This window comes from Procambarus clarkii, chromosome 26 (assembly GCF_040958095.1).
Source record: "Procambarus clarkii isolate CNS0578487 chromosome 26, FALCON_Pclarkii_2.0, whole genome shotgun sequence".
In the NCBI taxonomy this organism is placed as follows: domain Eukaryota; kingdom Metazoa; phylum Arthropoda; class Malacostraca; order Decapoda; family Cambaridae; genus Procambarus; species Procambarus clarkii.
In genome coordinates this window covers 43,454,097-43,526,185 of record NC_091175.1, presented here as the reverse complement: position 1 = coordinate 43,526,185, position 72,089 = coordinate 43,454,097, and the positions used below count along the sequence as shown (strand labels likewise).

Sequence of the window (72,089 nt, the reverse complement as noted above, 5' to 3'; positions counted from 1 at the left end):
AGCCATAGAGTTAGTTAGGAGCAAGGGAGGAATCCCGATCATATGTGGCATTCTTCCAAGAAAGGGAGTGGGAAATGAATGGATATCGAGGGCACTTGGTGTCAATTGCCGGCTGGAAAGATATTGCAAATCAAATGCAATATCTTTCATAGACAACTGGGAACACACCTATGGAAGAAATGAAATGTATGCTCGTGATGGGGTGCATCTATCGAGAGCTGGGGTTGTTGCTGTTGCGAACTCGTTAGAAGAAGTGGTTAGAGGTGTTTGTTTGGGTTTAAACTGTTAGTAGATAGAGGTATGGGAATTGATTTGGAGGAAGGAGGTAATAAAAGTATGTGTTTGTGGGAGAAAGGAATTGGCAAAACGATCAGGGAAAGAGAAGGTCCGCAAAATAACAATTCACTTAGGGTATATTACACTAACAGTAGAAGTCTAAGAAATAAAATTAACGAATTAAATGCTCTTGTCTGCACAGAAAAAATAGATATTATTGCACTTACCGAAACGTGGATGAATGTAGAAAATAGAGAACTATTAGCTGAATATCAAATATATGGATTTAAACTATTTCACACAGATAGATATATTAGACGAGGAGGTGGAGTAGCCATATATGTTAGGGACAATTTGAAATGTAGTCTCAAAGAGGGAATCAAAACAGAGCCACACACAGAAACTATTTGGATTGAATTAAACGAAAAAGCTAATAATATTATAATAGGAGTAATATATAGGCCACCAAATTTAGACAGAATGGAAGCAAAGCATCTATGGGATGAAATATCTAGAGCATCTAGATCTAACAGTATTTATGTCATGGGTGACTTTAATTTTAGCGGAATAAACTGGTTGAACAAAACAGGGAATAGTGAAGCAGAAGATTTTCTAGAATTAATTGACGATTGCTTTCTTACGCAACACATTAAGGAACCAACACGGGAAAATAATATTTTAGATTTAGTGTTAACTAACAGGGAAACGCAAATTAATGACATCGAAATAGGGAGTGAGCTAGGGAGCAGTGATCACAAAGAAATCAGATTTAGCATAGAATGGAATAGACCAGTAGGAGAAAATTCTGTTAAAGTGCCAGATTTTCGAAAAGCTGATTTTAATAGTGTAACACGGGTTTGGGTTTCTCTCTCTCTTCTCTTCCTTCTACTCCCTCTACCCGTATTCTTACTTTTTATTCTCTACCAAGGGACTCCAAAACTTTTACCAAAGCCAACTCCACGCCACGTGGTCCTAAGACGATTGACCGACTTAGGATTCTACACCCAGTATGACGTGACCTAAGCTCTGAGCAAAACCCTAGAGTCGCCTCTACGCTGCCACCACCAGACCAGTAATTCAAGAAGAGCAATGATCGAGGTCTGGATCGATCACGCTAATTAATCAACCTAGGGGCTTGATCCCCACTATATACGATGACCTTGAGTGTGGAATAAATTACACGGTAATGATAATTCCGATTCGATGTTAGAATCGGCGCCCAATACAACTCTGCCTCGTGTGGACCACGTCACCAGGACAAGTATACACATAACCAAATGGAAACAATAAAAATGCAAATTATTAACTTAATTTATTAAAAGAAACTAAAACAAAAATCTAAATGTGTTCACTCCCTATCACTTTAACACTCCCTACTTGACCTGAGTGGCAAATGAGACTATTTCTATACATAACCATAGCAACTATACCTTGGGCGACCAGCTCTGGGTGTTGGGCTGGTCTTGGGGAGAGGTAAGATGTTTGACCTCTCCCAGCTGCTCCCGTATTCACACTGATCTTTTCCTCGTCTGGTCTACCCCAGACAAGAACATTGTAACCTTCCGCCTAGTCAAAGTTTCCAAGTTACTAGCAAGGTTTAAGTTATAACAATTAAACTCTGTTGTACTTAATTGATCCAGACTGGTTGAATTATTTTACTGAAATAAATTACACAAGCCTCTAACGGCAGAGCTGTTCCCGATCACAAAAATGGTTATTAAAACTTTGAGAAATAGTAGACCTGTCACCCCTGCTGACCTATGACCGCCGGTCACTCCGCCTTAAAAGTTAGATCTGATTCGTGACGTCACTGATGGTGACTTAAACTCAATAATTAGAATACTCTTGATATTGTATCCAGTACTATTATACAATACAATTTTAATGCAAAATGAATAAAGGCTAATTTTCTCTAAATTACTGAATACTATAGGATGGTTCATTATACGCAGCTATGAACAAAGATGCCCGCCATTTGTGACTCAGACCTGCTAATTCCCAGGGGACTGGGCGTTGTTGAGAGGTCAGGTCCCTACTCGAACTTCTGGAACCTTCTGGAATAATTCTTACAACAGCCTAGTTTGTTACAACCCCCCCCCCCCGCACAAGCACTTAGTAAACCTTGTTAATTTGTTAAAATTCACGAGGTTTAGTATCCAAACCCACAATTCAACTCATGCCACAAACAAAAGCTAACCTAACTAATAAAATTTGACAAATAATAGTCCAACATCATAATAAACATGTTCATATTTCATAAATTTCTCAGCTGTCAACTGACAGCAATCCTCCAATATCAGGAAACATCCATCCTATCCTTACTGACATAGCTAAATAACATGTCCCTACTCTTCCATCAAAGACTAGCTACTAAACTCTCTTGGCTCTTCACTAGCCAAGTCCATGTGTCCTCTAGAGCCGGCCACACCGTGCTCAACCAAACATTAAAGTTATATCATCAGACTGAACTTTCAGTCATCCGGGAGCGTACTACGGAACTATCAGGTACACATCCGTGTACTAACCACTCCCCATCAAGGAACACACCTAACGTTTATTACATGTATCTAAAAATAAAAATTCCTATACTATATCACAGGTTTCAGCTGACTGTACAGCCAAGTGTTCTCACTCACTAGAAGTGTCAATGTTTATATTGGTCCGCCTCTCCTGTGTTCAAACATTCTGAAAAAAAAATAGCACAACATAATTTTCCATAACCGTTTGTTCTGGGCTGAGACAATTACACAGGGGCTTCGATTTTGATTACTGACCAATTTATAGTTAAATTTTCATATATTATACCAGAATTATTTTAAATCTGTTTTTCAACATTTATAAAGAATTGATTCTAACTCTGTTTTTCAACATTTAAACAAAAGTGTCCAGATGTTCTTTACACAGATGTTCAGAGCCAACTTTGTTGTTTGTATCAATTGTTCATATTGAGTAATCTAAAAAAAATCGATGCTGCTGTATGCTGAATGTAGTCGCTGACGATGACGGTGTCGATCTTGCTTCTCCCCATGTGTAGACATCAATACCTGGTCCTCTTGTACTCCCATCCGGTACTCCTGAATGACGACAGAGTGTAGTAGAGCGGAGTGCCAAGTGACAGCTGTAGAATACTGTTACTTCGGCCATTAATCTTGCTCTCGACAGTCCACACGCCTTCGTATCAATCACAGTTCACACGGTAGTCTTTATGTTAAACTTGACGGCGCAGATGACCACAGCAGAGCAGGACTGGATGTACCAACGGTGTCTCTTAGCAGGAGTGGTGTCGGAAGGTCGTAGAGGCGGGTTGCTTGTTTGCAGAACAGGTGAATCTCGTCTTCCATCATTGCTCACGTCATCTCAGGCGTTTCTTGATGTCACCAGGTTACTAGGCCGTAAACACCAACTGTGTATACCCTCGTACCGCCGACTTTAGGCCAAAGGAGACAATTTTGCGACCTTCTATTGGCGAGTCCCGGTACTCTGTAGGGAAACCGTGCCTTCCACCTGTGACCGCCTTACTTCCGCTTTCTTGTTACTTCAGATGACGTAATCATTAATCTTCCGGCGAAATTCTTGAGTACTGCTACGTGCTTTCCATTTCTTGACCTCTCCTCCAACACTGCTGGAATGGCTGCAGTCTTGATGACGCAGCAGGTGGGTAGTGGTGATCTCGAGACAGCTACCCCGGCGTTGTATGGCACCTCCGGTGACTGCTATAATGTGGACAGCTCGCTGGCCCTGACAACCTCGTTAGTGACGTGAGGCGTCGGCCAGGTGACTCTTGGACAGTCACTCATCCCCAAAGTAACTGATGTATGGGTTACTGGGTCTGGTGGGGGAGAGCTTTGTGTAACGTGCCTCCCCCCTCGGTCTTTACAGACAAGGGTTCACGTGTGGCTGGAACAACTGGGTCGGTGTACCAATCAGACCTGGGAACAGACAGACACAACACAGCGGAAGCATAGATATACTCTGGGTTTGGTGGAGGTGGAACCCCAGAGCACGGTAAAAGTTGCTACCTGAGTCAAGTATAGACATAGTACATCTCATTGCCTTTACAGGAAAATCTAATGAATACTAAATTATACTAACCAAGGAAGTTACTTTACTGTATAGCGCGAGATCTCGTCACCATAGGGTGGCGAGACTGCACCTGACTACTGATGAGCGATGACAGAGGGTCATCCTCATCTTCTGACTCGTCGGTGAAGCCATGAGTCAGCACTGCTGAGTCAGGAACTAGGCCCGCTGAAGGCAGTTCTAATTCCTCTCTAGCATGATAATGTTTCAATTTATTCACGTGAATTGTCCTTTCCACCTGGTCCTCGAACACTCCTTTTATAACAAGATTAACCGGCCCCGCCCTTTTAATTACTCTATATGGTCCTCGCCACCTCGGAGCTAGTTTCCTGCTCTGATTGGCGGGCGCAGCCTCATTCACTCTCAATACGAGGCTTCCTTCCGTCAACTCAAGAGGGCGCACTTTCTTGTCATAAAAATGAGCATACCGAGTCCGTGCCTTCTTGGACGCTTCAGCTGCAATATTCCATGCATTTCTCATTTTACCCAGGACCTCTGAAGGATAGTCCTCCCCGTATGCAACATTATGTCTGTTAAGCAGACCTAACGGGAAATTGCATGAATTACCAGTAAACAAATGAAGTGGTTGGGTGTTAATTGATTGGTGGATGGCAGTATTCAAGGCGAACTGAACATAGGGTAGGTGTTCATCCCAGGTGTTTGCATCATGTTCAGCAAGGATTGCAAGCATATCCTTGACTGAACGATTAGTCCGTTCCGTCATTCCGTTTGCTTGTGGGTGGTAGGCTGTTGTAAAAGCCGAAGTTGTCTCTAAAATCTTACAAACTTCTCTAAATATATTCCCATTGAATTCTTGACCCCGGTCAGAGACTAAAACTTTAGGAGGTCCGAATACAGTAACGAACCTACGCAAGAACGCATCTGCAACCGTACGAGAATCCTTCTGAGGTAATGCAACTAGTGTAGTGTATCTAGACAGATGGTCAACTAGCACCAACACATATCTGTTACCTGAATGACTGTGGTGTAAATCAATCAGATCGGCCCCCACACGATCTAACGGTTCACGAATTTCAGGAAATTCCTGAAGTGGGGCTTGTACCTTAAGGGTGCCTTTCCTCCTCTGGCAACGAGGGCACGACTTCACGAAATTGATTACCTCAGAAAGTAATCCTGGAAAATAAAATAGTGACTTTGCTTTTAAGTGCGTTTTAAAGATCCCCGGATGCCCTGCAATTTTTGAAGCATGCGCAAGCTTTAACGCTGATGACCGCAACGCGTCCGGAATAACTAGCTGAAATACTGCCCTATCATTCTGGCTATTAACATAATACAGGACGCCCTGTTTCATTTCAAAATCATGAATAGGTAAATTCTTTTTCTTTTTCGGGTATTTTCCTCCCTCTAAATACTCAATAATTTCTTTCCATCTAGGCTCGCTCATCTGGTATTCTCTCATTTTATCTGATGGAATGGTTTCAATATTTTCATTAATCTGCATTGCCGCTATATTTCTACTTAGCGTATCTGGCACAACATGTGCTGGACCAGGCTTGTACAAGATCTGGAACGAGTGGGCCGAAAGTTCGTGAGACCAGCGTGACATTCGTGGGCATTTTGTTCGTTTCTTAAATATGTGTGTTAACGCTCGATGGTCTGTGTAGATTACAAAATGCCGCTGAAATAGGTAAGGTTCGAAATACCTAACTGATTCTACTACTGCCAGTGCCTCCCGATCCGTAGCTGAATAACGAACTTCAGGTCCTTTGACCTTCCTACTGAAATAGGCTACTGGATGGGGTAAATTATCTGCGTCTCGCTGAATTAAGCACCCGCCAATAGCTATACCGCTGGCGTCAGTGTGCACTTCCCACTCTTTCTCAAAATCAGGAATAGCCAATACCGGTGTCGTGATTAGTTGGTCTTTCAGTTTGCGATAGGCCTCGTCATGTTCAGATTTCCACACAAACTTCGCATTTTTCTTTGTCAGATCAGTCAGGGGTGCTGAAATGCCCGCGAAACCTTCAATGTGACGACGAAAATATCCGGCCGCCCCCAAAAACCTACGCACGTCCTTTGCTGTCCTTGGAGTAGGCATGTCAGCAATGGCGCGGCAAGAATCTGGGTCAGGTCGGATACCGTCCGGGCACACCTGGAACCCCAGAAATTTGAATTTCTGAGCCGCCAGGGTGCACTTCTGAACATTCAGCCTGAAACCTGCCTGATCTAACAACTTCAAAGTCTCAGTCAAGTCCTGTAGGTGTTCCTCAAACGTCCTGGAATATATCACAACATCATACCAGTTAATAGGGTATTAAAAGTGTCAACACAGGACAGAACACGAAACAATGGATATAAATTGGATAAGTTTAGATTTAGGAAAGACTTGGGTAAATACTGGTTCAGTAACAGGGTTGTTGATTTGTGGAACCAATTGCCGCGTAACATTGTGGAGGTGGGGTCCCTCGATTGTTTCAAGCACGGGTTGGACAAGTATATGAGTGGGATTGGGTGGTTATAGAATAGGAGCTGCCTCGTATGGGCCAATAGGCCTTCTGCAGTTACCTTTGTTCTTATGTTCTTATGTACGCTAAAGAATGCCTACCCAGTACCGGACTAAGGATAAAGTTGATGGCCCTCTGAAACGACGAAGGCGCTGTCTTCAAACCAAACGGCATCCTACGGAATTGATAAGTGTGCCTACCATCCGAGAATGCTGTTTTTTCCCTATCTTGTTCTGCCACCGGAATCGCCCAATACGCCGATTTTGCGTCAAGAGTTGAGAAATACTTAGCAGCACCAAATTGATCTATTATCTCCTGTATTCGGGGCAACGGATACACATCACCCTTAGTTAGTTCGTTCACCTTCCGGTAGTCAACACAGAAACGATAACTACCGTCCGGTTTCCGAACTAGCACAACAGGAGAGAGCCACGGTGACGTACTAGGCTCTATCACGCCCTGTCTCAACATTTTCTGGCACTCCTCCCTGATAATGTTCTTTGCCTGTTCCGGCAACCTCCACTGTCTTGTGTACACAGGCAAATGGTCACCAGTTGGAATGGTGTGCTCGATCTTATCAAGGAGACCAATCTGGTCATCCTCTGTCGCAAACAATTTCGGGAATTTTCGTAAAACTCCTCTCAGTGCCTTCCTATCCGCCTGTGCAACATGTTGCAAATCAAGTGCTGAAATTAATTTTTCCACTTCCTCTACATTCTGTGCAACATTTCTCGTTTCGTATTGTACTTTGGATGGTGTTTTAGTGTTCAACATATTTAGTGCACTACATTGTGCAGTGACGGCTGGCGTCTCAGCTGACTCATGGTGAAAGATTTCTGTGTCCTCCACCATGGTTCCCTGAGATACCCTATCACCTGCCCTGAAGCGAAAAGTCTTATGTGAAAGATTGACAACTGGAATGAGTGCACCTTTATCGAGCACTACAACTAAGTGATGAGGAATTAATAAACTATCACATCTCCCAGCCACCTGAAGGGTGGTACCTGGTTGTATGTGACGTCCCACGGCTACTTTAATAAATTTAACAGAATGTGGTGGGCAACTCTGTTTGGTCAATGCATGCAATGCGCATGACCTCTTAACTGTGTCTGGAAGAGACTTAAAAATCAATTTTGGATAGTGCGCATTATATTTCAGCTTCCTCTTAATTGAAGCTACAACTGGGGGATGGTCGATCATCTCCACTGGGTAGGAAGTCTGTCCCAACTGCAACCTGCAGTTCCTAGCCCCTTTTTGAGCAGACAAGGAATAATTAAATCGCGACAGAAAATCAGTTCCCATTAAGATGTGACCAGGAAAATCAAGGTTCTCTACGATCGTACATGTGTGAGGCTGCAATTCCCCATCAATCTCAAAATTAACTGAACCTTGACCTACGATCTCAATCTTTTCCCCATTGACTGCTGTTAATGTCTTTGCGCAACGTTTAAGACGTGCATTCTTAAAATTGCTGAAGGCTGACTTTTTAATTACTGTTGCCTGGCTTCCTGTATCAACAAAAGCTGTCAATCTCACACCTTCCACTTTCACCTCAAAAGTAGGCCTACCATCACTAGGAGACTGCTTTCATGCTTTCGTAGGAGTGACTTCGCAATCCCTCTGTATATGCCCGCGCTTCCAGCAGGAGTAACACCTCCGCGGATCTCTGTTGGTACCCCGCGCAGGGTGGCTCGAACTTGCAGCTGAGGGCTGCTTCCCGCCTGATGAACCCGCGCCACAGTTCCTCGGCTTGGCTCCCTCGCCTTTACTTAACGCCTCTACGTATGGCGACAACTGAGTGCCCGGCGTCTCCGTGCGCATCTGCCTGTCTAAGGCTGTGGCGGCCTGGGGTTGGGGTTGAGGTATGGTGTGGGTGGCCTCAGGCTGGGGTGTGGATTGAGGTTGGGGTGGGTATGGGGTGGCCTGGGGCTGGAATGGGTATGGGTATGGGTATGGGGTGGCCTGGGGTTGGAATGGGTATGGGTATGGGGTGGCCTGGGGTTGGAATGGGTATGGGTATGGGGTGGCCTGGGGTTGGAATGGGTATGGAGTGGCCTGGGGTTGGGGGAAGGGTTGGTATGGGAACTGAGGATGGGGTTGGTATGGGAATTGAGGATGGGGTTGGTATGGGAATTGAGGATGGGGTTGGGGTTGTTGTAGTGACGGATGAGGTGTACCTAGGTGGTCCCCAGTGGTGTCGGAAGAGGTGCTGTCCTCTACACTTCCACTTCCACTCCCACTGGTCCCCACTGACTGGTCATTATCTGGGTTAAACATTTTCTGTGATTCCTGGTGTGCCACGTCTCTTCTAAACTACCCTTTAGTGCACTCTCGACCCGGACTCACTACAACCGTGATCTTACACAAATAATAATAAAAAAAAATTGCAACTCTTTTCCAAGAAACAACTACTAAATCCCCAAAATAGGAAATACACCGATTTATCGAGAGAATCGTTGAAGTGAATCCAATGAATGAGTGTCTGCCCCGCACTCGTGTCTGACCGTGAAATATCCCGCAGTTCTATTGCTGAAACCTAAGTCCTTTACGTTAAAAAAAATTAAAGAATCTAATTTATATAAAACAAATTAATTGATAACGCAACTAACGCGCAGCACTCGTGATGGATTAATAAAGAATATTTACTGTACTTGAATACTAAACGCGCTTGAAGTGAGCAGCGTGGCCCCTGATGACTGATGGAGCGGGACCAGCTGCGCTGAAAAAAACTAAGTCCCGCGCTTTTTCGCTTAAACGCTGAAAAATCAAAATTTTTGTTCTGAAGGAAAATAACTAGTTTTACGTTAATAAACCGCTCTAGCGATTAATATAGACACCCAGGACCTATATATACTTATCAAAAATTGAATTTTTATCAAAAACTGCGTCTTTACTCAATTGCTGGACTCTGCCAATTTTTCTGACTCCGAGGGAAAAAAATTTCTGTCACCCCAAATATCACAAAACTCCTTTAATTCACAAAAAATTTGGGTTTCTCGTTTCCAGATATAAATACGTTATTATTTACTACTGACGTTGTATACAGAACAATACTGACACTTCGGGCGGTTTCAACACTCACTAATTCGAATTTTCGTCAAAATCCGAGATTTTCACCTCAAATGGACTCTGACAAAATTACGACACGATTTTCTCGAAAAATAACTAAATTCGGCAAAAATGTAATTATCACTGTTTAATGCTTTACGAACAGAATTACGTCCCTTGCGCGCACTAGAGAGTAATACTGACCCTAGGATATACACGAAACCTGAAAATTAGAATTTTCGCCAAAAAGTCAGATTCTAGCCCAAGCTGGACTTTGAAAATTTTCCACCTACGTTTCTACTGAAAACAGAATTCTAAGTCTACAAACACAATTCTACCGTCTTACTGGTAACAACTAGAAAATATCACTCGCATCGACTGGAGAATCCTAATGACGCCCAGAACATACACGTGACCCACGAATACAAATTAATTACAGTTAACGACTTTCCGACATTGACTTAGCCGAAAACTTATCCCAAAATACTTAGAAATATTCCACGGACAAATAACATTTACACGCAACTTACTATCCCTTAAACTCCTTCACTTACTATAGTGACCGACACATAGCCCTAAGTCCAGAGGATTAACTACACTCTAGCAACAACGCCTCTGACTTAGACTAATACAACAGGGAATAACAAAACTTAACGTACGCACTTAGCCTAATATGCAAGAAACCGCTAAACACTTGGGAAAAATTTTAACCGGGGATTGAATTTAGGGGAAAAAAATTAATTTAGAACAACGCAAATAAACGGAAATTACTTTATAAATTGAAGTATACTTAATTCAAAAATGCACTCGACTTAATCTTATAATTGTTCCTACCGGCTCGCCGTACCACACCTAGCCTAGAGGCCACACCATCTAGGTTCCAACAGAGCGACACGCAGCTTTCAGCAACAATTATGACTAGGGACGACTCAACCTCCACTAAGTGTGCGATCACTTAGTTGTTGAATCGCTGCTAGGTAGTTTACTAGTCCGTCCCTCGGAGGCCGCAACGCCCTTCACGGAGTTCCGTTTTTCCTAGCGTTTTGGGTCGTCTAATAACGCCCTCGGACTATCTACTGGCGTCCCACAGATATATCCGCCCCCGACAGCCCTCAAGGAACTGCTGTTGAGAGTATGGCGGCTCCCAACACCTCTGAATTAATTGCAATGGGTCGAGTATGGTACCCAGTCCAACCAACTCGGAGCGGTCTCCTTTTCAATAAATCTATTTTAACAGCCTAATCTTACTAACTAAACCTTAATCATATCAGCCCGCATGACCCAAGATTCGCCAATCCCCACTCAAACGCACTGTTGTGGGGCGCACTGCTAATCCTGGCCCGCGGCTGTCTCCTTAGCATCCGCGCACGTGTTCGAACGGCTAGACGCGTGAGCCTTTCAACAATTTCAAACAAAATTGTTGATCCCACCGCTGCCACCATTGTAACACGGGTTCGGGTTTCTCTCTCTCTTCTCTTCCTTCTACTCCCTCTACCCGTATTCTTACTTTTTATTCTCTACCAAGGGACTCCAAAACTTTTACCAAAGCCAACTCCACGCCACGTGGTCCTAAGACGATTGACCGACTTAGGATTCTACACCCAGTATGACGTGACCTAAGCTCTGAGCAAAACCCTAGAGTCGCCTCTACGCTGCCACCACCAGACCAGTAATTCAAGAAGAGCAATGATCGAGGTCTGGATCGATCACGCTAATTAATCAACCTAGGGGCTTGATCCCCACTATATACGATGACCTTGAGTGTGGAATAAATTACACGGTAATGATAATTCCGATTCGATGTTAGAATCGGCGCCCAATACAACTCTGCCTCGTGTGGACCACGTGACCAGGACAAGTATACACATAACCAAATGGAAACAATAAAAATGCAAATTATTAACTTAATTTATTAAAAGAAACTAAAACAAAAATCTAAATGTGTTCACTCCCTATCACTTTAACACTCCCTACTTGACCTGAGTGGCAAATGAGACTATTTCTATACATAACCATAGCAACTATACCTTGGGCGACCAGCTCTGGGTGTTGGGCTGGTCTTGGGGAGAGGTAAGATGTTTGACCTCTCCCAGCTGCTCCCGTATTCACACTGATCTTTTCCTCGTCTGGTCTACCCCAGACAAGAACATTGTAACCTTCCGCCTAGTCAAAGTTTCCAAGATACTAGCAAGGTTTAAGTTATAACAATTAAACTCTGTTGTACTTAATTGATCCAGACTGGTTGAATTATTTTACTGAAATAAATTACACAAGCCTCTAACGGCAGAGCTGTTCCCGATCACAAAAATGGTTATTAAAACTTTGAGAAATAGTAGACCTGTCACCCCTGCTGACCTATGACCGCCGGTCACTCCGCCTTAAAAGTTAGATCTGATTCGTGACGTCACTGATGGTGACTTAAACTCAATAATTAGAATACTCTTGATATTGTATCCAGTACTATTATACAATACAATTTTAATGCAAAATGAATAAAGGCTAATTTTCTCTAAATTACTGAATACTATAGGATGGTTCATTATACGCAGCTATGAACAAAGATGCCCGCCATTTGTGACTCAGACCTGCTAATTCCCAGGGGACTGGGCGTTGTTGAGAGGTCAGGTCCCTACTCGAACTTCTGGAACCTTCTGGAATAATTCTTACAACAGCCTAGTTTGTTACAATAGCCTAAGAAATTTTTTGGGTCAAATTGATTGGAAAGTCTTGGGTATGGGGTGTGGGCCGGTCTTGGAGCGAGACATGAACCCAGCGTTAGGTGACTTAAATGGGGATTTCGATGTGGATTCAATATATAACTTATTTAAGAATATTCTAAACAAAGCACAGGAACGTAGTATACCATACAAATTGAATAGATCGAATACTAATGACCCAAAGTGGATAACAAAGAATTTGAAGAACCTTATAGGTAAAAAGAGAGCTTGGTACAAAAGGATTAAAAATGGGGAGGTCACTTTAGAACAGGAATTCGTACAACTGGTTAGAAATGTTAAAAAAGAGATAAGGAAAGCAAAAAGAAACTATGAAGTTCGCATAGCAGGGCAAGCAAAGACAAATCCAAAGGGTTTTTTCAGTTATAACGTACTAAGACTAGGGAAAGGATAGGTCCATTAAAAACTGAGACAGGTCAAATAACAGATAGTGATGAAGAGATGAGTAGTATTTTTAATAAATATTTTGTATCTGTATTTACTAAAGAGGAACTTAACAATATGCCTTCAGCCGAACAAGTCTATGTGGGTGGGGACGAGGACAGGTTGACGAGTTTAGCAGTTACCAGGGAGGATGTTCTTAAACAAATAGTAAAACTCAAACCAAACAAATCCCCAGGGCCGGATGAAGTGTTTGCCAGGGTGCTTAAAGAATGCAAAGAGGAGCTTTGTGACCCACTGTCAACCATATTTAATAAATCAATAGAGTCAGGCAGAGTGCCAGAGTTTTGGAAAGTTGCTAATGTGATACCAGTTTTTAAGAAAGGAGATAGATCACTTGCGTCTAACTATCGACCAATTAGCCTAACGTCTATTGTGGGAAAGTTACTCGAATCTATAATAGCAAATAAAATTCGTCTTCATCTTGAAAAACATAAATTAATAATTGAGTCGCAACATGGTTTTATAAATGGCCGTTCATGTTTAACAAATTTGTTATCTTTTTATTCTAGCATTGTTGAGGCAGTTGATAGTGGTAAGGATTGCGATGTTGTATACCTTGACTTTAGCAAAGCTTTTGATACAGTGCCACATGAAAGACTGATTAAAAAAATAGTCTCATGGTATTGGGGGTGCTATATTAAGCTGGATTAGGGCATGGCTATACCAAAGGAAACAGAGAGTTAGTATAAATGGAATCAAGTCAGAGTGGGAAAATGTTGTAAGTGGAGTGCCTCAAGGCTCTGTCCTGGGACCTCTGTTGTTTATAATATATATAAATGATTTAGATTCAGGTTTGAGTAGCAACATTTGCAAATTTGCCGATGATACGAAAATCGGTAGGGAAATTAATTCGGAGGAGGACTCACTATCACTTCAAGTTGATCTAGATAGGGTTTTGAAATGGTCAAAGGATTGGCAGATGCAGTTTAATGCTGATAAATGTAAAGTTCTGAGGTTAGGTAATGATGATAGAGTTACAAGATACGAGCTAGATGGTGTTGTGATTGCGAAGTCGGATTGCGAAAGGGATCTGGGTGTTATGATTAGTAAGAATTTAAAACAAAAGGATCAATGCATAAATGTTCGTAATAAGGCAAATCGGACACTTGGATTTATTAATCGCAGCATTAGTAACAAGACACCTGGTGTGGTTCTCAAGCTATATCTTGCTCTAGTTAGGCCCCATTTAGATTATGCAGTTCAGTTTTGGTCGCCATATTATAGAATGGATATAAATTCACTTGAACGTGTCCAGCGTAGGATGACTAAGTTAATTCCCCAAATTAGAAATCTTTCATATGAAGAAAGATTAACAAAGCTTAAGTTGCATTCACTGGAAAGGCGAAGAGTTAGGGGTGACATGATAGAGGTTTACAAGTGGATGAATGGACATAACCGGGGGGATATTAATAGGGTATTAAAAGTATCAACACAGGACAGAACACGAAACAATGGATATAAATTGGATAAGTTTAGATTTAGGAAAGACTTGGGTAAATACTGGTTCAGTAACAGGGTTGTTGATTTGTGGAACCAATTGCCGCGTAACATTGTGGAGGTGGGGTCCCTCGATTGTTTCAAGCACGGGTTGGACAAGTATATGAGTGGGATTGGGTGGTTATAGAATAGGAGCTGCCTCGTATGGGCCAATAGGCCTTCTGCAGTTACCTTTGTTCTTATGTTCTTATGTAATGGCTTTTCTGTGACAGTTTGGCAGAAGATGCACTCTCTCTGTCGGGGTTCACCAATCTCCCAGTTGCATCTGTAACCTAGACGTAGTCTATATAACCTATCTGCTATTTCCCTGTGGATTCCTTTTGGGATATTTAACCTTTCTAATTTGGTTGCCTGAAGATACCATGTTGCAGATGGCGAACCTTCAGCTATTCTCTGGTGCAGGTAGGCTTTGTTGAGATGTGAGAGTTTTTTGGTGATGATGTTTTTTATGTTCTCTAGGCTGGGTTGAATTGTTTTATGTATCACTGGATGACGAGTTGCCAATTTAGCAATTTCATCAGCTTTTTCATTTAATGGGATTCCAATATGGGATGGGATCCAGTTTAAATGGAATCAAGTCAGAGTGGGATAATGTTGTTAGTGGAGTACCTCAGGGCTCTGTCCTGGGACCTCTGTTGTTTATAATATATATAAATGATTTAGATTCAGGATTGAGTAGCAACATTTGCAAATTTGCCGATGATACGAAAATCGGTAGGGAAATTAATTCGGAGGAGGACTCACTATCACTTCAAGTTGATCTAGATAGGGTTTTGAAACGGTCAAATGATTGGCAAATGCAGTTTAATGCTGATAAATGTAAAGTTCTGAAGCTAGGTAATGATGATAGAGTTACAAGATACGAGCTAGATGGTGTTGGGATTGCGAAGTCGGATTCCGAAAGGGATCTGGGAGTTATGATTAGTAAGAATTTAAAACAAAAAGATCAATGCATGAATGTTCGTAATAAGGCATATCGGACACTTGGATTTATTAATCGCAGCGTTAGTAACAAGACACCTGGTGTGGTTCTCAAGCTATATCTTGCTCTAGTTAGGCCCCATTTAGATTATTCAGTTCAGTTTTGGTCGCCATATTATAGAATGGATATAAATTCACTTGAACGTGTCCAGCGTAGGATGACTAAGTTAATTCCCCAAATTAGAAATCTTTCATATGAAGAAAGATTAACAAAGCTTAAGTTGCATTCACTGGAAAGGCGAAGAGTTAGGGGTGACATGATAGAGGTTTACAAGTGGATGAATGGACATAACAAAGGGGATATTATTAGGGTATTAAAAGTATCAACACAAGACAGAACAGGAAACAATGGGTATAAATTGGATAAGTTTAGATTTAGGAAAGACTTGGGTAAATACTGGTTCAGTAACAGGGTTGTTGATTTGTGAAACCAGTTGCCGCGTAACGTGGTGGAGTTGAGGTACCTCGATTGTTTCAAGCTTGGGTTGGACATGTATATGAGTGAGATTGGGTGGTTATAAATAGGAGCTGCCTCGTATGGGCCAATAGGCCTTCTGCAGTTACCTTTGTTCTTATGTTCTTAAAAAGATAGCAAATTTGTTAAACATGAACGGCCATTTGTAAAACCATGTTGCGACTCATTTATTAATTTGTGTTTTTCAAGATGAAGATGAATTTTATTTGCAATTATCGATTCAAGTAACTTTCCCACACTATACGCTAGGCTAATTGGTCGATAGTTAGACGCAAGTAATCTCCTTTCTTAAAAATTGGTATCACATTAGCAACTTTCCGTAACTCTGGCACTTTGCCTAACTCTATTGATTTATTAAATATAATAGACAGTGGCTCGGAAAGCTCCTATTTGCATTCTTTAAGCACCCTGGCAAACACTTCATCCGGCCCTGGGGATTTGTTTGGTTTGAGTTTAACTATTTGTTTAATTACATCCTCCCTGGCAACTGCTAAACTAGTCAACCTGTCCTCGTCCCCACCCACATAGACTTGTTCGGCTGAAGGCATATTGTTAAGTTCCTCTTTAGTAAATACAGATATAAAATATTTTTTAAAAATACTACTCATCTCTTCATCATTATCTGTTATTTGATCTGTCTCAGTTTTTATGGACCTATCCTTTCCCTAATCTATGTCCGGTATAACTGGAAAAATCCTTTAGGATTTGTCTTTGCTTGCTCTGCTATGCGAACTTCATAGTTTCTTTTGCTTTCCTTATCTCTTTTTTAGTATTTCTAACCAGTTGTAAGAATTCCTGTTCTAAACTGACTTTCCCAATCCTAATCCTTTTGTACCACGCTATCTTTTTACCTATAAGGTTCTTCAGATCCTTTGTTATCCACTTTGGATCATTAGTATTCGATCTTGTTACGGCCCTATTGGGTCGCAACTGGGGTTCTTCTCTGATGTTATTGGAGTTTGGGTATCCGGCCCCAAGTTAGTAGTGGCTTTCAAGGGGTGTGTTCCGTAACGCAAGTGAAATTAAAGGGGAAGGGATACAAATACACTAATTTAAATATATATATATTCAAATATATATTCAAATTCATTTGACGTTTTGGAGGACGAGTGCTGTGGAGAGACTGTGGATCGCGCAAAAGGGAAAGCAACGAAGAGAAAGGAAGCGCAGGCCCCTCAGAAAGTAAAGGAAGTACCTAAGCAAACATTAGTTGTGGGAGATTCCCAGATAAGGTATTTGGATAGAACGTTTTGTGCTAGAGATAGGGGGAACAGGTTAAGGGTTTGCTATCCCGGAGCTGGCATTGGTGATATTATAAACAACATGAATGATATTATGGCTGGTAATGGGAACAATCCCATTATTTGCATTAGCGTGGGAGGAAATGATGTTGGTCGAGTCAGGAGTGAGGAACTGATTCAGAGGTATAAAACAGCCATAGAGTTAGTTAGGAGCAAGGGAGGAATCCCGATCATATGTGGCATTCTTCCAAGAAAGGGAGTGGGAAATGAATGGATATCGAGGGCACTTGGTGTCAATTGCCGGCTGGAAAGATATTGCAAATCAAATGCAATATCTTTCATAGACAACTGGGAACACTTCTATGGAAGAAATGAAATGTATGCTCGTGATGGGGTGCATCTATCGAGAGCTGGGGTTGTTGCTGTTGCGAACTCGCTAGAAGAAGTGGTTAGAGGTGTTTGTTTGGGTTTAAACTGTTAGTAGATAGAGGTATGGGAATTGATTTGGAGGAAGGAGGTAATAAAAGTATGTGTTTGTGGGAGAAAGGAATTGGCAAAACGATCAGGGAAAGAGAAGGTCCGCAAAATAACAATTCACTTAGGGTATATTACACTAACAGTAGAAGTCTAAGAAATAAAATTAACGAATTAAATGCTCTTGTCTGCACAGAAAAAATAGATATTATTGCACTTACCGAAACGTGGATGAATGTAGAAAATAGAGAACTATTAGCTGAATATCAAATATATGGATTTAAACTATTTCACACAGATAGATATATTAGACGAGGAGGTGGAGTAGCCATATATGTTAGGGACAATTTGAAATGTAGTCTCAAAGAGGGAATCAAAACTGAGCCACACACAGAAACTATTTGGATTGAATTAAACGAAAAAGCTAATAATATTATAATAGGAGTAATATATAGGCCACCAAATTTAGACAGAATGGAAGCAAAGCATCTATGGGATGAAATATCTAGAGCATCTAGATCTAACAGTATTTATGTCATGGGTGACTTTAATTTTAGCGGAATAAACTGGTTGAACAAAACAGGGAATAGTGAAGCAGAAGATTTTCTAGAATTAATTGACGATTGCTTTCTTACGCAACACATTAAGGAACCAACACGGGAAAATAATATTTTAGATTTAGTGTTAACTAACAGGGAAACGCAAATTAATGACATCGAAATAGGGAGTGAGCTAGGGAGCAGTGATCACAAAGAAATCAGATTTAGCATAGAATGGAATAGACCAGTAGGAGAAAATTCTGTTAAAGTGCCAGATTTTCGAAAAGCTGATTTTAATAGCCTAAGAAATTTTTTGGGTCAAATTGATTGGAAAGGCTTGGGTATGGGGTGTGGGCCGGTCTTGGAGCGAGACATGAACCCAGCGATAGGTGACTTAAATGGGGATTTCGATGTGGATTCAATATATAACTTATTTAAGAATATTCTAAACAAAGCACAGGAACGTAGTATACCATACAAATTGAATAGATCGTATACTAATGACCCAAAGTGGATAACAAAGAATTTGAAGAACCTTATAGGTAAAAAGAGAGCTTGGTACAAAAGGATTAAAAATGGGGAGGTCACTTTAGAACAGGAATTCGTACAACTGGTTAGAAATGTTAAAAAAAGAGATAAGGAAAGCAAAAAGAAACTATGAAGTTCGCATAGCAGGGCAAGCAAAGACAAATCCTAAAGGGTTTTTTCAGTTATATCGTACTAAGACTAGGGAAAGGATAGGTCCATTAAAAACTGAGACAGGTCAAATAACAGATAGTGATGAAGAGATGAGTAGTATTTTTAATAAATATTTTGTATCTGTATTTACTAAAGAGGAACTTAACAATATGCCTTCAGCCGAACAAGTCTATGTGGGTGGGGACGAGGACAGGTTGACGAGTTTAGCAGTTACCAGGGAGGATGTTCTTAAACAAATAGTAAAACTCAAACCAAACAAATCCCCAGGGCCGGATGAAGTGTTTGCTAGGGTGCTTAAAGAATGCAAAGAGGAGCTTTGTGACCCACTGTCAACCATATTTAATAAATCAATAGAGTCAGGCAGAGTGCCAGAGTTTTGGAAAGTTGCTAATGTGATACCAGTTTTTAAGAAAGGAGATAGATCACTTGCGTTTAACTATCGACCAATTAGCCTAACGTCTATTGTGGGAAAGTTACTCGAATCTATAATAGCAAATAAAATTCGTCTTCATCTTGTAAAACATAAATTAATAATTGAGTCGCAACATGGTTTTATAAATGGCCGTTCATGTTTAACAAATTTGTTATCTTTTTATTCTAGCATTGTTGAGGCAGTTGATAGTGGTAAGGATTGCGATGTTGTATACCTTGACTTTAGCAAAGCTTTTGATACAGTGCCACATGAAAGACTGATTAAAAAAATAGAGTCTCATGGTATTGGGGGTGCTATATTAAGCTGGATTAGGGAATGGCTATACCAAAGGAAACAGAGAGTTAGTATAAATGGAATCAAGTCAGAGTGGGAAAATGTTGTAAGTGGAGTGCCTCAAGGCTCTGTCCTGGGACCTCTGTTGTTTATAATATATATAAATGATTTAGATTCAGGTTTGAGTAGCAACATTTGCAAATTTGCCGATGATACGAAAATCGGTAGGGAAATTAATTCGGAGGAGGACTCACTATCACTTCAAGTTGATCTAGATAGGGTTTTGAAATGGTCAAAGGATTGGCAGATGCAGTTTAATGCTGATAAATGTAAAGTTCTGAGGTTAGGTAATGATGATAGAGTTACAAGATACGAGCTAGATGGTGTTGTGATTGCGAAGTCGGATTGCGAAAGGGATCTGGGAGTTATGATTAGTAAGAATTTAAAACAAAAGGATCAATGCATAAATGTTCGTAATAAGGCAAATCGGACACTTGGATTTATTAATCGCAGCGTTAGTAACAAGACACCTGGTGTGGTTCTCAAGCTATATCTTGCTCTAGTTAGGCCCCATTTAGATTATGCAGTTCAGTTTTGGTCGCCATATTATAGAATGGATATAAATTCACTTGAACGTGTCCAGCGTAGGATGACTAAGTTAATTCCCCAAATTAGAAATCTTTCATATGAAGAAAGATTAACAAAGCTTAATTTGCATTCACTGGAAAGGCGAAGAGTTAGGGGTGACATGATAGAGGTTTACAAGTGGCTGAATGGACATAACAAAGGGGATATTATTAGGGTATTAAAAGTATCAACACAAGACAGAACAGGAAACAATGGGTATAAATTGGATAAGTTTAGATTTAGGAAAGACTTGGGTAAATACTGGTTCAGTAACAGGGTTGTTGATTTGTGAAACCAGTTGCCGCGTAACGTGGTGGAGGTGGGGTACCTCGATTGTTTCAAGCATGGGTTGGACATGTATATGAGTGAGATTGGGTGGTTATAAATAGGAGCTGCCTCGTATGGGCCAATAGGCCTTCTGCAGTTACCTTTGTTCTTAAAAAGATAGCAAATTTGTTAAACATGAACGGCCATTTGTAAAACCATATTGCGACTCATTTATTAATTTGTGTTTTTCAAGATGAAGACGAATTTTATTTGCAATTATCGATTCAAGTAACTTTCCCACGTTAGACGCTAGGCTAATTGGTCGATAGTTAGACGCAAGTGATCTCCTTTCTTAAAAATTGGTATCACATTAGCAACTTTCCATAACTCTAGCACTTTGCCTAGCTCTATTGATTTATTAAATATGGTAGACAGTGGATCGGAAAGCTCCTCTTTGCATTCTTTAAGCACCCTGGCAAACACTTCATCCGGCCCTGGGGATTTGTTTGGTTTGAGTTTAACTATTTCTTTAATTACATCCTCCCTGGCAAATGCTAAACTAGTCAACCTGTCCTCGTCCCCACCCACATAGACTTGTTCGGCTGAAGGCATAGTTCCTCTTTAGTAAATACAGATATAAAATATTTTTTAAAATTACTAAAATTACATCTCTTCATCATTATCTGTTATTTGATCTGTGTCAGTTTTTAATGGACCTATCCTTTCCCTAATCTATGTCCGGTATACCTGGAAAAATCCTTTAGGATTTGTCTATGCTTGCTCTGCTATGCGAACTTCATAGTTTCTTTTTGCTTTCCTTATCTCTCTTTTAGTATTTCTAACCAGTTGTATGAATTCCTGTTCTAAACTGACTTCCCCATTCCTAATCCTTTTGTACCACATTATCTTTTTACTTATAAGGTTCTTCAGATCCTTTGTTATCCACTTTGGATCATTAGTATTCGATCTTGTTACGGCCCTATTGGGTCGCAACTGGGGTTCTTCTCTGATGTTATTGGAGTTTGGGTATCCGGCCCCAAGTTAGTAGTGGCTTTCAAGGGGTGTGTTCCGTAACGCAAGTGAAATTAAAGGGGAAGGGATACAAATACACTAATTTAAATATATATATTAACCACCACCATAAATATCTCACAGTCACTCGCTGGGGCTGTAACTACACTTATATACAATAACTTGTCTTCCTCCGAAGACACAGGATGCTCTACGGTGCTCAAGATGAGTAGCCCTGGTTCTCTTCTCGTGGCCTCATGATGAATCCTTTGATTCTCTAGGATTTATCTACCCTGGCAACAGGCCAGCCCAATCACAGTCCCACTGGATGCACCGTCGTGGAGGCCTTCAACCACAAATCCTGCCTGTAGCTGGCAGGATCCAATCAGCTCCGCCGCGTAGCAACGGAGCTGATTGACAGCTCCGTTGATTGATCAACGGAGCAACGTAGACAGCAACGCCACTCCATAGATGGCGTTGCTGTCTAAGCGTCACCTCACCAGAGGTCAGCAGCTGATTAAGACGGGAAACCAGCCCCTGTGTCCGGTATATCCCGCCCTCGCTAGATGGCGTCGTCCATTTGGAGGGGGTTTCGGGAGCTGACCCACAGATGGCGTTGTCGTCACTGCTCCGTGCTCGGATGCTGGACTCGGGTCAGTAACAGATCTATTCAATTTATATGGTATACTACGTTCCTGGGCTTTGCTTAGAATATTTTTAAATAGGTTATATTTTGAATCCACATCGAAAAACCCTTTTACGTCACCTATCGCTGGGTTCACGTCTAGCTCCAAGACCGGCCCACACCCCATACCCAAGACTTTCCAATCTATTTCACCCAATAAATTTCTTAGGTTATTGAAATTAGCTTTTCGAAAATCAGGTTCTTTAACATAATTTTCTCCTACAGATCTATTCCATTCTATGCTAAATCTGATTTCTTTATGTTCCCTAGCTCACTCCCTATTTCGATGTCCTTAATTTGAGTTTCCCTGTTAGTTAACACTAAATCTAAAATATTATTTTCCCGCGTTGGTTACTTTACGTGTTGCGTAAGAAAGCAATCGTCAATTAATTCTAGAAAATCTTCTGCTTTGACTCACATTGTTCAAGTAATATATGACTATGCCTCGATAATGATGATGAAGACTTTTATGCTTCCAAACATATTTTCCAGAAGACTTTAGAAAATGAATCAAACGAAACCAGTAATAACACACTCAGTTTAACATAACTGAGTGTGTTATTACTGTTATAACCATAACTTTAACATATGACTAATTGAATTTTTATTTTGAGGCAATTCTCTTTCCAGGTTCATTTGCCAATTTGTTTTCCTCATAAACTCATATATTTATTACCTCCTATCTCCATATCAATTCCCTATCACTATCTAGTAACTATTTAAACCTAAACAACCCTATGACATTCCTCATAAACTCATATATTTATTACCTCCTATCTCCATATCAATTCCCTATCACTATCTAGTAACTATTTAAACCTAAACAACCCTATGACAATGTTCCAATGAGGTTCCAATGAGCTCGCAACAGCAACCCCAGCCCTAGATAGATGCACACATGTCTTTCCTTCCATAGATGTTTCCTGTTATCCATTTGATTTGCAATATTTGTCCAGTCGGCAAGTGCCTTCGACAATCATTCATTTTTAACTCGATCTCTTGGAAGAATGCCACTTATGATAAGGATTCCTTTGCTTCTAACTAATTCTGTAGCTGTCTTAAACCTCTGTATCAATGTCTTACTCCTAACTCGTCAAACATTATTTCCACCGGCACTGATACAGTGTCTTACTCCTAACTCGTCAAACATTATTTCCACCGGCACTGATACAGATAATGGGTTTGTTCCCATTTCCAGTCATAATATCATTCATGTTGTTAACAATATCACCAATTCAAGCTCCTGGATAGCAAACACTTAACTTGTTCCTCCTATCTCTGGCACAAAAGTTCTATCAAAATAGTTCACTTGAAGTTTCATGTGATCTTATTAGTTTTCTCTTTATTTTGTTACAGTATTTTTTGGCAGTTAAAAGGTAAGTCATCATAAAATCCATTTTGAGTGCTTAATTTTGAGGATTAAATTTCCTTAGCAATATTTAACCTAAATTAAGGTTAAATTTAAGGACCTATATTTTAAGTCTTAAATTTAACCTGTTTTCATAGATTTATCTACCATCCATTCACCCACTTGAAAACCTAGAACATAAGAACAAAGGTAACTGCAGAAGGCCTGTTGGCCCATACGAGGCAGCTCCTATTTATAACCACCCAATCCCACTCATAGATTTGTCATAGAAACAATACCACCAAGAGTAGGAAGAAAAAAGAAGCTTTGATAGTGGGATAAAAATTTTATTACTTACACCAATAAAATACATATTATGTTCTAGTAATTATAAACATTGTGCAATAAAATAAAATCTATTTCACTGGAAAATTATGAGAATTTCTTATCATAAACTGACCAAACTTGTTTGCATAATCCTGTGTGTTTTCATAGCTCCAAGTTGAATGAATCTTTTTCTCAGTCTTGAAATTTTTCTCTAGTATGCACTCTTCGGTGGCTCTTCAAATGTCCGTTTCGAAAGAATTTTTTACAACACTCTAGACACTCATAAGGTTTCTCACCAGAATGCTCTATTATGTGCCTAACTATATGGCTACGATACCTGAAACTTTTTCCACACTCATCACACTTGAAAGGTTTTTCTCCAGTATGCATTAACATGTGATCATTTAGACTGCTACGACTACTCAAATTTTTCCCACACACATTACACCTATGAGGCTTTTCACCCGTGTGCACCATCATGTGTTTCTTCATAGTTCCAAGTGCACCGATTTTTTTCCCACACTCTGGACACTCGGGTTTATCTCTCGTATGCACAATTCTGTGTTTCTTCAAAAGGTCATATCGAGAGAATCTTTTCCCACACTCTGAACACTCGTGGGATTTCTCACCAGAGTGTACTAACAAGTGCCTAATTATATTTCGACGGGTACTGAAATTCTTTCCACAAACATCACAGCTGAAGGGCTTTTCACCTTTGTGCATCATTTTGTGTTTCTTTAAATTTTTTATTCGGCTGAACGTTTCTCCGCACTCAAAACACTCATATGATTTACTACCCAAATTTGCCATCTTGAGTTTTTTCAGAGTTCCAGTTTGGCAGAAACTTTCACCATATTCGAGACAAGTGCGAGGTTTAAGATCAGTATGCACCATTTTGTGGTTCTTCATATTTCCAAGACGACTAAATGTTTTCCCACACGCTTGACACTCGTAGAGTTTATCACTCATTAAGAAGATAATGAGGTATTGATTCTGCTGCTTGGGTCGAAACCCTTCCAGAGGTAAAGGCTAAGAGAAGGGATGATATTCTCTTATTGCTTGTTTAAAGCCGATTGAGGGGTGATAATGTTGTTCACGTATTTATGTGGAGTCGCCAGATAGTAGGTGACATGTTAGCTGACTGTTGTTGTTGTTGTTTTTCCATTTGTTGCTCTATTACTTCCTTGAGCCATTTGCGGGTCACATGCTGATTTTTTAACTGGTAATAAGAACATAAGAACAAAGGTAACTGCAGAAGGCCTATTGGCCCATACGAGGCAGCTCCTATCTATAACCACCCAATCCCACTCATATACTTGTCCAACCCGCGCTTGAAACAATCGAGGGACCCCACCTCGACCACGTTATGCGGCAATCGGTTCCACAAATCAACAACCCTGTTACTGAACCAGTATTTACCCAAGTCTTTCCTCAATCTAAACTTATCCAATTTATACCCATTGTTTCGTGTTCCGTCTTGTTTTGATATTTATAATACCCTATTAATATCACCTCTGTTATGTCCATTCATCCACTTGTAAACCTCTATCATGTCACCCCTAACTCTTCGCCTCTCCAGTGAATGCAACTTAAGCTTTGTTAATCTTTCTTCATATGAAAGATTTCTAATTTGGGGAATTAACTTAGTCATCCTACGCTGGACACGTTCAAGTGAATTTATATCCATTCTATAATATAGCGACCAAAACTGAACTGCATAATCTAAATGGGGCCTAACTAGAGCTTGATATAGCTTGAGAACCACACCAGGTGTCTTGTTACTAACTCTGCGATTAATAAATCCAAGTGTCCGATTTGCCTTATTACGAACATTTATGCATTGATCCTTTTGTTTTAAATTCTTACTAATCATAACTCCCAGATCCCTTTCGCAATTCGACTTCGCAATCTCAACACCATCTAGCTCGTATCTTGTAACCCTATCATCATTACCTAACCTCAGAACTTTACATTTATCAGCATTAAACTGCATCTGCCAATCCTTCGACTATTTCAAAACCCTATCTAGATCAACTTGAAGTGATAGTGATTCCTCCTCAGAATGAATTTCCCTACCGATTTTCGTATCATCGTTTCGTATCATATTTAAGAACATAAGAACATAAGAACAAAGGTAACTGCAGAAGGCCTATTGGCCCATACGAGGCAGCTCCTATTCTATAACCACCCAATCCCACTCATATACTTGTCCAACCCGTGCTTGAAACAATCGAGGGACCCCACCTCCACAATGTTACGCGGCAATTGGTTCCACAAATCAACAACCCTGTTACTGAACCAGTATTTACCCAAGTCTTTCCTAAATCTAAACTTATCCAATTTATATCCATTGTTTCGTGTTCTGTCCTGTGTTGATACTTTTAATACCCTATTAATATCCCCCCGGTTATGTCCATTCATCCACTTGTAAACCTCTATCATGTCACCCCTAACTCTTCGCCTTTCCAGTGAATGCAACTTAAGCTTTGTTAATCTTTCTTCATATGAAAGATTTCTAATTTGGGGAATTAACTTAGTCATCCTACGCTGGACACGTTCAAGTGAATTTATATCCATTCTATAATATGGCGACCAAAACTGAACTGTATAATCTAAATGGGGCCTAACTAGAGCAAGATATAGCTTGAGAACCACACCAGGTGTCTTGTTACTAACGCTGCGATTAATAAATCCAAGTGTCCGATTTGCCTTATTACGAACATTTATGCATTGATCCTTTTGTTTTAAATTCTTACTAATCATAACTCCCAGATCCCTTTCGCAATCCGACTTCGCAATCACAACACCATCTAGCTCGTATCTTGTAACTCTATCATCATTACCTAACCTCAGAACTTTACATTTATCAGCATTAAACTGCATCTGCCAATCCTTTGACCATTTCAAAACCCTATCTAGATCAACTTGAAGTGATAGTGAGTCCTCCTCCGAATTAATTTCCCTACCGATTTTCGTATCATCGGCCAATTTGCAAATGTTGCTACTCAAACCTGAATCTAAATCATTTATATATATTATAAACAACAGAGGTCCCAGGATAGAGCCTTGAGGCACTCCACTTACAACATTTTCCCACTCTGACTTGATTCCATTTATACTAACTCTCTGTTTCCTTTGGTATAGCCATGCCCTAATCCAGCTTAATATAGCACCCCCAATACCATGAGACTCTATTTTTTTAATCAGTCTTTCATGTGGCACTGTATCAAAAGCTTTGCTAAAGTCAAGGTATACAACATCGCAATCCTTACCACTATCAACTGCCTCAACAATGCTAGAATAAAAAGATAACAAATTTGTTAAACATGAACGGCCATTTATAAAACCATGTTGCGACTCAATTATTAATTTATGTTTTTCAAGATGAAGACGAATTTTATTTGCTATTATAGATTCGAGTAACTTTCCCACAATAGACGTTAGGCTAATTGGTCGATAGTTAGACGCAAGTGATCTATCTCCTTTCTTAAAAACTGGTATCACATTAGCAACTTTCCAAAACTCTGGCACTCTGCCTGACTCTATTGATTTATTAAATATGGTTGACAGTGGGTCACAAAGCTCCTCTTTGCATTCTTTAAGCACCCTAGCAAACACTTCATCCGGCCCTGGGGATTTGTTTGGTTTGAGTTTTACTATTTGTTTAAGAACATCCTCCCTGGTAACTGCTAAACTCGTCAACCTGTCCTCGTCCCCACCCACATAGACTTGTTCGGCTGAAGGCATATTGTTAAGTACCTCTTTAGTAAATACAGATACAAAATATTTATTAAAAATACTACTCATCTCTTCATCACTATCTGTTATTTGACCTGTCTCAGTTTTTAATGGACCTATCCTTTCCCTAGTCTTAGTACGATATAACTGAAAAAACCCTTTAGGATTTGTCTTTGCTTGCCCTGCTATGCGAACTTCATAGTTTCTTTTTGCTTTCCTTATCACTTTTTTAACATTTCTAACCAGTTGTACGAATTCCTGTTCTAAAGTGACCTCCCCATTTTTAATCCTTTTGTACCAAGCTCTCTTTTTACCTATAAGGTTCTTCAAATTCTTTGTTATCCACTTTGGGTCATTAGTATACGATCTATTCAATTTGTATGGTATACTACGTTCCTGTGCTTTGTTTAGAATATTCTTAAATAAGTTATATATTGAATCCACATCGAAATCCCCATTTAAGTCACCTATCGCTGGGTTCATGTCTCGCTCCAAGACCGGCCCACACCCCATACCCAAGCCATTCCAATCAATTTGACCCAAAAAATTTCTTAGGCTATTAAAATCAGCTTTTCGAAAATCTGGCACTTTAACAGAATTTTCTCCTACTGGTCTATTCCATTCTATGCTAAATCTGATTTCTTTGTGATCACTGCTCCCTAGCAGTGATTTACCCAAGTCTTTCCTAAATCTAAACTTATCCAATTTATACCCATTGTTTCGTGTTCTGTCTTGTGTTGATATTTTTAATACCCTATTAATATCCCCCCTGTTATGTCCATTCACCCACTTGAAAACCTAGAACATAAGAACAAAGGTAACTGCAGAAGGCCTGTTGGCCCATACGAGGCAGCTCCTATTTATAACCACCCAATCCCACTCATATACATGTCCAACCCATGCTTGAAACAATCGAGGGACCCCACCTCCACAATGTTACGCGGCAATTGGTTCCACAAATCAACAACCCTGTTACTGAACCAGTATTTACCCAAGTCTTTCCTAAATCTAAAACTTATCCAATTTATACCCATTGTTTCGTGTTCTGTCTTGTGTTGATACTTTTAACACCCTATTAATATCCCCTTTGTTATGTCCATTCACCCACTTGTAAACCTCTATCATGTCACCCCTAACTCTTCGCCTTTCCAGTGAATGCAACTTAAGCTTTGTTAATCTTTCTTCATTTGAACGATTTCTAATTTGGGGAATTAACTTAGTCATCCTACGCTGGACACGTTCAAGTGAATTTATATCCATTCTATAATATGGCGACCAAAACTGAACTGCATAATCTAAATAGGGCCTAACTAGAGCAAGATATAGCTTGAGAACCACACCAGGTGTCTTGTTACTACGTTGCGATTAATAAATCCAAGTGTCCGATTTGCCTTATTACGAACATTTATGCATTGATCCTTTTGTTTTAAATTCTTGCTAATCATAACTCCCAGATCCCTTTCGCAATTCGACTTCGCAATCTCAACACCATCTAGCTCGTATTTTGTAACCCTATCATCATTACCTAACCTCAGAACTTTACATTTATCAGCATTAAACTGCATCTGCCAATCCTTCGACCATTTCAAAACCCTATCTAGATCAACTTGAAGTGATAGTGAGTCCTCCTCCGAATTAATTTCCCTACCGATTTTCGTATCAATGGCAAATTTGCAAATGTTGCTACTCAAACCTGAATCTAAATCATTTATATATATTATAAACAACAGAGGTCCCAGGACCGAGCCCTGTGGTACTCCACTAACAACATTATCCCACTCTGACTTAACCCCATTTATACTAACTCTCTGTTTCCTTTGGAATAGCCATGCTCTAATCCAACTTAATATAGCACCCCCAATACCATGAGCTTCTATTTTTTTAATTAGTCTTTCATGTGGCACTGTATCAAAAGCTTTGCTAAAGTCAAGGTATACAACATCACAATCCTTACCACTATCAACTGCTGGAATAAAAAGTTAGCAAATTTGTTAAACATGAACGGCCATTTGTAAAACCATGTTGCAACTTACCACTATCATAATATAATATAATAGTTATAATATAATATAACGACACCTGAGTGTTGTTATATTATATTATCATAGCAATATGGAAGTTGTAGTGAAGGACCTGGTGACTCTAGTGGGAGCCCTGAGGACAGAGTTGGACTCTCTGCGGGAGGAGGTGCGTCAGCTTAAAAAACAACGAGAAGTAACGAAGGAGGAGACCAGCAGTAAAGGGACCTCGTCTTGGAGAGTTGCGAAAGACAGGGGCCTTAAGAAGACTGATAAAGCCGCCTTCAAACGCCATAGCAACTTCAAATTCATTTGACGTTTTGGAGGACGAGTGCTGTGGAGAGACTGTGGATCGCGCAAAAGGGAAAGCAACGAAGAGAAAGGAAGCGCAGGCCCCTCAGAAAGTAAAGGAAGTACCTAAGCAAACATTAGTTGTGGGAGATTCCCAGATAAGGTATTTGGATAGAACGTTTTGTGCTAGAGATAGGGGGAACTGGTTAAGGGTTTGCTATCCCGGAGCTGGCATTGGTGATATTATAAACAACATGAATGATATTATGGCTGGTAATGGGAACAATCCCATTATTTGCATTAGCGTGGGAGGAAATGATGTTGGTCGAGTCAGGAGTGAGGAACTGATTCAGAGGTATAAAACAGCCATAGAGTTAGTTAGGAGCAAGGGAGGAATCCCGATCATATGTGGCATTCTTCCAAGAAAGGGAGTGGGAAATGAATGGATATCGAGGGCACTTGGTGTCAATTGCCGGCTGGAAAGATATTGCAAATCAAATGCAATATCTTTCATAGACAACTGGGAACACTTCTATGGAAGAAATGAAATGTATGCTCGTGATGGGGTGCATCTATCGAGAGCTGGGGTTGTTGCTGTTGCGAACTCGCTAGAAGAAGTGGTTAGAGGTGTTTGTTTGGGTTTAAACTGTTAGTAGATAGAGGTATGGGAATTGATTTGGAGGAAGGAGGTAATAAAAGTATGTGTTTGTGGGAGAAAGGAATTGGCAAAACGATCAGGGAAAGAGAAGGTCCGCAAAATAACAATTCACTTAGGGTATATTACACTAACAGTAGAAGTCTAAGAAATAAAATTAACGAATTAAATGCTCTTGTCTGCACAGAAAAAATAGATATTATTGCACTTACCGAAACGTGGATGAATGTAGAAAATAGAGAACTATTAGCTGAATATCAAATATATGGATTTAAACTATTTCACACAGATAGATATATTAGACGAGGAGGTGGAGTAGCCATATATGTTAGGGACAATTTGAAATGTAGTCTCAAAGAGGGAATCAAAACAGAGCCACACACAGAAACTATTTGGATTGAATTAAACGAAAAAGCTAATAATATTATAATAGGAGTAATATATAGGCCACCAAATTTAGACAGAATGGAAGCAAAGCATCTATGGGATGAAATATCTAGAGCATCTAGATCTAACAGTATTTATGTCATGGGTGACTTTAATTTTAGCGGAATAAACTGGTTGAACAAAACAGGGAATAGTGAAGCAGAAGATTTTCTAGAATTAATTGACGATTGCTTTCTTACGCAACACATTAAGGAACCAACACGGGAAAATAATATTTTAGATTTAGTGTTAACTAACAGGGAAACGCAAATTAATGACATCGAAATAGGGAGTGAGCTAGGGAGCAGTGATCACAAAGAAATCAGATTTAGCATAGAATGGAATAGACCAGTAGGAGAAAATTCTGTTAAAGTGCCAGATTTTCGAAAAGCTGATTTTAATAGCCTAAGAAATTTTTTGGGTCAAATTGATTGGAAAGGCTTGGGTATGGGGTGTGGGCCGGTCTTGGAGCGAGACATGAATCCAGCGATAGGTGACTTAAATGGGGATTTCGATGTGGATTCAATATATAACTTATTTAAGAATATTCTAAACAAAGCACAGGAACGTAGTATACCATACAAATTGAATAGATCGTATACTAATGACCCAAAGTGGATAACAAAGAATTTGAAGAACCTTATAGGTAAAAAGAGAGCTTGGTACAAAAGGATTAAAAATGGGGAGGTCACTTTAGAACAGGAATTCGTACAACTGGTTAGAAATGTTAAAAAAGAGATAAGGAAAGCAAAAAGAAACTATGAAGTTCGCATAGCAGGGCAAGCAAAGACAAATCCTAAAGGGTTTTTTCAGTTATATCGTACATAAGAACATAAGAACAAAGGTAACTGCAGAAGGCCTATTGGCCCATACGAGGCAGCTCCTATTCTATAACCACCCAATCCCACTCATATACTTGTCCAACCCGTGCTTGAAACAATCGAGGGACCCCACCTCCACAATGTTACGCGGCAATTGGTTCCACAAATCAACAACCCTGTTACTGAACCAGTATTTACCCAAGTCTTTCCTAAATCTAAACTTATCCAATTTATATCCATTGTTTCGTGTTCTGTCCTGTGTTGATACTTTTAATACCCTATTAATATCCCCCCGGTTATGTCCATTCATCCACTTGTAAACCTCTATCATGTCACCCCTAACTCTTCGCCTTTCCAGTGAATGCAACTTAAGCTTTGTTAATCTTTCTTCATATGAAAGATTTCTAATTTGGGGAATTAACTTAGTCATCCTACGCTGGACACGTTCAAGTGAATTTATATCCATTCTATAATATGGCGACCAAAACTGAACTGCATAATCTAAATGGGGCCTAACTAGAGCAAGATATAGCTTGAGAACCACACCAGGTGTCTTGTTACTAACGCTGCGATTAATAAATCCAAGTGTCCGATTTGCCTTATTACGAACATTTATGCATTGATCCTTTTGTTTTAAATTCTTACTAATCATAACTCCCAGATCCCTTTCGCAATCCGACTTCGCAATCACAACGCCATCTAGCTCGTATCTTGTAACTCTATCATCATTACCTAACCTCAGAACTTTACATTTATCAGCATTAAACTGCATCTGCCAATCCTTTGACCATTTCAAAACCCTATCTAGATCAACTTGAAGTGATAGTGAGTCCTCCTCCGAATTAATTTCCCTACCGATTTTCGTATCATCGGCAAATTTACAAATGTTGCTACTCAAACCTGAATCTAAATCATTTATATATATTATAAACAACAGAGGTCCCAGGACAGAGCCTTGAGGCACTCCACTTACAACATTTTCCCACTCTGACTTGATTCCATTTATACTAACCAAACATTTATACATTTATACAAACCAAACAAATCCCCAGGGCCGGATGAAGTGTTTGCCAGGGTGCTTAAAGAATGCAAAGAGGAGCTTTGTGACCCACTGTCAACCATATTTAATAAATCAATAGAGTCAGGCAGAGTGCCAAAGTTTTGGAAAGTTGCTAATGTGATACCAGTTTTTAAGAAAGGAGATAGATCACTTGCGTCTAACTATCGACCAATTAGCCTAACGTCTATTGTGGGAAAGTTACTCGAATCTATAATAGCAAATAAAATTCGTCTTCATCTTGAAAAACATAAATTAATAATTGAGTCGCAACATGGTTTTATAAATGGCCGTTCATGTTTAACAAATTTGTTATCTTTTTATTCTAGCATTGTTGAGGCAGTTGATAGTGGTAAGGATTGCGATGTTGTATACCTTGACTTTAGCAAAGCTTTTGATACAGTGCCACATGAAAGACTGATTAAAAAAATAGAGTCTCATGGTATTGGGGGTGCTATATTAAGCTGGATTAGGGCATGGCTATACCAAAGGAAACAGAGAGTTAGTATAAATGGAATCAAGTCAGAGTGGGAAAATGTTGTAAGTGGAGTGCCTCAAGGCTCTGTCCTGGGACCTCTGTTGTTTATAATATATATAAATGATTTAGATTCAGGTTTGAGTAGCAACATTTGCAAATTTGCCGATGATACGAAAATCGGTAGGGAAATTAATTCGGAGGAGGACTCACTATCACTTCAAGTTGATCTAGATAGGGTTTTGAAATGGTCAAAGGATTGGCAGATGCAGTTTAATGCTGATAAATGTAAAGTTCTGAGGTTAGGTAATGATGATAGAGTTACAAGATACGAGCTAGATGGTGTTGTGATTGCGAAGTCGGATTGCGAAAGGGATCTGGGAGTTATGATTAGTAAGAATTTAAAACAAAAGGATCAATGCATAAATGTTCGTAATAAGGCAAATCGGACACTTGGATTTATTAATCGCAGCGTTAGTAACAAGACACCTGGTGTGGTTCTCAAGCTATATCTTGCTCTAGTTAGGCCCCATTTAGATTATGCAGTTCAGTTTTGGTCGCCATATTATAGAATGGATATAAATTCACTTGAACGTGTCCAGCGTAGGATGACTAAGTTAATTCCCCAAATTAGAAATCTTTCATATGAAGAAAGATTAACAAAGCTTAAGTTGCATTCACTGGAAAGGCGAAGAGTTAGGGGTGACATGATAGAGGTTTACAAGTGGATGAATGGACATAACCGGGGGGATATTAATAGGGTATTAAAAGTATCAACACAGGACAGAACACGAAACAATGGATATAAATTGGATAAGTTTAGATTTAGGAAAGACTTGGGTAAATACTGGTTCAGTAACAGGGTTGTTGATTTGTGGAACCAATTGCCGCGTAACATTGTGGAGGTGGGGTCCCTCGATTGTTTCAAGCACGGGTTGGACAAGTATATGAGTGGGATTGGGTGGTTATAGAATAGGAGCTGCCTCGTATGGGCCAATAGGCCTTCTGCAGTTACCTTTGTTCTTATGTTCTTATGTTCTAACTCTCTGTTTCCTTTGGTATAGCCATGCCCTAATCCAGCTTAATATAGCACCCCCAATACCATGAGACTCTTTTTTTTTAATCAGTCTTTCATGTGGCACTGTATCAAAAGCTTTGCTAAAGTCAAGGTATACAACATCGCAATCCTTACCACTATCAACTGCCTCAACAATGCTAGAATAAAAAGATAACAAATTTGTTAAACATGAACGGCCATTTATAAAACCATGTTGCGACTCAATTATTAATTTATGTTTTTCAAGATGAAGACGAATTTTATTTGCTATTATAGATTCGAGTAACTTTCCCACAATAGACGTTAGGCTAATTGGTCGATAGTTAGACGCAAGTGATCTATCTCCTTTCTTAAAAACTGGTATCACATTAGCAACTTTCCAAAACTCTGGCACTCTGCCTGACTCTATTGATTTATTAAATATGGTTGACAGTGGGTCACAAAGCTCCTCTTTGCATTCTTTAAGCACCCTAGCAAACACTTCATCCGGCCCTGGGGATTTGTTTGGTTTGAGTTTTACTATTTGTTTAAGAACATCATCCCTGGTAACTGCTAAACTCGTCAACCTGTCCTCGTCCCCACCCACATAGACTTGTTCGGCTGAAGGCATATTGTTAAGTTCCTCTTTAGTAAATACAGATACAAAATATTTATTAAAAATACTACTCATCTCTTCATCACTATCTGTTATTTGACCTGTCTCAGTTTTTAATGGACCTATCCTTTCCCTAGTCTTAGTACGATATAACTGAAAAAACCCTTTAGGATTTGTCTTTGCTTGCCCTGCTATGCGAACTTCATAGTTTCTTTTTGCTTTCCTTATCTCTTTTTTAACATTTCTAACCAGTTGTACGAATTCCTGTTCTAAAGTGACCTCCCCATTTTTAATCCTTTTGTACCAAGCTCTCTTTTTACCTATAAGGTTCTTCAAATTCTTTGTTATCCACTTTGGGTCATTAGTATACGATCTATTCAATTTGTATGGTATACTACGTTCCTGTGCTTTGTTTAGAATATTCTTAAATAAGTTATATATTGAATCCACATCGAAATCCCCATTTAAGTCACCTATCGCTGGGTTCATGTCTCGCTCCAAGACCGGCCCACACCCCATACCCAAGCCTTTCCAATCAATTTGACCCAAAAAATTTCTTAGGCTATTAATATCAGCTTTTCGAAAATCTGGCACTTTAACAGAATTTTCTCCTACTGGTCTATTCCATTCTATGCTAAATCTGATTTCTTTGTGATCACTGCTCCCTAGCTCACTCCCTATTTCGATGTCATTAATTTGCGTTTCCCTGTTAGTTAACACTAAATCTAAAATATTATTTTCCCGTGTTGGTTCCTTAATGTGTTGCGTAAGAAAGCAATCGTCAATTAATTCTAGAAAATCTTCTGCTTCACTATTCCCTGTTTTGTTCAACCAGTCTATTCCGCTAAAATTAAAGTCACCCACGACACAAACACTGCTAGATCTAGATGCTCCAGATATTTCATCCCATAGATGCTTTGCTTCCATTCTGTCTAAATTTGGTGGCCTATATATTACTCCTATTATAATATTATTAGCTTTTTCGTTTAATTCAATCCAAATAGTTTCTGTGTGTGGCTCTGTTTTGATTCCCTCTTTGAGACTACATTTCAAATTGTCCCTAACATATATGGCTACTCCACCTCCTCGTCTAATATATCTATCTGTGTGAAATAGTTTAAATCCATATATTTGATATTCAGCTAATAGTTCTCTATTTTCTACATTCATCCACGTTTCGGTAAGTGCAATAATATCTATTTTTTCTGTGCAGACAAGAGCATTTAATTCGTTAATTTTATTTCTTAGACTTCTACTGTTAGTGTAATATACCCTAAGTGAATTGTTATTTTGCGGACCTTCTCTTTCCCTGATCGTTTTGCCAATTCCTTTCTCCCACAAACACATACTTTTATTACCTCCTTCCTCCAAATCAATTCCCATACCTCTATCTACTAACAGTTTAAACCCAAACAAACACCTCTAACCACTTCTTCTAGCGAGTTCGCAACAACAACAACCCCAGCTCTCGATAGATGCACCCCATCACGAGCATACATTTCATTTCTTCCATAGAAGTGTTCCCAGTTGTCTATGAAAGATATTGCATTTGATTTGCAATATCTTTCCAGCCGGTATTGTAGTGAATCCTTCACTACAACTTCCATATTGCTATGATAAACAAAGCACAGGAACGTAGTATACCATACAAATTGAATAGATCGAATATTAATGACCCAAAGTGGATAAAAAATAATTTAAAGAACCTTATAAAAAAATAGATATTTTTATAAAAAAATAGATATTATAAAAAAATATTCAGCTAATAGTTCTCTATTTTCTACATTCATCCACGTTTCGGTAAGTGCAATAATATCTATTTTTTTATAAGGTTCTTTAAATTATTTTTTATCCACTTTGGGTCATTAATATTCGATCTATTCAATTTGTATGGTATACTACGTTCCTGTGCTTTGTTTAGAATATTCTTAAATAAGTTATATATTGAATCCACATCGAAATCCCCATTTATCGCTGGGTTCATGTCTCGCTCCAAGACCGGCCCACACCCCATACCCAAGACTTTCCAATCAATATGACCCAAAAAATTTCTTAGGCTATTAAAATCAGCTTTTCGAAAATCTGGCACTTTAACAGAATTTTCTCCTACAGGTCTATTCCATTCTATGCTAAATCTGATTACTTTGTGATCACTGTTCCCTAGCTCACTCCCTATTTCGATGTCATTAATTTGTGTTTCCCTGTTAGTTAACACTAAATCTAAAATATTATTTTCCCGCGTTGGTTCCTTAATGTGTTGCGTAAGAAAGCAATCGTCAATTAATTCTAGAAAATCTTCTGCTTCACTATTCCCTGTTTTGTTCACCCAGTTTATTCCACTAAAATTAAAGTCACCCATGACATAAATACTGTTAGATCTTGATGCTCTAGATATTTCATCCCATAGATGCTTTGCTTCCATTCTGTCTAAATTTGGTGGCCTATATATAACTCCTATTATAATATTATTTGCTTTTTCGTTTAATTCTATCCAAATAGTTTCTGTGTGTTGCTCAGTTTTGATTCCCTCTTTGAGACTACATTTCAAATTGTCCCTAACATATATGGCTACTCCCCCTCCTCGTCTAATATATCTATCTGTGGGAAATAGTTTAAATCCATTTATCTGATATTCAGCTAATAGTTCTCTATTTTCTACATTCATCCACGTTTCGGTAAGTGCAATAATATCTATTTTTTCTGTGCAGACAAGAGCATTTAATTCATTAATTTTATTTTTTAGACTTTTACTGTTAGTGTAATATATCCTAAGTGAATTGTTATTTTGAGGCCCTTTTCTTTCCCTGATCATTTTGCCAGTTCTTTTCTCCCACGAACACATACTTTTATTACCTCCTTCCTCCAAATCAATTCCCATACCACTATCTACTAACAGTTTAAACCCAAACAAACACCTCTAACCACTTCTTCCAACGAGTTCACAACAGCAACAACCCCAGCCCTCGATAGATGCACCCCATCACGAGCATACATTTCATTTCTTCCATAGAAGTGTTCCCAGTTGTCTATGAAAGATATTGCATTTGATTTGCAATATCTTTCCAGCCGGCAATTGACACCAAGTGCCCTCGACATCCATTCATTTCCCACTCCCTTTCTTGGAAGAATGCCACATATGATCAGGATTCCTCCCTTGCTCCTAACTAATTCAATGGCTGTCCTAAGTCTCTGTATTAGTTCCTCACTCCTAACTCGCCCAACATCATTACCCCCTGCACTAATACAAATAATGGGTTTGTTCCCATTTCCCGTCATAATATCATTCATGTTTCCAACAATATCACCAATTCCAGCTCCCGGATAGCAAACCCTTAATCTGTTCCCCCTATCTCTGGCACAAAACGTTCTGTCTAAATACCTCACCTGGGAATCTCCCACAACCAAAATTCGCTTCGATTCTCATTCCTTTTGAGACGGGATCGTACGGCTGCTCCCAAATCCGGGCGATTTGCAGTTGTTTTCGAATTGGAGGCCTATTACGCTCTTGAATGTTGACTATAAAATTCTGTCTAAGTTTTAGCGCGTCGCTGTTGCGGTGTCGTTGTGTCGGTGGTCTCTATGGAGCAGTTATGTGGTGTGCCTGGCCGTGCCCTATGCATTGCAATGCTTTATTTCGTGACGTGCTTCTCTATGCGTCCGAGTATGGGCTTTCGGCGGCTACGATCAGCTTGGACTGGTCAAAGGCCTTTCATCGGGTGTCTTTGGAGTTTGTTTTTAGTGCTATGGAGCAGCTAGGGTTTCCGGCGGTGTTTGTGGGTTGGGTCCATTTGTTGTACGTCCGGAGTCGCAGTCGCGTTTGTGTGAATGGGTTTTTTAGTTCATTTTTTCCTATTTGTCGTTCCGTTCGTCAGGGGTGTCCCTTGTTAATGCTTTTGTATGTGATTTTTCAGGAACCTCTCTTTCGGGCGGTGAAAGCGTGTTCCTTGATTGTGCCTCCTTGTCTGCATACCCTCAGCATTTGTGGGTATGCTGACGACACCGTTCTGTTTGTAGCTTCGGAGGGTTCTGTTGGAGCTGTCAAGGACGTTCTCCTGCGGTTTGAGTCCGCCACGGGGGCCGTTCTTAATCTGGCGAAGTCGGGGTTGATGGGGATCGGTGTGTGGGCCTCCCGCTTGGTGTGGGATAGGTCGTGGTTTCCGGTGGTCTCCTCGATTCGGGTTCTTGGGGTTACTTGGTTTGCCTCCTATGACCACTTATTGGAGTGGAATTGGGGTGCTGTCTCTCGGTCGGTTGGGGGTTGCGGTTGGCCTCTTGTCGCATCGTCCTTTGACGATTTATCAGCGGGGACTGCTTGTTGCATGTAAGGTCTTGTCGCGTGTCTGGTTTGTGGCTCGATGTTTCCCGTTGGATCGTCGGAAGGCCTTGGATTTTGAGTATATGGTGTACATATATGTATGGTGTGGGCGTTAACAACCGGTGTGCCGTTCGACGTTGGTGAGAGAGGGGGGGTGTTGGCATTCTTGACGTCTTCACGAAGGCCAAGGCCCTCTTCTGGGTCTCGTTGCATCAGGGGCTGGTTCTCTGTGGGGGGTTGAATACACTGGCTGTTTTTTTTCTGCTCACTTCACTTCACTTATTTGGTTGATTTGGGGGTTTGTCGGGAGGTGGCCTTGTTTACCCCCCCTCCCCCCTGGTTGTTCTTCGGCCGTGGGGATTCTTCGGGAGCTCTGCCGCCATCCTGGGTTTCTGTCAATCTCGTGCAAGGCTGTGTATGGGGTGTTATTGCCCTGGGTGCGGCCTCGAGTGGATGGCTTATACCCGTGTTGGGATTGGGGTGGTATCTGGTAGTGTTTGGGGGAACGGTTCTTGGCGCCTCAGCAGCGTGAATTGTTTTTTCAGTTTCTGCATTTGTCGCTGGCAACGAATGAGCGGTTGTGTATGCTTGGCTTGCGTGATTCTGAGGCATGTGTTCATTGTGAGGGTTTAAGTGAATCGCAGGTGCATGTATTTTTTTTTGTGTCCGGTTGCTGGGGTTGGTGGACTGGTTTCGGGATGTCCTGGAGGTGTTTTGTGGTCCGGGTTGTCGGGGTGATGTTTTGCAGTTTTTGTTTTTGTATTTTCCGGGTTATTCGCGGCGGGTGCGTAATACGTTATGTGTTTTGGTAGCATATTATGTGTTTTGTGTGTGGGGTGGGAGGCGGGAGGGTGATATTGTCAACAATATCAATAGTTTCTGTGTGTGGCTCAGTTTTGATTCCCTCTTTGAGATTACATTTCAAATTGTCCCTAACATATATGGCTACTCCACCTCCTCGTCTAATATATCTATCTGTGTGAAATAGTTTAAATCCATTTATTTGATATTCAGCTAATAGTTCTCTATTTTCTACATTCATCCACGGGATTGGTGATATTGTTAACAATATCACCAATTCAAGCTCCTGGATAGCAAACACTTAACTTGTTCCCCCTATCTCTGGCATTTGAGAGATCAAGTTCTATCCAAATAGTTCACTTGAAGTTTCATATGATTTTATTAGTTTTCTCTTAATTTTGTAACAGTATTTTTTGGCAGTTAAAAGGTAAGTCATCATAAAATCCATTTTGAATGCTTAATTTTGAGGATTAAATTTCCTTAGCAATATTTAACCTAAATTAAGGTTAAATTTAAGGACCTATATTTTAAGTCTTAAATTTAACCTGTTTTCATAGAAACAATATCACCAAGAGTAGGAAGAAAAAAGAAGCTTTGATAGTGGGATAAAAATATTATTACTTACACCAATAAAATACATATTATGATCTAGTAATTATAAACATATTGTGCAATAAAATGAAAATCTATTTCACTCGAAATTATGAGAAATCTTATCATAAACTGACCAAACTTGTATGCATAATCCTGTGTGTTTTCATAGCTCCAAGTTGAATGAATCTTTTTCTCAGTCTGACATTTTTCTCTAGTATGCACTATTCGGTGGTTCTTCAAATGTTCATTTCGAAAGAATTTTTTACAACATTCTAGACACTCGTAAGGTTTCTCACCAGAATGCTCTATCATGTGCCTAACTATATGGCTACGATACCTGAAACTTTTTCCACACTCATCACACTTGAAAGGTTTTTCTCCAGTATGCATTAACATGTGATCATTTAGACTGCTACGACTACTCAAATTTTTCCCACACACATTACACCTATGAGGCTTTTCACCCGTGTGCACCATCATGTGTTTCTTCATAGTTCCAAGTGCACCGATTTTTTTCCCACACTCTGGACACTCGGGTTTATCTCTCGTATGCACAATTCTGTGTTTCTTCAAAAAGTCATATCGAGAGAATCTTTTCCCACACTCTGAACACTCGTGGGATTTCTCACCAGAGTGTACTAACAAGTGCCTAATTATATTTCGACGGGTACTGAAATTCTTTCCACAAACATCACAGCTGAAGGGCTTTTCACCTTTGTGCATCATTTTGTGTTTCTTTAAATTTTTTATTCGGCTGAACGTTTCTCCGCACTCAAAACACTCATATGATTTACTACCCAAATTTGCCCTCTTGAGTTTTTTCAGAGTTCCAGTTTGGCAGAAACTTTCACCATATTCGAGACAAGTGCGAGGTTTAAGATCAGTATGCACCATTTTGTGGTTCTTCATATTTCCAAGACGACTAAATGTTTTCCCACACGCTTGACACTCGTAGAGTTTATCACTCATATTAAGAAGATAATGAGGTATTGATTGATTCTGCTTGGGTCGAAACCCTTCCAGAGGTAAAGGCTAAGAGAAGGGATGATAAATATTCTCTTATTGCTTGTTTAAAGCCGATTGAGGGGTGATAGATTGATTGATAAAGATTAAGCCACCCAAGAGGTGGCACGGGCATGAATAGCCCGTAAGTGGTACAATTTTTTTTTCTCAGTATTCTGAGGTTGCTTTTAACCATCAAGCTGTTATCGCGGGGGAGGATACTGCTTCACAGTCTTTATGAGGGTGTCCAGCTGCTGGACACCTTTGTTGACCAGGAGAGTGGCTGTGTTGATGGCTTCAGGGTGGCCACTGCATGATTCAGGAACTCTTAAAGCTCTTCTAAGGTCATTGGTTGCTTCACATTCCAGTAGATAGTGAAGTAATTAGGTTAAGGGTTTGCTATCCCGGAGCTGGCATTGGTGATATTATAAACAACATGAATGATATTATGGCTGGTAATGGGAACAATCCCATTATTTGCATTAGCGTGGGAGGAAATGATGTTGGGCGAGTTAGGAGTGAGGAACTGATTCAGAGGTATAAAACAGCCATAGAGTTAGTTAGGAGCAAGGGAGGAATCCCGATCATATGTGGCATTCTTCCAAGAAAGGGAGTGGGAAATGAATGGATATCGAGGGCACTTGGTGTCAATTGCCGGCTGGAAAGATATTGCAAATCAAATGCAATATCTTTCATAGACAACTGGGAACACTTCTATGGAAGAAATGAAATGTATGCTCGTGATGGGGTGCATCTATCGAGAGCTGGGGTTGTTGCTGTTGCGAACTCGTTAGAAGAAGTGGTTAGAGGTGTTTGTTTGGGTTTAAACTGTTAGTAGATAGAGGTATGGGAATTGATTTGGAGGAAGGAGGTAATAAAAGTATGTGTTTGTGGGAGAAAGGAATTGGCAAAACGATCAGGGAAAGAGAAGGTCCGCAAAATAACAATTCACTTAGGGTATATTACACTAACAGTAGAAGTCTAAGAAATAAAATTAACGAATTAAATGCTCTTGTCTGCACAGAAAAAATAGATATTATTGCACTTACCGAAACGTGGATGAATGTAGAAAATAGAGAACTATTAGCTGAATATCAAATATATGGATTTAAACTATTTCACACAGATAGATATATTAGACGAGGAGGTGGAGTAGCCATATATGTTAGGGACAATTTGAAATGTAGTCTCAAAGAGGGAATCAAAACAGAGCCACACACAGAAACTATTTGGATTGAATTAAACGAAAAAGCTAATAATATTATAATAGGAGTAATATATAGGCCACCAAATTTAGACAGAATGGAAGCAAAGCATCTATGGGATGAAATATCTAGAGCATCTAGATCTAACAGTATTTATGTCATGGGTGACTTTAATTTTAGCGGAATAAACTGGTTGAACAAAACAGGGAATAGTGAAGCAGAAGATTTTCTAGAATTAATTGACGATTGCTTTCTTACGCAACACATTAAGGAACCAACACGGGAAAATAATATTTTAGATTTAGTGTTAACTAACAGGGAAACGCAAATTAATGACATCGAAATAGGGAGTGAGCTAGGGAGCAGTGATCACAAAGAAATCAGATTTAGCATAGAATGGAATAGACCAGTAGGAGAAAATTCTGTTAAAGTGCCAGATTTTCGAAAAGCTGATTTTAATAGTGTAACACGGGTTTGGGTTTCTCTCTCTCTTCTCTTCCTTCTACTCCCTCTACCCGTATTCTTACTTTTTATTCTCTACCAAGGGACTCCAAAACTTTTACCAAAGCCAACTCCACGCCACGTGGTCCTAAGACGATTGACCGACTTAGGATTCTACACCCAGTATGACGTGACCTAAGCTCTGAGCAAAACCCTAGAGTCGCCTCTACGCTGCCACCACCAGACCAGTAATTCAAGAAGAGCAATGATCGAGGTCTGGATCGATCACGCTAATTAATCAACCTAGGGGCTTGATCCCCACTATATACGATGACCTTGAGTGTGGAATAAATTACACGGTAATGATAATTCCGATTCGATGTTAGAATCGGCGCCCAATACAACTCTGCCTCGTGTGGACCACGTCACCAGGACAAGTATACACATAACCAAATGGAAACAATAAAAATGCAAATTATTAACTTAATTTATTAAAAGAAACTAAAACAAAAATCTAAATGTGTTCACTCCCTATCACTTTAACACTCCCTACTTGACCTGAGTGGCAAATGAGACTATTTCTATACATAACCATAGCAACTATACCTTGGGCGACCAGCTCTGGGTGTTGGGCTGGTCTTGGGGAGAGGTAAGATGTTTGACCTCTCCCAGCTGCTCCCGTATTCACACTGATCTTTTCCTCGTCTGGTCTACCCCAGACAAGAACATTGTAACCTTCCGCCTAGTCAAAGTTTCCAAGTTACTAGCAAGGTTTAAGTTATAACAATTAAACTCTGTTGTACTTAATTGATCCAGACTGGTTGAATTATTTTACTGAAATAAATTACACAAGCCTCTAACGGCAGAGCTGTTCCCGATCACAAAAATGGTTATTAAAACTTTGAGAAATAGTAGACCTGTCACCCCTGCTGACCTATGACCGCCGGTCACTCCGCCTTAAAAGTTAGATCTGATTCGTGACGTCACTGATGGTGACTTAAACTCAATAATTAGAATACTCTTGATATTGTATCCAGTACTATTATACAATACAATTTTAATGCAAAATGAATAAAGGCTAATTTTCTCTAAATTACTGAATACTATAGGATGGTTCATTATACGCAGCTATGAACAAAGATGCCCGCCATTTGTGACTCAGACCTGCTAATTCCCAGGGGACTGGGCGTTGTTGAGAGGTCAGGTCCCTACTCGAACTTCTGGAACCTTCTGGAATAATTCTTACAACAGCCTAGTTTGTTACAACCCCCCCCCGCACAAGCACTTAGTAAACCTTGTTAATTTGTTAAAATTCACGAGGTTTAGTATCCAAACCCACAATTCAACTCATGCCACAAACAAAAGCTAACCTAACTAATAAAATTTGACAAATAATAGTCCAACATCATAATAAACATGTTCATATTTCATAAATTTCTCAGCTGTCAACTGACAGCAATCCTCCAATATCAGGAAACATCCATCCTATCCTTACTGACATAGCTAAATAACATGTCCCTACTCTTCCATCAAAGACTAGCTACTAAACTCTCTTGGCTCTTCACTAGCCAAGTCCATGTGTCCTCTAGAGCCGGCCACACCGTGCTCAACCAAACATTAAAGTTATATCATCAGACTGAACTTTCAGTCATCCGGGAGCGTACTACGGAACTATCAGGTACACATCCGTGTACTAACCACTCCCCATCAAGGAACACACCTAACGTTTATTACATGTATCTAAAAATAAAAATTCCTATACTATATCACAGGTTTCAGCTGACTGTACAGCCAAGTGTTCTCACTCACTAGAAGTGTCAATGTTTATATTGGTCCGCCTCTCCTGTGTTCAAACATTCTGAAAAAAAAATAGCACAACATAATTTTCCATAACCGTTTGTTCTGGGCTGAGACAATTACACAGGGGCTTCGATTTTGATTACTGACCAATTTATAGTTAAATTTTCATATATTATACCAGAATTATTTTAAATCTGTTTTTCAACATTTATAAAGAATTGATTCTAACTCTGTTTTTCAACATTTAAACAAAAGTGTCCAGATGTTCTTTACACAGATGTTCAGAGCCAACTTTGTTGTTTGTATCAATTGTTCATATTGAGTAATCTAAAAAAAATCGATGCTGCTGTATGCTGAATGTAGTCGCTGACGATGACGGTGTCGATCTTGCTTCTCCCCATGTGTAGACATCAATACCTGGTCCTCTTGTACTCCCATCCGGTACTCCTGAATGACGACAGAGTGTAGTAGAGCGGAGTGCCAAGTGACAGCTGTAGAATACTGTTACTTCGGCCATTAATCTTGCTCTCGACAGTCCACACGCCTTCGTATCAATCACAGTTCACACGGTAGTCTTTATGTTAAACTTGACGGCGCAGATGACCACAGCAGAGCAGGACTGGATGTACCAACGGTGTCTCTTAGCAGGAGTGGTGTCGGAAGGTCGTAGAGGCGGGTTGCTTGTTTGCAGAACAGGTGAATCTCGTCTTCCATCATTGCTCACGTCATCTCAGGCGTTTCTTGATGTCACCAGGTTACTAGGCCGTAAACACCAACTGTGTATACCCTCGTACCGCCGACTTTAGGCCAAAGGAGACAATTTTGCGACCTTCTATTGGCGAGTCCCGGTACTCTGTAGGGAAACCGTGCCTTCCACCTGTGACCGCCTTACTTCCGCTTTCTTGTTACTTCAGATGACGTAATCATTAATCTTCCGGCGAAATTCTTGAGTACTGCTACGTGCTTTCCATTTCTTGACCTCTCCTCCAACACTGCTGGAATGGCTGCAGTCTTGATGACGCAGCAGGTGGGTAGTGGTGATCTCGAGACAGCTACCCCGGCGTTGTATGGCACCTCCGGTGACTGCTATAATGTGGACAGCTCGCTGGCCCTGACAACCTCGTTAGTGACGTGAGGCGTCGGCCGGGTGACTCTTGGACAGTCACTCATCCCCAAAGTAACTGATGTATGGGTTACTGGGTCTGGTGGGGGAGGGCTTTGTGTAACGTGCCTCCCCCCTCGGTCTTTACAGACAAGGGTTCACGTGTGGCTGGAACAACTGGGTCGGTGTACCAATCAGACCTGGGAACAGACAGACACAACACAGCGGAAGCATAGATATACTCTGGGTTTGGTGGAGGTGGAACCCCAGAGCACGGTAAAAGTTGCTACCTGAGTCAAGTATAGACATAGTACATCTCATTGCCTTTACAGGAAAATCTAATGAATACTAAATTATACTAACCAAGGAAGTTACTTTACTGTATAGCGCGAGATCTCGTCACCATAGGGTGGCGAGACTGCACCTGACTACTGATGAGCGATGACAGAGGGTCATCCTCATCTTCTGACTCGTCGGTGAAGCCATGAGTCAGCACTGCTGAGTCAGGAACTAGGCCCGCTGAAGGCAGTTCTAATTCCTCTCTAGCATGATAATGTTTCAATTTATTCACGTGAATTGTCCTTTCCACCTGGTCCTCGAACACTCCTTTTATAACAAGATTAACCGGCCCCGCCCTTTTAATTACTCTATATGGTCCTCGCCACCTCGGAGCTAGTTTCCTGCTCTGATTGGCGGGCGCAGCCTCATTCACTCTCAATACGAGGCTTCCTTCCGTCAACTCAAGAGGGCGCACTTTCTTGTCATAAAAATGAGCATACCGAGTCCGTGCCTTCTTGGACGCTTCAGCTGCAATATTCCATGCATTTCTCATTTTACCCAGGACCTCTGAAGGATAGTCCTCCCCGTATGCAACATTATGTCTGTTAAGCAGACCTAACGGGAAATTGCATGAATTACCAGTAAACAAATGAAGTGGTTGGGTGTTAATTGATTGGTGGATGGCAGTATTCAAGGCGAACTGAACATAGGGTAGGTGTTCATCCCAGGTGTTTGCATCATGTTCAGCAAGGATTGCAAGCATATCCTTGACTGAACGATTAGTCCGTTCCGTCATTCCGTTTGCTTGTGGGTGGTAGGCTGTTGTAAAAGCCGAAGTTGTCTCTAAAATCTTACAAACTTCTCTAAATATATTCCCATTGAATTCTTGACCCCGGTCAGAGACTAAAACTTTAGGAGGTCCGAATACAGTAACGAACCTACGCAAGAACGCATCTGCAACCGTACGAGAATCCTTCTGAGGTAATGCAACTAGTGTAGTGTATCTAGACAGATGGTCAACTAGCACCAACACATATCTGTTACCTGAATGACTGTGGTGTAAATCAATCAGATCGGCCCCCACACGATCTAACGGTTCACGAATTTCAGGAAATTCCTGAAGTGGGGCTTGTACCTTAAGGGTGCCTTTCCTCCTCTGGCAACGAGGGCACGACTTCACGAAATTGATTACCTCAGAAAGTAATCCTGGAAAATAAAATAGAGACTTTGCTTTTAAGTGCGTTTTAAAGATCCCCGGATGCCCTGCAATTTTTGAAGCATGCGCAAGCTTTAACGCTGATGACCGCAACGCGTCCGGAATAACTAGCTGAAATACTGCCCTATCATTCTGGCTATTAACATAATACAGGACGCCCTGTTTCATTTCAAAATCATGAATAGGTAAATTCTTTTTCTTTTTCGGGTATTTTCCTCCCTCTAAATACTCAATAATTTCTTTCCATCTAGGCTCGCTCATCTGGTATTCTCTCATTTTATCTGATGGAATGGTTTCAATATTTTCATTAATCTGCATTGCCGCTATATTTCTACTTAGCGTATCTGGCACAACATGTGCTGGACCAGGCTTGTACAAGATCTGGAACGAGTGGGCCGAAAGTTCGTGAGACCAGCGTGACATTCGTGGGCATTTTGTTCGTTTCTTAAATATGTGTGTTAACGCTCGATGGTCTGTGTAGATTACAAAATGCCGCTGAAATAGGTAAGGTTCGAAATACCTAACTGATTCTACTACTGCCAGTGCCTCCCGATCCGTAGCTGAATAACGAACTTCAGGTCCTTTGACCTTCCTACTGAAATAGGCTACTGGATGGGGTAAATTATCTGCGTCTCGCTGAATTAAGCACCCGCCAATAGCTATACCGCTGGCGTCAGTGTGCACTTCCCACTCTTTCTCAAAATCAGGAATAGCCAATACCGGTGTCGTGATTAGTTGGTCTTTCAGTTTGCGATAGGCCTCGTCATGTTCAGATTTCCACACAAACTTCGCATTTTTCTTTGTCAGATCAGTCAGGGGTGCTGAAATGCCCGCGAAACCTTCAATGTGACGACGAAAATATCCGGCCGCCCCCAAAAACCTACGCACGTCCTTTGCTGTCCTTGGAGTAGGCATGTCAGCAATGGCGCGGCAAGAATCTGGGTCAGGTCGGATACCGTCCGGGCACACCTGGAACCCCAGAAATTTGAATTTCTGAGCCGCCAGGGTGCACTTCTGAACATTCAGCCTGAAACCTGCCTGATCTAACAACTTCAAAGTCTCAGTCAAGTCCTGTAGGTGTTCCTCAAACGTCCTGGAATATATCACAACATCATACCAGTTAATAGGGTATTAAAAGTGTCAACACAGGACAGAACACGAAACAATGGATATAAATTGGATAAGTTTAGATTTAGGAAAGACTTGGGTAAATACTGGTTCAGTAACAGGGTTGTTGATTTGTGGAACCAATTGCCGCGTAACATTGTGGAGGTGGGGTCCCTCGATTGTTTCAAGCACGGGTTGGACAAGTATATGAGTGGGATTGGGTGGTTATAGAATAGGAGCTGCCTCGTATGGGCCAATAGGCCTTCTGCAGTTACCTTTGTTCTTATGTTCTTATGTACGCTAAAGAATGCCTACCCAGTACCGGACTAAGGATAAAGTTGATGGCCCTCTGAAACGACGAAGGCGCTGTCTTCAAACCAAACGGCATCCTACGGAATTGATAAGTGTGCCTACCATCCGAGAATGCTGTTTTTTCCCTATCTTGTTCTGCCACCGGAATCGCCCAATACGCCGATTTTGCGTCAAGAGTTGAGAAATACTTAGCAGCACCAAATTGATCTATTATCTCCTGTATTCGGGGCAACGGATACACATCACCCTTAGTTAGTTCGTTCACCTTCCGGTAGTCAACACAGAAACGATAACTACCGTCCGGTTTCCGAACTAGCACAACAGGAGAGAGCCACGGTGACGTACTAGGCTCTATCACGCCCTGTCTCAACATTTTCTGGCACTCCTCCCTGATAATGTTCTTTGCCTGTTCCGGCAACCTCCACTGTCTTGTGTACACAGGCAAATGGTCACCAGTTGGAATGGTGTGCTCGATCTTATCAAGGAGACCAATCTGGTCATCCTCTGTCGCAAACAATTTCGGGAATTTTCGTAAAACTCCTCTCAGTGCCTTCCTATCCGCCTGTGCAACATGTTGCAAATCAAGTGCTGAAATTAATTTTTCCACTTCCTCTACATTCTGTGCAACATTTCTCGTTTCGTATTGTACTTTGGATGGTGTTTTAGTGTTCAACATATTTAGTGCACTACATTGTGCAGTGACGGCTGGCGTCTCAGCTGACTCATGGTGAAAGATTTCTGTGTCCTCCACCATGGTTCCCTGAGATACCCTATCACCTGCCCTGAAGCGAAAAGTCTTATGTGAAAGATTGACAACTGGAATGAGTGCACCTTTATCGAGCACTACAACTAAGTGATGAGGAATTAATAAACTATCACATCTCCCAGCCACCTGAAGGGTGGTACCTGGTTGTATGTGACGTCCCACGGCTACTTTAATAAATTTAACAGAATGTGGTGGGCAACTCTGTTTGGTCAATGCATGCAATGCGCATGACCTCTTAACTGTGTCTGGAAGAGACTTAAAAATCAATTTTGGATAGTGCGCATTATATTTCAGCTTCCTCTTAATTGAAGCTACAACTGGGGGATGGTCGATCATCTCCACTGGGTAGGAAGTCTGTCCCAACTGCAACCTGCAGTTCCTAGCCCCTTTTTGAGCAGACAAGGAATAATTAAATCGCGACAGAAAATCAGTTCCCATTAAGATGTATTATAGACTGTGGGTTGGTTGGTGTTGTCGTCGTCGATCCTTCTCTATGGACAACCCAACCCACAACTCGGCAGAGTGCTTATACTAGGAGATCACCCTTGGCGCTTCTGGCTCTTGGAGAGGGGCTCAACGTCACACGTTTAGGGGATGCGGCTCCAACACTTAGCCTCGTTGTCACGTGCACACACCCACTCGAGCCGCTGTGACTCCCCACTCTCTCCTTATGAGATATGATCTCCTCAATCCCCCTATGACTTACCAGTATTACCTCCTACCCTGTCCACAGCAGTGGTTCATGGTTCTTTCTCTCTCCTTCTTTACTACCTCCTGGGAAGCCTCACTAGGACAAGGGCAAACACCAGCAAATTGTGACACATTTACTGGACAAAGCACATACACGATACATACACACATATAATAATAATGAATCCTATACTCTATAATATCACAATCAGGTTGCACTCCAATACCATCAGAACTCTATTATCAGCTTATCAAGTGGTATCCTACCTCCTGGTTCACCACCTGATACTATTAACTTCCTCAAGTTGGTCAAGCCTACACACTGTTACACCATCAGCAAGATAACATATATATATAGAAAATCAGCATTTGAATGCAATAACATATACCAGTATAAATGTTCATTGATACTTCAGTATAAAAAATTCCTTGACATAAGAATGACAACAGTCACTCACCTCTCACTGCGTCTTGCACGCTAATGACAACCAAACACTATCAACTCCCTACTAGTAATCCACCAGAACTTCCCCTTCCACCTCTGGAAGTTCACTACCCTATTTCTTTAGGTTCTTCCGGGCTTCACTACCAGGATCCTCTGCAGCTCCTCCAGGCTGCTATCATGAAGTTTCCTTGTGCAACTACGGTGCTTCACCCTTCTGTTAGGTTCTTCCACAGCTCTCTTGGCTGCTACACCACCTCTACAGAAGCACGTGACACTCCTCTTCACTGCTGCTTCTCCTCACAGCTCGAGGTCCTCTGCTCCACTACCTTGGAGTCTCATCAGCTACTTCATCTGCTGGCTTCGAAGTTCTCAGCAACTTCTTCCCCAAAAGACAAACCTGCAACCCATCGACACTCCAATAAAATGTTCCCCATTAACACATAAACAAAAATAACCACACAATATGCTTGCCTCAAACCTCTATCTGTTCTCTACATACAGTGAGAGTGGACTCCCCCGTTTTGGGCGGGTCCATACTCCACCTCGCCTGGCGGCGGCGTCCTCACTCGCTGGGAGGGTCTTCCTCCATCCGGAGCCGGCTCCCTCAGTCGTCCGCCAGCGCTCAGAGAGGACGGACGTCGCTCCGTGCTCCTCCCTCTTCACTCTCCTATTTCAGGCTTTCTGCCTTATTAAAACATGTCTAACTTATAAATAAACATCGCTACTGTCGCTGGGCACACGACCAACTACAATGCAATCACTATGAACTGGCGTATATCGTGCTTACCACAGATTAACTGGTCGAGGGCGCTTTTCCTCTGACGGCGCCTGGTCAGGGCGCTCCACACAGCCCACAATAATGCCTCCGGGCGGCTTAATATTCACTAATTATCGTCCACGACTTGAGACCACACGTCCCCAGCTCGATTCCACAGCTGGCACGTCTGCACACTTCTCTTCTCTTAGAGATATATCACTAGGGGTTCCCTTCTGACGGGAGCTCAACGAAGCGCGGCTTCCCCCTGCGATGTCTGGCACTCAAGTGAGGTCAAGGTCCTCCAGAAGCGAGCCTCAAGCCTCCAGCAAAATGTCCACATCTCCTAGCCAGTCATTTATCTATTTTCTTCTGCATTGCCCATAATCTCAAACTGTTACACATATCCAACCAACTATTTTACATATGTGTTATCACCTCAAATTTTGCTAGACCTTCTAGTTAGGTCAGGCTTGCTGAATAACTCTCAAGGAGGGAGACTCGTTTCTCCTGTAGGCTGAGATCATAACACTCCCCTCCCCTTATTTTTGAGAGTTATTCCAGTGGCAAAGCTCGGGATAATACATCCGCCACCACGCTGTCTCGTTCTTCACCCCATATACTCTCTTAGGAGTCTACAAATAATTCGTTGCACCTTGCAACATCCGGCTCACAACTCTCCAGAAACATGGTCTTCTCACAAACGATTTGACCTCTCTGGCACCTCTTGGCTAGGCTGTCCTCCTTGGACGCCTGCAATCCATTGGTCCACTCTACTTACTGTCTCCACCCTCCGTTTCCTCGTCTTCTTCTCTTCCCGTCCAGAGTCAGACATCTACTGTCTGCACCTCCTCTGTCGTCTTCACACTTCCATCTACTGCCGTTATACTTCCGCCTCCTGTCATCATACTTCACTTCCTCGTCTTCACCGACGATCCTCCCTTGCGTCTCCGCATTTATCCAAGATCTCATCCTGTCTGACTTCCATCGAGTCCTCGGCTTTCTTCTATCCCTCCATGCTTGCATCATCATCCTCTTCCTACACTTTTCACTTCTATACCACTCCATTTCTTCTCCTTCGACTCTTCTTCGTTCCCTAAAAGTTTCTTCGAGCACTGCACTACATCCAACAGCACTCGACCATACATGTCGCTTTGCCTCTCCCAAAGTGCTCGTAAGCATCTCTCCACACATACTGTCTCTTCTCCTTTCATTTTCCCGGCTATTACTCTTCTTCACTATCTCTCCTCCACGTTTTCTGTGAAACATGGCGACTCCTGACATCTCAAACAACTTAACTCCACTATCCATATGCCTCTGTGCTCGTGGACCACTTGACGCTCTATTCCCGTCTTCAGTCTGTCCACATCCTTCCTCATTCCTACTCAGCACAGTTGCATTCGCCTTCCGACTCTCAATTTCAGCAGTCTGGGCTCTCTTCAGGTCAACTCCCTTCACAGTATTCTTCTTCGGCTGGGCCATCTTCACTTTTGACCTCACCGAGACTTCATTTTCCTGGGCTGGACCTTCATCAAATAGCCGTGCTATATCTACGTCGATATCTTCTACCGGCTGAATCGACACTGTATCATCTTCTCCAGCGTCTTCCTTGTCGGCCACCTCTGTCTTCGTCACTACCGAGACAGGGTACTCAATGGCTTGGCGGTCTCCTGACTCATCTCCTCGGATGTCAGTCAGGTTCACACTCTCAGGTGTCCCACCCGTGCCGTGGCCTTCTGGGCACTCCTCTGGCACCGTCTCCGCTACGACTCTCGGCAACACCTTTGTCCCGCACAAGTCATTCCCCAGGATCACTTGGACTCCTGGAACAGGTATGTCGGGGCACACTCCCAACATCACCTCTGCCGACACATATTCCGACCTTAGCTGGACAGTGCATACGGGCATGTCACTCTCAGACAATAACCCATATACTTTCATCTTCCCACTGCCAGCTAACCGTCGATCATTCCCAATCAGGCTTCTCGCAAACAAGCTCTGATTAGCTCCGGTATCTCTTAAGATACCAACTTCCACCTCAGGTTGGCCTCCTACACTGATCCAACCTTTGCTCATGAACGGTCTATACCTCTCGTTCACTAAGTTCACTTTCTGTGGTTTGTCTCGGAACACATTAGTATATTTACCTCGGGGGTCACACATGGCCAGGGTCACAACTCTCTTGCCCTGCCGACAATCTCGCATCACGTGACCCAATCCGTTACAATTGTAACATCTCATCTGGGAAAAGTCTCTTCTATATGTACCAGAGTAGCTCTGACTCTGCCCACTCGTATTGGACTTCCTCGGGCCAGACGTACTACTCGTACTCTGTGGAGCTTTACTGGACTCTTGATTTCCTGGATAACGATTAGTTTCTCGTTTTGCTCCTCCATCCTCACTTTCAGATGAAGTGCGCGACCTACTCTTCTGAGTTTTAGGGTACTTACTTTTATCTGCCCATTTATCAAAATTTTTCTCACCCCAGGTTCCTCTGGGTCTTTCATAATTTCTTCCTCCCCAGACTCCATTGGGTCTGCCATTGCTGCGTCTCACCTCATTCTGCACTCTGTTCTCTCTTAAGCTCTTGTACGCTTCAGTAATCATATCCGCCCTATCTGCGGCATCTTTCACCTCCTTTATCCCTGCTTCTTGGATCTTGAACTTTGTTTCGGGATGCATCATCTCCAAGAACTTCTCCATGACCATCAGTTGCTTTAGGTCAGCGTAAGATCCAACTCCAGCAGCCTCAATCCACTTCTGGAATCGTCTTTCCAGATCTCTTGCTGTCTCAGCAAACGTACATGCTCCAACTTTCACCATCTCTCTGAAGCGCTTCCTATAAGCTTCTGGGGTTAACTGAAACGAGCGCAAAATGCTGCTCTTTACCGTGGCATAATCCTGGCACTCTTCCAGTGACAATTGGGTGTATGCCTCCCTGGCTGCACCGGTCAATCTTAACTGGACCAGCTGGGCCCATTCCTCCTGTGGCCACTCCTTGATACTGGCTACTTTCTCAAAATGCTCGAAAAAGCTCTCTGCCTCTTCGGGAACAAACAAGGGAATGTCCTTCTCCCTAACCCTAACATCTGGTGGGTGTGATACCTGGGTGGTGCTCTCTGGCAACCCATGTTCAATCCTTTGCTCAGCCAAGGTTCTGTTCGCTTCTATCTGCATTTGTTTTGTTCTCTCTTTTTCTTTTTCGACCTCTAGTCTTGCTTTCTCTTTTTCTTTCTCTTGTTCCAACTCCAGTTCCCTTACTCTGGTTTTCTCTTTTTCTACTTCCAGTTTGGTTTTCTCTTTTTCTACTTCCAGTCTGGTTTTCTCTTTTTCCTTCTCGGCTTCATTTTTCATCTGCAGTTCTAATTTCATCTTTTCCAGCTGGAACTGTCTCTCCTTGTCCTCACGCTGCATCTGGAGCTCTAACTGGAATCTCTCCAAGCTCCTATTCCGGCTACTCCTGCTACTGCGGCTACTCTTGCTGCTCCTACTCGATCCCTGGGATCTCACTTCATCCTGCCCATCATCCTCCTTTCCACTTTCAGCTCCTCTTTGGGCTCCTTGCTCTGCCGCTTCACTTTTGGCTCTTAACTGCCTCAGGATCTCATCCTTCATCCCAGCTACTTTAGATGCTTTCAACCTGATGCCACATTTTTCTGCTATTTGTTTCAATTGATCCCTCGTGCAACCTTCCAAGTCCTCGGGCTTGCCTGACTCCACAAACGTTTGCACCTTATCCATCTTTGTCCTGTGAGGCTTCCCAAGAGAGAGAATATACACCTGCGGTCACACAGTTTATTTCAGCAAGGGTGTACAAATCCACTCTTGGACAGGGTGTGGGTGTGTCAGTTCACTCTCCCGGACACAGGCCCCCAATTTATTATAGACTGTGGGTTGGTTGGTGTTGTCGTCGTTGATCCTTCTCTATGGACAACCCAACCCACAACTCGGCAGAGTGCTTATACTAGGAGATCACCCTTGGCGCTTCTGGCTCTTGGAGAGGGGCTCAACGTCACACGTTTAGGGGATGCGGCTCCAACACTTAGCCTCGTTGTCACGTGCACACACCCACTCGAGCCGCTGTGACTCCCCACTCTCTCCTTATGAGATATGATCTCCTCAATCCCCCTATGACTTACCAGTATTACCTCCTACCCTGTCCACAGCAGTGGTTCATGGTTCTTTCTCTCTCCTTCTTTACTACCTCCTGGGAAGCCTCACTAGGACAAGGGCAAACACCAGCAAATTGTGACACATTTACTGGACAAAGCACATACACGATACATACACACATATAATAATAATGAATCCTATACTCTATAATATCACAATCAGGTTGCACTCCAATACCATCAGAACTCTATTATCAGCTTATCAAGTGGTATCCTACCTCCTGGTTCACCACCTGATACTATTAACTTCCTCAAGTTGGTCAAGCCTACACACTGTTACACCATCAGCAAGATAACATATATATATAGAAAATCAGCATTTGAATGCAATAACATATACCAGTATAAATGTTCATTGATACTTCAGTATAAAAAATTCCTTGACATAAGAATGACAACAGTCACTCACCTCTCACTGCGTCTTGCACGCTAATGACAACCAAACACTATCAACTCCCTACTAGTAATCCACCAGAACTTCCCCTTCCACCTCTGGAAGTTCACTACCCTATTTCTTTAGGTTCTTCCGGGCTTCACTACCAGGATCCTCTGCAGCTCCTCCAGGCTGCTATCATGAAGTTTCCTTGTGCAACTACGGTGCTTCACCCTTCTGTTAGGTTCTTCCACAGCTCTCTTGGCTGCTACACCACCTCTACAGAAGCACGTGACACTCCTCTTCACTGCTGCTTCTCCTCACAGCTCGAGGTCCTCTGCTCCACTACCTTGGAGTCTCATCAGCTACTTCATCTGCTGGCTTCGAAGTTCTCAGCAACTTCTTCCCCAAAAGACAAACCTGCAACCCATCGACACTCCAATAAAATGTTCCCCATTAACACATAAACAAAAATAACCACACAATATGCTTGCCTCAAACCTCTATCTGTTCTCTACATACAGTGAGAGTGGACTCCCCCGTTTTGGGCGGGTCCATACTCCACCTCGCCTGGCGGCGGCGTCCTCACTCGCTGGGAGGGTCTTCCTCCATCCGGAGCCGGCTCCCTCAGTCGTCCGCCAGCGCTCAGAGAGGACGGACGTCGCTCCGTGCTCCTCCCTCTTCACTCTCCTATTTCAGGCTTTCTGCCTTATTAAAACATGTCTAACTTATAAATAAACATCGCTACTGTCGCTGGGCACACGACCAACTACAATGCAATCACTATGAACTGGCGTATATCGTGCTTACCACAGATTAACTGGTCGAGGGCGCTTTTCCTCTGACGGCGCCTGGTCAGGGCGCTCCACACAGCCCACAATAATGCCTCCGGGCGGCTTAATATTCACTAATTATCGTCCACGACTTGAGACCACACGTCCCCAGCTCGATTCCACAGCTGGCACGTCTGCACACTTCTCTTCTCTTAGAGATATATCACTAGGGGTTCCCTTCTGACGGGAGCTCAACGAAGCGCGGCTTCCCCCTGCGATGTCTGGCACTCAAGTGAGGTCAAGGTCCTCCAGAAGCGAGCCTCAAGCCTCCAGCAAAATGTCCACATCTCCTAGCCAGTCATTTATCTATTTTCTTCTGCATTGCCCATAATCTCAAACTGTTACACATATCCAACCAACTATTTTACATATGTGTTATCACCTCAAATTTTGCTAGACCTTCTAGTTAGGTCAGGCTTGCTGAATAACTCTCAAGGAGGGAGACTCGTTTCTCCTGTAGGCTGAGATCATAACAGATGTGACCAGGAAAATCAAGGTTCTCTACGATCGTACATGTGTGAGGCTGCAATTCCCCATCAATCTCAAAATTAACTGAACCTTGACCTACGATCTCAATCTTTTCCCCATTGACTGCTGTTAATGTCTTTGCGCAACGTTTAAGACGTGCATTCTTAAAATTGCTGAAGGCTGACTTTTTAATTACTGTTGCCTGGCTTCCTGTATCAACAAAAGCTGTCAATCTCACACCTTCCACTTTCACCTCAAAAGTAGGCCTACCATCACTAGGAGACTGCTTTCATGCTTTCGTAGGAGTGACTTCGCAATCCCTCTGTATATGCCCGCGCTTCCAGCAGGAGTAACACCTCCGCGGATCTCTGTTGGTACCCCGCGCAGGGTGGCTCGAACTTGCAGCTGAGGGCTGCTTCCCGCCTGATGAACCCGCGCCACAGTTCCTCGGCTTGGCTCCCTCGCCTTTACTTAACGCCTCTACGTATGGCGACAACTGAGTGCCCGGCGTCTCCGTGCGCATCTGCCTGTCTAAGGCTGTGGCGGCCTGGGGTTGGGGTTGAGGTATGGTGTGGGTGGCCTCAGGCTGGGGTGTGGATTGAGGTTGGGGTGGGTATGGGGTGGCCTGGGGCTGGAATGGGTATGGGTATGGGTATGGGGTGGCCTGGGGTTGGAATGGGTATGGGTATGGGGTGGCCTGGGGTTGGAATGGGTATGGGTATGGGGTGGCCTGGGGTTGGAATGGGTATGGAGTGGCCTGGGGTTGGGGGAAGGGTTGGTATGGGAACTGAGGATGGGGTTGGTATGGGAATTGAGGATGGGGTTGGTATGGGAATTGAGGATGGGGTTGGGGTTGTTGTAGTGACGGATGAGGTGTACCTAGGTGGTCCCCAGTGGTGTCGGAAGAGGTGCTGTCCTCTACACTTCCACTTCCACTCCCACTGGTCCCCACTGACTGGTCATTATCTGGGTTAAACATTTTCTGTGATTCCTGGTGTGCCACGTCTCTTCTAAACTACCCTTTAGTGCACTCTCGACCCGGACTCACTACAACCGTGATCTTACACAAATAATAATAAAAAAAATTGCAACTCTTTTCCAAGAAACAACTACTAAATCCCCAAAATAGGAAATACACCGATTTATCGAGAGAATCGTTGAAGTGAATCCAATGAATGAGTGTCTGCCCCGCACTCGTGTCTGACCGTGAAATATCCCGCAGTTCTATTGCTGAAACCTAAGTCCTTTACGTTAAAAAAAATTAAAGAATCTAATTTATATAAAACAAATTAATTGATAACGCAACTAACGCGCAGCACTCGTGATGGATTAATAAAGAATATTTACTGTACTTGAATACTAAACGCGCTTGAAGTGAGCAGCGTGGCCCCTGATGACTGATGGAGCGGGACCAGCTGCGCTGAAAAAAACTAAGTCCCGCGCTTTTTCGCTTAAACGCTGAAAAATCAAAATTTTTGTTCTGAAGGAAAATAACTAGTTTTACGTTAATAAACCGCTCTAGCGATTAATATAGACACCCAGGACCTATATATGCTTATCAAAAATTGAATTTTTATCAAAAACTGCGTCTTTACTCAATTGCTGGACTCTGCCAATTTTTCTGACTCCGAGGGAAAAAAAATTCTGTCACCCCAAATATCACAAAACTCCTTTAATTCACCAAAAATTTGGGTTTCTCGTTTCCAGATATAAATACGTTATTATTTACTACTGACGTTGTATACAGAACAATACTGACACTTCGGGCGGTTTCAACACTCACTAATTCGAATTTTCGTCAAAATCCGAGATTTTCACCTCAAATGGACTCTGACAAAATTACGACACGATTTTCTCGAAAAATAACTAAATTCGGCAAAAATGTAATTATCACTGTTTAATGCTTTACGAACAGAATTACGTCCCTTGCGCGCACTAGAGAGTAATACTGACCCTAGGATATACACGAAACCTGAAAATTAGAATTTTCGCCAAAAAGTCAGATTCTAGCCCAAGCTGGACTTTGAAAATTTTCCACCTACGTTTCTACTGAAAACAGAATTCTAAGTCTACAAACACAATTCTACCGTCTTACTGGTAACAACTAGAAAATATCACTCGCATCGACTGGAGAATCCTAATGACGCCCAGAACATACACGTGACCCACGAATACAAATTAATTACAGTTAACGACTTTCCGACATTGACTTAGCCGAAAACTTATCCCAAAATACTTAGAAATATTCCACGGACAAATAACATTTACACGCAACTTACTATCCCTTAAACTCCTTCACTTACTATAGTGACCGACACATAGCCCTAAGTCCAGAGGATTAACTACACTCTAGCAACAACGCCTCTGACTTAGACTAATACAACAGGGAATAACAAAACTTAACGTACGCACTTAGCCTAATATGCAAGAAACCGCTAAACACTTGGGAAAAATTTTAACCGGGGATTGAATTTAGGGGAAAAAAATTAATTTAGAACAACGCAAATAAACGGAAATTACTTTATAAATTGAAGTATACTTAATTCAAAAATGCACTCGACTTAATCTTATAATTGTTCCTACCGGCTCGCCGTACCACACCTAGCCTAGAGGCCACACCATCTAGGTTCCAACAGAGCGACACGCAGCTTTCAGCAACAATTATGACTAGGGACGACTCAACCTCCACTAAGTGTGCGATCACTTAGTTGTTGAATCGCTGCTAGGTAGTTTACTAGTCCGTCCCTCGGAGGCCGCAACGCCCTTCACGGAGTTCCGTTTTTCCTAGCGTTTTGGGTCGTCTAATAACGCCCTCGGACTATCTACTGGCGTCCCACAGATATATCCGCCCCCGACAGCCCTCAAGGAACTGCTGTTGAGAGTATGGCGGCTCCCAACACCTCTGAATTAATTGCAATGGGTCGAGTATGGTACCCAGTCCAACCAACTCGGAGCGGTCTCCTTTTCAATAAATCTATTTTAACAGCCTAATCTTACTAACTAAACCTTAATCATATCAGCCCGCATGACCCAAGATTCGCCAATCCCCACTCAAACGCACTGTTGTGGGGCGCACTGCTAATCCTGGCCCGCAGCTGTCTCCTTAGCATCCGCGCACGTGTTCGAACGGCTAGACGCGTGAGCCTTTCAACAATTTCAAACAAAATTGTTGATCCCACCGCTGCCACCATTGTAACACGGGTTCGGGTTTCTCTCTCTCTTCTCTTCCTTCTACTCCCTCTACCCGTATTCTTACTTTTTATTCTCTACCAAGGGACTCCAAAACTTTTACCAAAGCCAACTCCACGCCACGTGGTCCTAAGACGATTGACCGACTTAGGATTCTACACCCAGTATGACGTGACCTAAGCTCTGAGCAAAACCCTAGAGTCGCCTCTACGCTGCCACCACCAGACCAGTAATTCAAGAAGAGCAATGATCGAGGTCTGGATCGATCACGCTAATTAATCAACCTAGGGGCTTGATCCCCACTATATACGATGACCTTGAGTGTGGAATAAATTACACGGTAATGATAATTCCGATTCGATGTTAGAATCGGCGCCCAATACAACTCTGCCTCGTGTGGACCACGTGACCAGGACAAGTATACACATAACCAAATGGAAACAATAAAAATGCAAATTATTAACTTAATTTATTAAAAGAAACTAAAACAAAAATCTAAATGTGTTCACTCCCTATCACTTTAACACTCCCTACTTGACCTGAGTGGCAAATGAGACTATTTCTATACATAACCATAGCAACTATACCTTGGGCGACCAGCTCTGGGTGTTGGGCTGGTCTTGGGGAGAGGTAAGATGTTTGACCTCTCCCAGCTGCTCCCGTATTCACACTGATCTTTTCCTCGTCTGGTCTACCCCAGACAAGAACATTGTAACCTTCCGCCTAGTCAAAGTTTCCAAGATACTAGCAAGGTTTAAGTTATAACAATTAAACTCTGTTGTACTTAATTGATCCAGACTGGTTGAATTATTTTACTGAAATAAATTACACAAGCCTCTAACGGCAGAGCTGTTCCCGATCACAAAAATGGTTATTAAAACTTTGAGAAATAGTAGACCTGTCACCCCTGCTGACCTATGACCGCCGGTCACTCCGCCTTAAAAGTTAGATCTGATTCGTGACGTCACTGATGGTGACTTAAACTCAATAATTAGAATACTCTTGATATTGTATCCAGTACTATTATACAATACAATTTTAATGCAAAATGAATAAAGGCTAATTTTCTCTAAATTACTGAATACTATAGGATGGTTCATTATACGCAGCTATGAACAAAGATGCCCGCCATTTGTGACTCAGACCTGCTAATTCCCAGGGGACTGGGCGTTGTTGAGAGGTCAGGTCCCTACTCGAACTTCTGGAACCTTCTGGAATAATTCTTACAACAGCCTAGTTTGTTACAATAGCCTAAGAAATTTTTTGGGTCAAATTGATTGGAAAGTCTTGGGTATGGGGTGTGGGCCGGTCTTGGAGCGAGACATGAACCCAGCGTTAGGTGACTTAAATGGGGATTTCGATGTGGATTCAATATATAACTTATTTAAGAATATTCTAAACAAAGCACAGGAACGTAGTATACCATACAAATTGAATAGATCGAATACTAATGACCCAAAGTGGATAACAAAGAATTTGAAGAACCTTATAGGTAAAAAGAGAGCTTGGTACAAAAGGATTAAAAATGGGGAGGTCACTTTAGAACAGGAATTCGTACAACTGGTTAGAAATGTTAAAAAAGAGATAAGGAAAGCAAAAAGAAACTATGAAGTTCGCATAGCAGGGCAAGCAAAGACAAATCCAAAGGGTTTTTTCAGTTATAACGTACTAAGACTAGGGAAAGGATAGGTCCATTAAAAACTGAGACAGGTCAAATAACAGATAGTGATGAAGAGATGAGTAGTATTTTTAATAAATATTTTGTATCTGTATTTACTAAAGAGGAACTTAACAATATGCCTTCAGCCGAACAAGTCTATGTGGGTGGGGACGAGGACAGGTTGACGAGTTTAGCAGTTACCAGGGAGGATGTTCTTAAACAAATAGTAAAACTCAAACCAAACAAATCCCCAGGGCCGGATGAAGTGTTTGCCAGGGTGCTTAAAGAATGCAAAGAGGAGCTTTGTGACCCACTGTCAACCATATTTAATAAATCAATAGAGTCAGGCAGAGTGCCAGAGTTTTGGAAAGTTGCTAATGTGATACCAGTTTTTAAGAAAGGAGATAGATCACTTGCGTCTAACTATCGACCAATTAGCCTAACGTCTATTGTGGGAAAGTTACTCGAATCTATAATAGCAAATAAAATTCGTCTTCATCTTGAAAAACATAAATTAATAATTGAGTCGCAACATGGTTTTATAAATGGCCGTTCATGTTTAACAAATTTGTTATCTTTTTATTCTAGCATTGTTGAGGCAGTTGATAGTGGTAAGGATTGCGATGTTGTATACCTTGACTTTAGCAAAGCTTTTGATACAGTGCCACATGAAAGACTGATTAAAAAAATAGTCTCATGGTATTGGGGGTGCTATATTAAGCTGGATTAGGGCATGGCTATACCAAAGGAAACAGAGAGTTAGTATAAATGGAATCAAGTCAGAGTGGGAAAATGTTGTAAGTGGAGTGCCTCAAGGCTCTGTCCTGGGACCTCTGTTGTTTATAATATATATAAATGATTTAGATTCAGGTTTGAGTAGCAACATTTGCAAATTTGCCGATGATACGAAAATCGGTAGGGAAATTAATTCGGAGGAGGACTCACTATCACTTCAAGTTGATCTAGATAGGGTTTTGAAATGGTCAAAGGATTGGCAGATGCAGTTTAATGCTGATAAATGTAAAGTTCTGAGGTTAGGTAATGATGATAGAGTTACAAGATACGAGCTAGATGGTGTTGTGATTGCGAAGTCGGATTGCGAAAGGGATCTGGGTGTTATGATTAGTAAGAATTTAAAACAAAAGGATCAATGCATAAATGTTCGTAATAAGGCAAATCGGACACTTGGATTTATTAATCGCAGCGTTAGTAACAAGACACCTGGTGTGGTTCTCAAGCTATATCTTGCTCTAGTTAGGCCCCATTTAGATTATGCAGTTCAGTTTTGGTCGCCATATTATAGAATGGATATAAATTCACTTGAACGTGTCCAGCGTAGGATGACTAAGTTAATTCCCCAAATTAGAAATCTTTCATATGAAGAAAGATTAACAAAGCTTAAGTTGCATTCACTGGAAAGGCGAAGAGTTAGGGGTGACATGATAGAGGTTTACAAGTGGATGAATGGACATAACCGGGGGGATATTAATAGGGTATTAAAAGTATCAACACAGGACAGAACACGAAACAATGGATATAAATTGGATAAGTTTAGATTTAGGAAAGACTTGGGTAAATACTGGTTCAGTAACAGGGTTGTTGATTTGTGGAACCAATTGCCGCGTAACATTGTGGAGGTGGGGTCCCTCGATTGTTTCAAGCACGGGTTGGACAAGTATATGAGTGGGATTGGGTGGTTATAGAATAGGAGCTGCCTCGTATGGGCCAATAGGCCTTCTGCAGTTACCTTTGTTCTTATGTTCTTATGTAATGGCTTTTCTGTGACAGTTTGGCAGAAGATGCACTCTCTCTGTCGGGGTTCACCAATCTCCCAGTTGCATCTGTAACCTAGACGTAGTCTATATAACCTATCTGCTATTTCCCTGTGGATTCCTTTTGGGATATTTAACCTTTCTAATTTGGTTGCCTGAAGATACCATGTTGCAGATGGCGAACCTTCAGCTATTCTCTGGTGCAGGTAGGCTTTGTTGAGATGTGAGAGTTTTTTGGTGATGATGTTTTTTATGTTCTCTAGGCTGGGTTGAATTGTTTTATGTATCACTGGATGACGAGTTGCCAATTTAGCAATTTCATCAGCTTTTTCATTTAATGGGATTCCAATATGGGATGGGATCCAGTTTAAATGGAATCAAGTCAGAGTGGGATAATGTTGTTAGTGGAGTACCTCAGGGCTCTGTCCTGGGACCTCTGTTGTTTATAATATATATAAATGATTTAGATTCAGGATTGAGTAGCAACATTTGCAAATTTGCCGATGATACGAAAATCGGTAGGGAAATTAATTCGGAGGAGGACTCACTATCACTTCAAGTTGATCTAGATAGGGTTTTGAAACGGTCAAATGATTGGCAAATGCAGTTTAATGCTGATAAATGTAAAGTTCTGAAGCTAGGTAATGATGATAGAGTTACAAGATACGAGCTAGATGGTGTTGGGATTGCGAAGTCGGATTCCGAAAGGGATCTGGGAGTTATGATTAGTAAGAATTTAAAACAAAAAGATCAATGCATGAATGTTCGTAATAAGGCATATCGGACACTTGGATTTATTAATCGCAGCGTTAGTAACAAGACACCTGGTGTGGTTCTCAAGCTATATCTTGCTCTAGTTAGGCCCTATTTAGATTATTCAGTTCAGTTTTGGTCGCCATATTATAGAATGGATATAAATTCACTTGAACGTGTCCAGCGTAGGATGACTAAGTTAATTCCCCAAATTAGAAATCTTTCATATGAAGAAAGATTAACAAAGCTTAAGTTGCATTCACTGGAAAGGCGAAGAGTTAGGGGTGACATGATAGAGGTTTACAAGTGGATGAATGGACATAACAAAGGGGATATTATTAGGGTATTAAAAGTATCAACACAAGACAGAACAGGAAACAATGGGTATAAATTGGATAAGTTTAGATTTAGGAAAGACTTGGGTAAATACTGGTTCAGTAACAGGGTTGTTGATATGTGAAACCAGTTGCCGCGTAACGTGGTGGAGTTGAGGTACCTCGATTGTTTCAAGCTTGGGTTGGACATGTATATGAGTGAGATTGGGTGGTTATAAATAGGAGCTGCCTCGTATGGGCCAATAGGCCTTCTGCAGTTACCTTTGTTCTTATGTTCTTAAAAAGATAGCAAATTTGTTAAACATGAACGGCCATTTGTAAAACCATGTTGCGACTCATTTATTAATTTGTGTTTTTCAAGATGAAGATGAATTTTATTTGCAATTATCGATTCAAGTAACTTTCCCACACTATACGCTAGGCTAATTGGTCGATAGTTAGACGCAAGTAATCTCCTTTCTTAAAAATTGGTATCACATTAGCAACTTTCCGTAACTCTGGCACTTTGCCTAACTCTATTGATTTATTAAATATAATAGACAGTGGCTCGGAAAGCTCCTATTTGCATTCTTTAAGCACCCTGGCAAACACTTCATCCGGCCCTGGGGATTTGTTTGGTTTGAGTTTAACTATTTGTTTAATTACATCCTCCCTGGCAACTGCTAAACTAGTCAACCTGTCCTCGTCCCCACCCACATAGACTTGTTCGGCTGAAGGCATATTGTTAAGTTCCTCTTTAGTAAATACAGATATAAAATATTTTTTAAAAATACTACTCATCTCTTCATCATTATCTGTTATTTGATCTGTCTCAGTTTTTATGGACCTATCCTTTCCCTAATCTATGTCCGGTATAACTGGAAAAATCCTTTAGGATTTGTCTTTGCTTGCTCTGCTATGCGAACTTCATAGTTTCTTTTGCTTTCCTTATCTCTTTTTTAGTATTTCTAACCAGTTGTAAGAATTCCTGTTCTAAACTGACTTTCCCAATCCTAATCCTTTTGTACCACGCTATCTTTTTACCTATAAGGTTCTTCAGATCCTTTGTTATCCACTTTGGATCATTAGTATTCGATCTTGTTACGGCCCTATTGGGTCGCAACTGGGGTTCTTCTCTGATGTTATTGGAGTTTGGGTATCCGGCCCCAAGTTAGTAGTGGCTTTCAAGGGGTGTGTTCCGTAACGCAAGTGAAATTAAAGGGGAAGGGATACAAATACACTAATTTAAATATATATATATTCAAATATATATTCAAATTCATTTGACGTTTTGGAGGACGAGTGCTGTGGAGAGACTGTGGATCGCGCAAAAGGGAAAGCAACGAAGAGAAAGGAAGCGCAGGCCCCTCAGAAAGTAAAGGAAGTACCTAAGCAAACATTAGTTGTGGGAGATTCCCAGATAAGGTATTTGGATAGAACGTTTTGTGCTAGAGATAGGGGGAACAGGTTAAGGGTTTGCTATCCCGGAGCTGGCATTGGTGATATTATAAACAACATGAATGATATTATGGCTGGTAATGGGAACAATCCCATTATTTGCATTAGCGTGGGAGGAAATGATGTTGGTCGAGTCAGGAGTGAGGAACTGATTCAGAGGTATAAAACAGCCATAGAGTTAGTTAGGAGCAAGGGAGGAATCCCGATCATATGTGGCATTCTTCCAAGAAAGGGAGTGGGAAATGAATGGATATCGAGGGCACTTGGTGTCAATTGCCGGCTGGAAAGATATTGCAAATCAAATGCAATATCTTTCATAGACAACTGGGAACACTTCTATGGAAGAAATGAAATGTATGCTCGTGATGGGGTGCATCTATCGAGAGCTGGGGTTGTTGCTGTTGCGAACTCGCTAGAAGAAGTGGTTAGAGGTGTTTGTTTGGGTTTAAACTGTTAGTAGATAGAGGTATGGGAATTGATTTGGAGGAAGGAGGTAATAAAAGTATGTGTTTGTGGGAGAAAGGAATTGGCAAAACGATCAGGGAAAGAGAAGGTCCGCAAAATAACAATTCACTTAGGGTATATTACACTAACAGTAGAAGTCTAAGAAATAAAATTAACGAATTAAATGCTCTTGTCTGCACAGAAAAAAATAGATATTATTGCACTTACCGAAACGTGGATGAATGTAGAAAATAGAGAACTATTAGCTGAATATCAAATATATGGATTTAAACTATTTCACACAGATAGATATATTAGACGAGGAGGTGGAGTAGCCATATATGTTAGGGACAATTTGAAATGTAGTCTCAAAGAGGGAATCAAAACTGAGCCACACACAGAAACTATTTGGATTGAATTAAACGAAAAAGCTAATAATATTATAATAGGAGTAATATATAGGCCACCAAATTTAGACAGAATGGAAGCAAAGCATCTATGGGATGAAATATCTAGAGCATCTAGATCTAACAGTATTTATGTCATGGGTGACTTTAATTTTAGCGGAATAAACTGGTTGAACAAAACAGGGAATAGTGAAGCAGAAGATTTTCTAGAATTAATTGACGATTGCTTTCTTACGCAACACATTAGGGAACCAACACGGGAAAATAATATTTTAGATTTAGTGTTAACTAACAGGGAAACGCAAATTAATGACATCGAAATAGGGAGTGAGCTAGGGAGCAGTGATCACAAAGAAATCAGATTTAGCATAGAATGGAATAGACCAGTAGGAGAAAATTCTGTTAAAGTGCCAGATTTTCGAAAAGCTGATTTTAATAGCCTAAGAAATTTTTTGGGTCAAATTGATTGGAAAGGCTTGGGTATGGGGTGTGGGCCGGTCTTGGAGCGAGACATGAACCCAGCGATAGGTGACTTAAATGGGGATTTCGATGTGGATTCAATATATAACTTATTTAAGAATATTCTAAACAAAGCACAGGAACGTAGTATACCATACAAATTGAATAGATCGTATACTAATGACCCAAAGTGGATAACAAAGAATTTGAAGAAACTTATAGGTAAAAAGAGAGCTTGGTACAAAAGGATTAAAAATGGGGAGGTCACTTTAGAACAGGAATTCGTACAACTGGTTAGAAATGTTAAAAAAGAGATAAGGAAAGCAAAAAGAAACTATGAAGTTCGCATAGCAGGGCAAGCAAAGACAAATCCTAAAGGGTTTTTTCAGTTATATCGTACTAAGACTAGGGAAAGGATAGGTCCATTAAAAACTGAGACAGGTCAAATAACAGATAGTGATGAAGAGATGAGTAGTATTTTTAATAAATATTTTGTATCTGTATTTACTAAAGAGGAACTTAACAATATGCCTTCAGCCGAACAAGTCTATGTGGGTGGGGACGAGGACAGGTTGACGAGTTTAGCAGTTACCAGGGAGGATGTTCTTAAACAAATAGTAAAACTCAAACCAAACAAATCCCCAGGGCCGGATGAAGTGTTTGCTAGGGTGCTTAAAGAATGCAAAGAGGAGCTTTGTGACCCACTGTCAACCATATTTAATAAATCAATAGAGTCAGGCAGAGTGCCAGAGTTTTGGAAAGTTGCTAATGTGATACCAGTTTTTAAGAAAGGAGATAGATCACTTGCGTTTAACTATCGACCAATTAGCCTAACGTCTATTGTGGGAAAGTTACTCGAATCTATAATAGCAAATAAAATTCGTCTTCATCTTGTAAAACATAAATTAATAATTGAGTCGCAACATGGTTTTATAAATGGCCGTTCATGTTTAACAAATTTGTTATCTTTTTATTCTAGCATTGTTGAGGCAGTTGATAGTGGTAAGGATTGCGATGTTGTATACCTTGACTTTAGCAAAGCTTTTGATACAGTGCCACATGAAAGACTGATTAAAAAAATAGAGTCTCATGGTATTGGGGGTGCTATATTAAGCTGGATTAGGGAATGGCTATACCAAAGGAAACAGAGAGTTAGTATAAATGGAATCAAGTCAGAGTGGGAAAATGTTGTAAGTGGAGTGCCTCAAGGCTCTGTACTGGGACCTCTGTTGTTTATAATATATATAAATGATTTAGATTCAGGTTTGAGTAGCAACATTTGCAAATTTGCCGATGATACGAAAATCGGTAGGGAAATTAATTCGGAGGAGGACTCACTATCACTTCAAGTTGATCTAGATAGGGTTTTGAAATGGTCAAAGGATTGGCAGATGCAGTTTAATGCTGATAAATGTAAAGTTCTGAGGTTAGGTAATGATGATAGAGTTACAAGATACGAGCTAGATGGTGTTGTGATTGCGAAGTCGGATTGCGAAAGGGATCTGGGAGTTATGATTAGTAAGAATTTAAAACAAAAGGATCAATGCATAAATGTTCGTAATAAGGCAAATCGGACACTTGGATTTATTAATCGCAGCGTTAGTAACAAGACACCTGGTGTGGTTCTCAAGCTATATCTTGCTCTAGTTAGGCCCCATTTAGATTATGCAGTTCAGTTTTGGTCGCCATATTATAGAATGGATATAAATTCACTTGAACGTGTCCAGCGTAGGATGACTAAGTTAATTCCCCAAATTAGAAATCTTTCATATGAAGAAAGATTAACAAAGCTTAATTTGCATTCACTGGAAAGGCGAAGAGTTAGGGGTGACATGATAGAGGTTTACAAGTGGATGAATGGACATAACAAAGGGGATATTATTAGGGTATTAAAAGTATCAACACAAGACAGAACAGGAAACAATGGGTATAAATTGGATAAGTTTAGATTTAGGAAAGACTTGGGTAAATACTGGTTCAGTAACAGGGTTGTTGATTTGTGAAACCAGTTGCCGCGTAACGTGGTGGAGGTGGGGTACCTCGATTGTTTCAAGCATGGGTTGGACATGTATATGAGTGAGATTGGGTGGTTATAAATAGGAGCTGCCTCGTATGGGCCAATAGGCCTTCTGCAGTTACCTTTGTTCTTATGTTCTTAAAAAGATAGCAAATTTGTTAAACATGAACGGCCATTTGTAAAACCATATTGCGACTCATTTATTAATTTGTGTTTTTCAAGATGAAGACGAATTTTATTTGCAATTATCGATTCAAGTAACTTTCCCACGTTAGACGCTAGGCTAATTGGTCGATAGTTAGACGCAAGTGATCTCCTTTCTTAAAAATTGGTATCACATTAGCAACTTTCCATAACTCTAGCACTTTGCCTAGCTCTATTGATTTATTAAATATGGTAGACAGTGGATCGGAAAGCTCCTCTTTGCATTCTTTAAGCACCCTGGCAAACACTTCATCCGGCCCTGGGGATTTGTTTGGTTTGAGTTTAACTATTTCTTTAATTACATCCTCCCTGGCAAATGCTAAACTAGTCAACCTGTCCTCGTCCCCACCCACATAGACTTGTTCGGCTGAAGGCATAGTTCCTCTTTAGTAAATACAGATATAAAATATTTTTTAAAATTACTAAAATTACATCTCTTCATCATTATCTGTTATTTGATCTGTGTCAGTTTTTAATGGACCTATCCTTTCCCTAATCTATGTCCGGTATACCTGGAAAAATCCTTTAGGATTTGTCTATGCTTGCTCTGCTATGCGAACTTCATAGTTTCTTTTTGCTTTCCTTATCTCTCTTTTAGTATTTCTAACCAGTTGTATGAATTCCTGTTCTAAACTGACTTCCCCATTCCTAATCCTTTTGTACCACATTATCTTTTTACTTATAAGGTTCTTCAGATCCTTTGTTATCCACTTTGGATCATTAGTATTCGATCTTGTTACGGCCCTATTGGGTCGCAACTGGGGTTCTTCTCTGATGTTATTGGAGTTTGGGTATCCGGCCCCAAGTTAGTAGTGGCTTTCAAGGGGTGTGTTCCGTAACGCAAGTGAAATTAAAGGGGAAGGGATACAAATACACTAATTTAAATATATATATTAACCACCACCATAAATATCTCACAGTCACTCGCTGGGGCTGTAACTACACTTATATACAATAACTTGTCTTCCTCCGAAGACACAGGATGCTCTACGGTGCTCAAGATGAGTAGCCCTGGTTCTCTTCTCGTGGCCTCATGATGAATCCTTTGATTCTCTAGGATTTATCTACCCTGGCAACAGGCCAGCCCAATCACAGTCCCACTGGATGCACCGTCGTGGAGGCCTTCAACCACAAATCCTGCCTGTAGCTGGCAGGATCCAATCAGCTCCGCCGCGTAGCAACGGAGCTGATTGACAGCTCCGTTGATTGATCAACGGAGCAACGTAGACAGCAACGCCACTCCATAGATGGCGTTGCTGTCTAAGCGTCACCTCACCAGAGGTCAGCAGCTGATTAAGACGGGAAACCAGCCCCTGTGTCCGGTATATCCCGCCCTCGCTAGATGGCGTCGTCCATTTGGAGGGGGTTTCGGGAGCTGACCCACAGATGGCGTTGTCGTCACTGCTCCGTGCTCGGATGCTGGACTCGGGTCAGTAACAGATCTATTCAATTTATATGGTATACTACGTTCCTGGGCTTTGCTTAGAATATTTTTAAATAGGTTATATTTTGAATCCACATCGAAAAACCCTTTTACGTCACCTATCGCTGGGTTCACGTCTAGCTCCAAGACCGGCCCACACCCCATACCCAAGACTTTCCAATCTATTTCACCCAATAAATTTCTTAGGTTATTGAAATTAGCTTTTCGAAAATCAGGTTCTTTAACATAATTTTCT

General features: G+C 41.2%; 3 protein-coding genes across 3 annotated transcripts; all 3 read right to left on the bottom strand.

Moving 5' to 3' along the window:
- Nucleotides 1-24,117: 24,117 nt before the first annotated feature.
- On the bottom strand, nt 24,118-24,894 carry LOC123756965 (zinc finger protein 436-like). Its single transcript, XM_045740374.2, has one exon. It carries the CDS (start codon nt 24,892-24,894, stop codon nt 24,118-24,120), a length of 777 nt encoding a protein of 258 aa, XP_045596330.2.
- Nucleotides 24,895-40,822: 15,928 nt separating this feature from the next.
- On the bottom strand, nt 40,823-41,737 carry LOC138368961 (zinc finger protein 436-like). Its single transcript, XM_069331687.1, has one exon. The coding sequence runs from the start codon at nt 41,735-41,737 to the stop codon at nt 40,823-40,825; it is 915 nt and encodes a 304-aa protein (XP_069187788.1).
- Nucleotides 41,738-50,554: 8,817 nt separating this feature from the next.
- LOC138369054 (uncharacterized) lies at nt 50,555-53,622 on the bottom strand. Its single transcript, XM_069331995.1, has 2 exons — nt 51,921-53,622; nt 50,555-51,530 (listed from the first exon to the last, which is right to left on the bottom strand). Exon 1 carries the CDS (start codon nt 53,367-53,369, stop codon nt 52,665-52,667), a length of 705 nt encoding a protein of 234 aa, XP_069188096.1. The 5' UTR covers nt 53,370-53,622; the 3' UTR covers nt 50,555-51,530; nt 51,921-52,664.
- Between the last annotated feature and the right edge of the window lie 18,467 nt (nt 53,623-72,089).

Excerpts from the sequence above, each read along its gene's own strand:
- LOC123756965 (XM_045740374.2), bottom strand. The coding sequence starts at position 24,894 with ATGAGTGATAAACTCTACGAGTGTCAAGCGTGTGGGAAAACATTTAGT.
- LOC138368961 (XM_069331687.1), bottom strand. The coding sequence starts at position 41,737 with ATGAGTGATAAACTCTACGAGTGTCAAGCGTGTGGGAAAACATTTAGT.
- LOC138369054 (XM_069331995.1), bottom strand. The coding sequence starts at position 53,369 with ATGGCCCAGCCGAAGAAGAATACTGTGAAGGGAGTTGACCTGAAGAGA.